The sequence below is a fragment of the Kryptolebias marmoratus genome, linkage group LG14, assembly GCF_001649575.2.
Source record: "Kryptolebias marmoratus isolate JLee-2015 linkage group LG14, ASM164957v2, whole genome shotgun sequence".
NCBI lineage: Eukaryota > Metazoa > Chordata > Actinopteri > Cyprinodontiformes > Rivulidae > Kryptolebias > Kryptolebias marmoratus.
Genome location: NC_051443.1, coordinates 20,181,184 through 20,250,674, shown reverse-complemented (window position 1 = coordinate 20,250,674; position 69,491 = coordinate 20,181,184). Strand labels below are relative to the sequence as shown.

The window sequence follows — 69,491 nt, the reverse complement described above, 5'->3', positions numbered from 1 at the left end:
CTCCAAAGCTATTACCAGTGAGAGGACATCCTTCATTTGGCTCTATCTCTTGTTTATCTCGTGCCTGGTATTAATGAGCGACAATATTATCTCATGTTTATGTCTTTCTCCCTCACTCTCTTTCTGCTTGTTTGTCTCCATCGCTGGCTAATGAAGAAAATGAAAAGGATAGCCTTGGACAGTTAACAAATTCTGTGTTTGGAGCTTCGGGGAAACGGATGAGGTTATGAGCCGTCAAATTTCTGCAGAAGAAACTCCAACTTAAGTGGCTTGGAGTAGAAGAACAGGCTTGGCAGCGGTTCTATCAGTAACAGTGCAATGAAATATTGCAGCTATGAAGGCAAAAATCCCCCATAAACCCTTGCTTTCTTTTGTTTTGTTTCCTATTCTTTTCTTTTCTTTTGCTGGCAAATGCATTTTCTACATTCAGTGATTCAGTGATGTACATACCATAAAATAGAAACTTTATATAACAAAAGAAACACGACATAAGCAAAGTACCATGTGTGCGTGTTTTGCTGTATTTATGAGGACCTACATTTTCCTAATAAGGACTGTTTCAACACTTCCCTTTTGGAGTTCAGTTTTTGGCTACAGCTCAGATGTTTTGTACTGAATCCAATTATTACAAAGGGAATAACATCTGAGACTTGGTTGGAGTGTTTGTCTATGACTGAATCATGATCAAACCAAAGCACCCCCTCAAAACAACGACAATAAAGCTCACATTTCTTGAACTAACGCCAACTGTTGGCTGCCTTGATCGCCAAAGTTTTAAACAAAGCTCTTGTGTGGCCTGTTGGTGCTTGGAGTATGTGTTGGGGAAGACCCTCAGCTACTACCACACCGACCCTCAGCTCAGTATCCGACAGGGCTGATTAGCTGTGGTAGCCATCTTGAATAGGGCTGACACCAAATGTTAAGCAGTTGTAGATGTACGTCCAGTGGTTACATTCTGTGAGTTTTATTTAAATCTCATTGAATATTTTGCTAACAGACAGACAAACAAACACGAGCAGCTACATCATCATCCACCTTTCTTAGTGCCAAGGAATAAAACCAAACACATTATGTAGAACACTTACAAAGCTATTAATAAAAGTGTATCCGCAGAGTAAAGGTTGTGCTTTAATTTACATCGTGCTCGACTCTTTGTCAGCAAATTACTTTCATATGTTGCTAGAGTGTTTGCCCCATTTTATTGCTGTCAAACATAATTGCTGTCTGAATTATGTTAACGTAATTCTGCAGGATGTGGCAGGAGTGAATAATTACAACGTGGAGCTTTCTCTATATTAAGGCAGACCAAGATTTTTTTTTCCTTTTTTTTTTTTTTAATACTGAACTTGTTCTCGACTCATTCCGTATCAAATTTATCACCTGCCGCCAACGGGCGAAGGCAGACGATAATGTTTTTGCCCTTGTGCGTGTCTTTGTGTGTCCGTCTGTTACCATGATAGGAATCAGTGGTTGAATTTTAATAAAACCTGCAGAAAGTAATCATTGGATGTGCATCTACAACGAATTACCTTCTGGATTCAACCTGATTCAAGATAGCTACCAGAGCCAACTTACATTAAAAACCACAAGAACGGCTACAACTCAATCAGTTTTACAAACATTGGCCTAAGATATGGTGTGGCAGTTTCTAGGACTGAACATAAATTATGACCATAACCAGCATCACACTTTGTTGAAAATTTTGTCATGAATTATTTGTCAACTTTGCCTGCCTTTTAGCAAAATATCTCATGAACCACTGGATCAAAATTAATTAATCTTTCAGGAAAGAATGACTGGATGATTAACATTTAGGGCCAATACAGGACAAGATGGCTGCCACAGCTAACTGATCTTAGAAAATATAATAAATACTATAATTCAGTCAATTTTACAGATATTGTGATAAGACTTGTTGTAGTTGTTCAAGATCAATGCTTAAAACTTTAGCATTAAGTGTTGGAGTTAACCCCATTCGTCTGTCAGCAAAATATGTCATGAATCACTAAAGAGATTTTTAATGAAACCTTTAGAGAGTAATAATTGGATGTACTTTTACAGCTAATTAACCTTTGGAGTTAACCCAGCTCAAGATGGCTGCCACAGGTGATCAGCATTAACTAACACAAAAATGGCTCTAACTCAGTCAACTTACAGATTCTGAGTTAAACATTAACATGGTAGTAGCTGAGAGTCATCACAACATATAGTTGTGAATGAACACATAATGTTATTTTTAAGGTTTGACCAAAACAGCATGAAAGGGCGATATGCATACCTTCAAAGAATGCTCGGCCTTTAATTGCAGATGTTTTTTGGTTAAAATGTTTGAATTGTGTTTATAGGAAATCATCATGCTCACTTTTCATTGCTGCTGCAATTTAGTTGGAATTAAATGTGCTTTTAAACCAGCATGATTTTAGCCAGGCTGCATATTAGTTTGTGAGTGACTGTGAAGAGTTCTTTTCTGATGATGTTAACAGAAAATGCAGAAGTTTAATTTGAACAAATGATTTTTATGACAGATAAACTCCTGTATAAATCAACGTAAATTTCTGCGCAGCAATCCCACTCATTTCCAGAAAAATGTCCTGTAAAGTAGCAGCAAGGCAACACTCTTGACTGCAATGATTCCAACTTTTTACCTTCTGTCTCCGAAGGCTCGTCCTACTTCTTCAAGGGGAAGGAGTACTGGCGAGTGCCGGGAAGTGACATGGAGGTGGAGGCGGGATACCCCCGCCTCATTGCCAAGGACTGGCTGCTCTGCACCGAGATGCAGTCGGACGCTCCGGACACGGAAGCTAAAAGCACGGAGACGAGAGTCAACGTGCACCGCCACCCGGACCACGCCGAGAACGGATACGAGGTGTGCTCCTGCACCTCCGACACCGCCTCGCCTTTGGCCTCCCGCCTCCCCCCGTCTCCTGTCTGGCTGCTGCCCCCCCTCTGGACGCTGCTACTGACCCTCTGCTCTGAACCGCTATGATGCTGAAGCGTGGGGACAGTTCTAATAAAACGGACAATCCAACAACTGGAAACTGTTATTATACCATTTTGTATCCTTTTTGCTCTGAATCAACAATTTTTTATTTACAATTCCATTTTTTGGTGAGGGGTGGGTCCTAACAAAGGTACAGGCATCCCAAATTTTAATGCTTTGCCTTTTTTTAATTGAATGATCAAACTGCTGCATCTCTGCAAAATGAAAAAAAAATATTGAATAAGAAATGTGTTCCAAATGCAAGAAATTGATTTTTTGTTGTTGTTTTGTTTTGATGTGCAGCAGGTCCGCAGCAGCAATGACCCACAAAACACACCTGTTAACTTGTCTGCAGTTTTAAAAGTGATTCCTGATCTAATTATCTCTCTCTCCCACACATTCACAGTAGAGACAATGCTTTGTTCCAGGTCCCAGACATTGGCTTAGAATTTGTTCAAAATAATCAAAACATCTAAAATTTACGCTTTGAGTGTCGTGTGGATGGATAGATTTTTTTTTGTTTTTTTCTATCTGAACACGGGAAATAAATCTAATTTCACTTTCCCTAACTTTTTGGTAAAAAAACAAATTGAGCAAAACTGTATGAAGTGTTTCTTTTTGCAAATAATGAGGAAAAAACAAAATTAATTCTATAAATCCAGACTGGACACACAAGTTGAAACAATATTTCGTCATAAATTAAAGACCTTGTTTTCCTTAAAGTAACATTTATTGCCCACAAAATGTCTGTCAGCAGCAATTTTCAGCTCTGCAAAAATGAGCTAGAGACATTTTTGTGTTGGCTAAGGTCGATTAGCTGCGGCGGCCATCTTTAATCAGGTTGACTCCAAAAACGAATCAGTTGGAGAGGGACATCCAGTGATTACTTTCTGAGAGTTTTATTAGTGAGATATTTTGCTAACAGCGCAGACAGATGAACACACGCAGCATGGGCCGGATGACCGTCCCCCTTCGCCCTTCAGCAGCAGGCGATAAAGATCCAAACAAGTTAAGCCAAGCCAACACAAGAAGCAGTAAAAGTGACGACGCCTTATCCACATCTTTACTTGGAGCAGCCAGTAAAGTGAATTAGGTTGTGAATTAGGACAATAAGGCTCGTGAACCACAGATAAAAAAATAAATAAATAAAAACAACTCTGGCACTGCCACAACAAGGCCAGAGTGTGCAGGCGGAGTGTTACAAACAAGGTCTGGAAATCATCCAGGGTAGCAGGAGCGCTGCTGTGAATCAGAACTCATATCCTTCCAGCTGAGTGCCCCAACCACCGCTTTCCATTCACCTCCAAGTGACTCGCAAACTTAGAAAAGTCGAAACCAAAACCATCTGCACAATCAGACATCAGCAGACCGAATTTCAGGAACAGACGTCGTAATGAATCCCGCAATCCACTCAAACATATGTCCATAAAATACGAGCTCTTAACGGCTTACGGCGATGTCAGAAAACTTCTGCTCGTGTGTCGAGGTGGAAGCTCCAGTTTTCTTACCTGAAATCTGTTGACTCGGCTCCAAAACAAGAACCTGCTGTTCTTGTTCATCTCCGGGCTGGAAGCATTTTTCCTAACAAGTTCCCTGCTGTCAAACCAAGGTTCATATTCCTGTTTACTTTAATGCCTCCAGCGACATCATTATGGGATTTATTATGGCTGTAAAGATATATTTACCTACAAACTTATATATTTGACTTGAGAGGTTTTTGCAGTTATTGCAACACCAAGTGGACTGTGTATATTTTAAGCCGTGTTTTTATTGTATAATATTTTTGTAGAAAATTAAAATATATATATATATATATATATATATATATATATATATATATATTTCATGCCTTTTTATTAGCCAAATTCTTTCGGACCTTCCTGTGGTTTTTCTGGGCAGAGGGCGTTGTTATGCAGTGAAAAGGAGTCGAAGCTTTAACGCAGATAAAGATAACATCCCAGTTTTGCAGACACCGACTGTCGCTGCTCTCCACCTCTCTGCTCCTCCCAGGCCATGTTTTTTGTCTTGTAATGGTCACTGCTGCTGTTTATCAGGGATGCAAATCGCACCAAATCAATCAACCCACTCTCTCTCTGAGAGGCTGTAAAAAGAGATCTGCTGACGGAGGATCTACACGGCATGTTGGGCTTTCTTAAAGGGATGCTTCATTCACATTCTAATATGCCATCAGGCGACAGTGTGAACAGTATCCAGCCCTGAAGTAATCCAAATTTCGCAGAAGAGGACGCAATGTCACTGGAGTCGCATGTTTATGAAAGTAAATATGGACGCTACACATGCCAGCGTGTGCACATCAACACCGCAGCCGTCGTCCAATCGGAGCTGACAAAAATGTGCGCCCTGCTTGTTTTATCCAATGTTTTCATTTGATCTTGCTGTGAATGCTGGCGAACGCCATTCACCAGCTAATCCCCAGCATTCGCAGGCCAATGAGATGCTGGCTGGTCTGACGGGGCCCAGAAGAAAACGGATTGCTGCTGTCTTTAAAACAACTCCAGTCTGAAAAGTTTCATGTCAGTTCATGTAAACGCTATTTTAGAAATTTGTCAATTTGTCATTATACAGTTACTCTGGCAATATATCTCAAAATTTCCCTCGGCTGCTGCCACTATTTTTTAAATAAACCCTATGTAAATTATTGTGTCGTGCTAAACTGACCTGAATGTAATGGTTTATAAAATAGCTTTCGCACAAAACTTAAAAAAAAAAGTGTTTCAGTTGTTGCAGTTGTTTTAAGATGGCAGCAATCCAACTTGGTCGTGGCCCCCTCGGACTAGCCATTAGCTCGTCAATCCAGTCAGAATCGACCTCTGTCTCCAAACTGAGGTGAGTCAAAAAGCAACCTGCAGCAGGTAAGATAGTTACATCTGAACTGTTGTGTTAACAAAGAACTTGTCACTCAATCCAAACGATATTCTTTCACTTGCACACTCCTCAGAGATCAAAGTCAGCAGGATCTCAGATTTGTTTAAAACGTTGTACATACACATATACAGACATGCAAAAAAATATTTAAAAATCACAATACGAGCACCTTTCACCATGGTCCTGATTGTCACAAATACAAATACAGAAACACATGACAGTATTTGTGTAGATATTTGTTGGTGTTTTCTACCCCGAGGCCAGAAATTCAACCACAGACTGCAGGCCCGTAACTTTACTCCATTTTGAGGTAAAATTAAGTTTAAAAGTTTAAGGAGTCACTCATTCGGCACTTCTGCCGACGGCAGCATGTTTCCTTCCCTTCTCCTGACACACTCCGCTGGTATTAATTAACTGGAGTGGCTCAGCAGCCAACAGGAGAGCACCTGCACCCACAGGCAAACACAGCACCGATGGGTCAAGTTCTCCGGGCGTGCTTTAACAAGGTAATAATTAACAAACTCGTGTATTTCATTTAGCAATTCCAAAAGAAATGACTGAAAACATGTTTCAAGGCAAAAAATGATGATATACAGCCACAGAGAGCGGATGTGTGGCACTGTCACTTCCCGAGTCGTCACATGGCCCAGACTGAACCGATCGATTACTCTGTAACTAAAATATTCAAGACTAGGTGGAAGTGCGTGCAACGCTGAGAGCTTGCAGTGGAATGGCCGATGGGAAGGCGGCATGTGGCAAACGGAGAAACAACTGGGCAGGAAGTGAAAGTCTCTGCAACAGACTGATGTGGAGGTTCGACACAGACGCACAGGCAAGAAATGAGAACTGGAAGCCAGAGAAGAAAAATCAGTATTGCACAGAAATAGAAGTGGAGACAAAGAAGAAATGAAATGTGATCTCTGGAGAGACGGTGGCAAAGACAAGGAAGCAATTTAGCTGCACAAACCCATAATCCAGGTGGGATTTACAGAGCTGTTTCCACAACAGCTTATTGTTCAATTTGTTTAAAAAACTATTGTAATAAGGACTTGGACAGCATTTTAATAGTCTGAGAAAAAAAACAGGCTTTAAATGAGGTGTTTAACCAGATTATTTCATTTATTTGGAGGTAAAACCTGAGAAGTGGGCTTTAACAACGTTAGTAATAATCCCTCGTTCAACAAACTCTGAACAGGCACTTAAATCATTTCCATCTGGTCCTCGATGCCCCAAAATAAAAATAAAACTTAAAAGAAATTATTAGAAAAATGCTTTCTATTCATACATTTTGATATAAATTAAAACAAAGTCTCAGTTTCAGTCCAGAGTGCAGCCCTGGGGTCTTTCATGTTTAGCCAAACCTCTTTCCGTAGTGTTACCCATTAACCCCTTGACTACTGACACCGTTTCTGAAAAGCTTTGTATGTACATCTGTATTTTTTTTTTCTTTTTCTTTTCCTAGTGCATCTCAGTTTGAAGGCTAAGGCCCTAACCCTCAATCCCTCCCCACCCATCACAAAAGTAATGAGGACATCCTTAAAATTTGACAGTAATGCCCATAAAGTAGGGGTAATGGGAAATAAAAGAAATCTTGCCCATCCATGCAGCAGAAGCTAAAGAATGCCTGACTTTAGACATACAGGAAAGCAGAGAACGGTGTGGATTTCATTGTTTCTCAAAATGTATTCAAAACAGCCTTTAAAAGAAGAAAGAAAAATAGACTAACCCCCTTTTTTTTTTTCGATTTAACTAGCAGCATGCAGAACCAATTGGTTGCCATTATTTAACCACCGTGAGCTCAGTGGTCAGACAGCACCAAGCCTCTGAGACACCAGGCACCTACTCTCAGCGGGACCAAAAACTGGAACAATACTCCTGATTTCACACTCGCTTCTCACCAGTGCTGATAAGCATGTGCATATGGGTTTGTGTCCAAATTCAGGGGGGGGTAGGGGGGGTTGGGGTCTTGGGATTGCACCCCCGTACACAAACTAAGAGTTGGTGTTCATGGGCAGAGAGGAGCAGCTGCTGTTGCGGCTGTCCGTTGAGCTCCATGCCTGTCCTCACACACATCAAAGCTGGCGCAGGTGCAGAATACACAACACGCTCCTCCCAGCTCCTGACAAAGAACAACTTCCAAGTCATGCGAGATTGTTGGAGGTAACTGGGTTCTAAGGTACTTGTTTCTGGACAACAATGGGAATTATAACAAATAAAAATAATAATAAAAAAGAAAATCTTTAGAGGAAGAAGAATGAAAAGTCGTAGCGTTTGGATTTCGGCACTCACAGGCCAGGTAGTGTATAAATCCTACAGCCTCCGAAGCATTCCCACAAGTGATGAGCATTACAAGTATGCAAATTTATTTAAATACATGAAGCACTCCTGGCGGGCCGTGGAGCCCTTTCTTTAATCGGAAATGACACCTGAAGGTGTTTGCTCCTATTATCGCTGGCAGAGCTCTTGCAGGCCGGGAAGAGCCAATCGATCAGTCTGAATTGAACCAAGCAGGGGCTGAAATATTTGCTGCTGGAGCAATTTCCTCCAAAACCTGGAAAGTGTTGTGAGGTGGGCTGAGAGGATGTTGTGCTCGGTTACTTGTGAGATGTAGCACCTATACAGCAAAGGTCTTCCACTATATATATATATATATATATATATATATATATATATACGTGTGTGTGTGTGTGTGTGTGTGTGTTTCAATTACAACCTTTTTACCATTGACAAGGAGCAACAATCATCAAAGCGGGATGGGTTTGTTTTTCACCATCTTTACTCCTCCTGGATGATGCACATATCTATAGGTTGTGACGTTTTTATGAAAACTGACTTTCTGGATGCTTTAAAACGAAACACGAATGGAAATATTTAGTAGAATTGTGGTTTTTGTTTAACTGACAACATGCAGACGTCTACCTGAAACATATTTCTCCACCTTTTGTTTGTATTGTGCTGCCCCCTGCTGGTGATAAAATGTACATTTGGTCTCAAGTGAAGAGCCTTTTAATTTTTGAAGCCTTTATCCTCCAGACTGCATTGAGCTGCTTTCCTGGTGACTGCAATCAAAAAGGTGCATCTTTAATAAATAAGTCCAAATGACGACAGCACATTTAGAGTCACATTTCACACCACAGTGCTGCATCCTTCTGTCGGACTCAAAGCTTTGTGTGCTTCTCTGGACTCAGGGTTCTTCCTGAGGCGGATGGAGCACCATGGAGACCTGCAGGCATCTCAGGGCTGAGCTCGTTCAGGTTCCTGCCTAAAATATTTCTGCGTGGCTCTGTTCAAAGTCACAGGGGATCAAGGGAGTTTGGGACTTGTCAAAAAGAAAAAAAAAAAGTTGCATTATTTATACACAAATCTTTTTGTGGAACTTTTGGGAACCTAATTACAGTTCTGGGGTGTTTTTTCTTTGTTGTTGTTGTTGTTGTTCCAGGAGCTGTCTCTATGAATTATTGTCTTTTAGGAAATTCCTTTTCAGTGTTTTTAAATTTTTATCCACGACTGTCTCCTCCGGTCTCAGCACTCACTGCCTTCCCTTCGCCCCTTCATTTGCTCCTGCACTGGTCTGTTTGTCACAGTTTCTTATGAACTCTGTCCATTTCTGCCTTTAATCATTTTCCATCGATTTTCAGATAATTACTAACACTTTTTACGATTACAAATTGGTTACCTTACTCATTAGAACATATCATTAAAAATCCTTTAAATGCAATATCAGAACAGAAAAAAAAAAACATTTTAGAAAATTAAATTACAGATATAGTAAATGTTCATTTAGTTGAGCATTTATGGGCCTAATGCTCAGGTGTAGTGTCTTAATTTTTAATATTCTAGTGCTTCAAAAATTGCATTAGTCCTCCTAAAAATTAATTTTAAAAAGCATGTTACAAACAGTTTAAACTCTTTAAAATAAAGGTTTGTTTTTTTACTACATTAGGTGCAGAAAAGTTCATTTTACTCACTCTGTGAGTAACTCACTCTGTTCTGTGGCAACTATTTTACAAAGTTCTCCAGTAGGTGGCGGTACTGTGCTTTGACATTATTGGGGTTTCTAAACTTTTTTTTCTTTTCATTGAATTTGATGGCTAACTTTAAAAACTACCACATTATAAATGTCGTTTATTATAGTAAAGACTAAAATTAGGGATAAAAAATGTATTGTAAAAATCACAACAGGTATTTATATACATATTAAGTGTGTTTGTGTGTCTGTCTGTTAGCAAAATATCTCATGAACCAGTGGACAGGTTTTATTAGAACTCTCAGGAAATAATTATTGGATGTGCATCTAAAACTGATTAACCTTTGGGGTCAGTCTGATTAAGAATGGCTGTCGCAGCAAAGTATCCTTAGCAAACAGAAAAATTGTTATAACTCTGTGAGTTTTACAGATAATGAACTAAAATGTGGTGTGGTAGTAGCTGAGAGTGATTCTCAGCACATAGTCTAACAGATTGCACGAGATCCTTACTTAAAACTCCGGAATGAACTCTGGAGTCAATTCTGTCTGTTAGCAAAATATCTCATGAACCAATGGACAGCTTTTAATGAAACTTTCAGAACGTAACCACTGGGTGGATTTTCACAACTGATTAAGTTTTGCAGTCAACCAGATTCAAGATGGCCACGACAGCTAATCAACCTTAGGAAATTAAAGAATGGCTCCAACGTGGTGAGTTTTACAGATACGGAGCTAAAAAATTGGTGTAGTAGTAGTGCATCTACAAATATCACATGAGGTTGTGAATAATGTTATTTTCTAGATTTTACCAAAAATGATGAACTCCATCATTTCTCAGCATTTGATGATCTTAGTCTAAAACTATATGCAATCCTTCAAGGGATGCTAGTTGCTAGTCTCTCAATCTTTATTGACAACTAACTTTTTTTTTTTTGCAGCTTTGTGGGTCACCAAGCCTAACGTCCCTCCTGTTCGGATCAGTTATCACCACGTCTATCGATTATCAGCACTAGTATCTGTTTTCTGTGGCTCAGAGTTAAGGGCGGTTTAGAAATTCACTTTTCCTGCTGACACACACACACACACAAAAAGAAAAAAAAAAAAAAACTACAAACAAAAACAAAACATCCTTCTTTTCTGGAAATGGAATTCCTTTCTCGGGAACACCTTCGCAATTCCGGAGCTTTCCCGCCCAGTTTTGTTTTAAACTGCGTCCGAGCGGTGAACCAATCCCGCCGCCACATCTGAGCCTCCGGAGCGCGGGCCGTGCTCTGCAGCCTCTGCAAACACGCTGAAACCACAGCGCTTCCTGTCGTCAGATCCTGTCGCTGCAGCGGGACTGATGGTGCAGGTCAACAAGCACAGCAGATGTTGCAAACAAACATTTGCACTTTAACGTCTGCGTTTGCAGTTTTAAAGTTCATTTGTGCTCCTTTTGCACAACATTGCATCAAACTCCGATGCGCTGCTTTGCACTCTAACGCACAACCAACAGCAGTGGCTCGCTGACGTTAGTGCTGCTCAGCCTGGTTATTAGCAGAGGCAGATGTGGTTGCATAGTTTCAGAGGTGACACATGCCACAGGCAAAAAAAAAAAAAACAGAACAAATTCCATCCTCACGCCTCAGTTTGATTTAAGCAGAGAAGTGTTTCAACTTGTCTTTTGATGGAGCAGAAAACTCCCGCTGAGGCACCAAGTCAGGCTCTTTCCAAAAGCTTTAAAATCCCAGGAATGTTGTTCCTCGCGGAGTTAACGTAATATCACTGCCCTGAGTACATCACAGCGTCTCCATATTCATCACTCATTATTCTACCAAAACGTAAGAACACATCATATCACACTGAAGCAGAAATAACTGGAAGCAACACTTAAAACACACTGTGTGTACCTGGTACTTACAGGGTACTTACAAGGCAGCTACTAGATACTAGGGTGCATGGTACTACTAAACTGGTATGTACTGGGTTGAATTATGTATTTATACTGGAGATTTCTGCTTAAATGTGATTTGACCAACTTCTGAGTCCAACTTTATATATGTATTTTTTTATAATTTAACTTTTTTTTGCCAGGTTGGTCGATTGAGAACTTCTGAATCAGGCACCTACTTGGTAAGTACCAAGTGTATACTCTGTAAGTACCTGGTACTTGCTGGGTACTTACATAGTATCATGTATGTACAGGATACCAGTTACATACCCAGTAAGTTCCATGTAAGTAGCTGGAACACAGGATACATCCCAAGTACTTATTGGTCATGTACCAGGAAGCCGTCTGGAACATACAGTACCAGGTACATACCCAGTGTACTTTGTGCGTACCCTGTAAGTACCAGGTATGCGCCTGTTGCGTACCAAATACATACTCTGTACCAAAAAAGAAGCTTGTGACAGGTATGTACCAGCTATAACCCTACTAAGTAGTAAGTACATACTCAGTAAATACCTAGTATGTACTGTGCACATAGCAGATATGTACACAATATCTACCAGGTGAGTCCCTGGTACTTTACCTGATACAGACCATGTAAGTACCCAGTATCTACAGAGTGATTACAGAGTATATGCCAGGTAAGTACCAGGTATGGGTCTTGAATTTAGCAACTATGTACCCAGAAAAATACAAATTTTCACTCTGAATTATTTAAAATGTTGATGCTTTCCCCTAATTTAAACATATTTCAGCTCTAGTGTGTGTGTGTGTGTGTGTGTGTGTGTGTGTGTTGAGGCTTCACTTGGCCTTTTCCTTACCTTTCATATTATTTTCATTTGCACCTTTTGAGTCAGACCATGGTGGATTTAAAGTTGTGGTCCGGCTCACCGTCCAGCTGAAAGTCCACTCGTCTTTCGGATGGATGACCTCACGCTGCCAGCAGGCACTCTGATATCAAGATCTAAACCCCTGCAGGAAAAGATCCCACTGAATTAATCAAAGTCCGTTTTAGTAGGTAGCCCAGGTTTTATCAAGTGGGGTTTTGTGGAAAGGGTCTGAACACTAGTTTTCCATGATACTTTCATGTAAACGGGCCATCGGAGAGGTCCATATTCCCCACCCGGTGCTTGAAAGACATCATGACACACAGGGGATGGAGGAAGAAGGGGCTGGGACCATTTGGCCAGATCAGGAGAGCTGGCCATTGTCAACGCCAGCCCCTCTGAAATCTCACATTTTACAAGCAATACACATTCAGAGCTGCAGGGCAGAGGCTCGTTTGTTCCCTCAGACTAGTTTAAATGCGGATCACTTTGCTGCTACTTGAACTGCAGGGTCAAAAAGGAGGGACAGATTATTCGTCAGCACATCTCTACACGCTTCATGTGTGGCATATAAACGTTGGTAACTGTTACAGTCAAACAGCAAAAGGCATAAAATTTGCAAATTCTTTGTCTTGAGGTGCAGGATACTAGATCACACGATAGTTCTGAGTACCTAAAGTATAAAAACTTTTTTTTTCTTCCATTAAAGCAAACGAAACAACAACAGCAAACCTGCATTTAACATCTTGTAATATCGTGACAGATTTAGCAGACTTTCAAGAAAAACACTGAACAGGTAACATTCTCACCTGCATCCTGGCTGACTGCACCCCATTGGGTGGTTTAGACCACACCCTTCTCTGCGGTGACCAATGGACTTCAGGCCTCAGACCACTGGACAGGGACTCCTGAAGGATCCCATTCATGTCCCAGCCTTTAAAAGCAGCAGCTTCTTTCCATGTGTGGTTGGTGGAGTCAACATGCCCAACATCTCTGGTAAGATGAATGTTATTTATGTAATAAAAAGCATGTGCTCTGACTTTGGACCTACTTAAAAAAAAAAAAAAAAAAAGTGATATGTTTTAGAAAACTTAGTATGACTTATATTTAAATCATTTTAAACTTTGCTAGTTTTGGTTACTTTTTCATGTGAAAAAAACTGTTTCTGGGTGCACAAAAACATGCAACAGATGTTTTACTGACTAAAGAGGACCACTAAGATAAAGATAAGAATTTATGTCTTGGTAAAAACATTTTAAACTTGCAGTTTCATTTACAAGAGCACATGTTTTGTTTCTCATTCTTTTACTGTAGTAAGCAGACCATTTGGGCTTCAATCTGAACTAAAAAAAAAAGAGCTAGCTGTTTTGCTTCTTTTTTTATTAAGGTTTGTTTGGTAAATTTCTCCCCAGACAGCAGACTGAATCAAAGCATGCCCCGGTCCCCGTCAGCCTCTCACTCCTACCAGCAGGGCCCCATCAGGATGACTCTAGAAAACTCTGAACTCTGGAAGTCTTTTCACAGGACTGGGACGGAGATGATTATAACAAAGCATGGAAGGTAATGATGCTTCCAAATGTCATTAGACTTAAGTTATTCCAGCGATTCTTTGATTCTGAACATATCTCGCCATGTGTGATGTATGTTATCCAAGCGTATGCTTCTGTTCTGGAGATAACATGATTCCAATGGAGATATTTACTCATTATATGACTCCTGACTTTGTGCGTTTGTCTTAGGAGAATGTTTCCACACTGCAGTATAAGTCTATGTGGGCTCCAACCCTCTGCAAACTATGTGATCATGGCGGACATTGTTCCTGTCGATACCTTCAAATATAAGGTATGATGAAATACGGTCAAATCGTTTCCTCGAGGATTAAAGCAGCCCTCTGCAGTGTGTTACAAGCAGCGGTCTGCAGTCAGACACCGTTCCATTCTGCCTAGTCTGGCTGAAACCATTCGCTGCTGCATATCAAAGCCTTTCATTGCTTCCTGTTTGTGCACTCCTGGCTGGAAGCCCAATCAATTAGCATCCCTCCTCATTCACAGTCAACGGACGAGGAGCAGCCTGCCTTCCATTCATTCAGCAGCTCTAATCGTTTTCTGTGGCCCATTTGGTCGCAATTATTGCTCTCAGCACACCAAGGCGATGAGTCACAAATCAAAGCATGTGAGGACGAGTTAAAAGGATGTTTGTGAGACTGTCATTTATTTCTGGTCTTTTTCTTGAACTTAAATGACCTAAAACTTACACATTGTTTTGTAGAGCAGCTATCAGGAGGAGAATTTCATGCTTCTTGGTGGATTCTGATTAATCACACATATCCTGAAGTCTCACACATGTTAATGCAGCATTCACCCCCCTGTTACTCCTCTGTAGTGGAAGAAGAAGCAGTGGGAGGTGGCAGGAAAGGCCGAGCCCCAGCCCCCGTGTCGGACATACATACACCCCGACTCCCCCGCTGTTGGAGGTCACTGGATGAAGCAGTCGTTGACTTTCCTGAAGTTGAAGCTCACCAACAACACGCTGGACCAGCACGGCCACGTAAAGCCCCGCTTCACCTCGAAACAAACCGGGTCACGTTGTGTTATGCTCTGCTAATGTTTGCTCTCCTTTCTTATCAGATCATCCTTCACTCCATGCACCGCTACTACCCACGGTTTCACGTGATCCAGGCAGACAGTCCCTACACCCTCTGCTGGGGCTCTTTTCAGACCTTCTCATTCCCAGAAACAGTGTTCACAGCTGTGACTGCCTACCAAAATCCAAAGGTCCCAATCTAGAAAAAAAAAAATCACTTTTTTTTTTTTAAACCAGCACAAGTTTCTGTTCTCTTCAAATGACACCTTTCCTCCCATTCTTTAGATCACCAAACTGAAGATTGACCACAACCCGTTTGCCAAGGGGTTCAGAAAAGGAGGCACCGATTCCCACAGAAAAAGGTACGTTTTGGCTCCACTTCACAATAAGGGTGCACTTATGAATGACTGAAAAGAAGTCATTCATTAGGTTGTAAATACTTAAAGACTTACAGTGCATTAAACTAAAAGGACAATAAACCAAATGTCTCGATCTTCTCTGACTGCTGAGAGTTGTAGCCATAAGATCCTGGTTTACTGAAGCTGCCATGTTGTATTTTTGGAATCAACCAACAGATTAGAATATATATTTGAGCGTACAACAACAGAACTACATGAAAAGACAAAAGTGAACTAAACACCTAGGAAAAAAAATCTATATAGTTTTCAAATTTTAGCTTAAAGTTCGTAGAGGGAAGGTTGCTTCTGTTCTGAGTTCAACTTCCTGGTTCATGTCAGAGATCTATCATTAAATACAGTCTTTGCTCTCAGCATTTATCTCTATTCTTCATCATTTAGATTTTAAATATCAAATTGTCAGTAAGTTGCCTACCTGTAAGCACTCTGAGGATTGTAGATACATTTGTTTTGGCATTTAACGTCATTTAGTTAAAAAAGTAAGCTGGGCAACTCGTAAAAAATTACATTTACCTGAATGAATAAAAACACAGTAATGGATCTTGCAGCCTTATTAAAGTGATATCTTCTTTAGTCATTCTTTTTTGAAGCACGTTTGAAAGTGGATGTGCAATGACTGTTTTGGTTTCTTTGTTGTTTTTGGTTCTTTTGACATTTAAAAAAATATGTAAATGTCATGTTTATTCAGGTGTCAAACAAAGAAAAGCTCTCCTGAAAAAAGACCCTCTAAGGAAAGCAAAGACCTTCGCAGCAGTTCTCCAGGTATTATTCATAAATATAATATTTTACACACAGATGTAATAATTGTACTGCACATGGAACAGAAAGGTATTTATCTGAGCTGGATGTTGTATTTCCCTGTCAGGCCTGCAGAGGATGCCCTCCGCCTCTCAGCCAGCCTCCGCACCGCCATCTCTGAAGGGAGGTGACCTCTCAGCCTGGGGCCCAGAGCAGGACTCCTCTGAGACGTTACACCCAGAGCCCTTGGAGCTACACGACTACGACTACAGCTGCGAGGAGCAGATGGTGCCTGCAGCCGCGGCATACCAGCCTTACAGGTCCGACTCTCAAACAGGACGCTGAGAAACGATGAGATCTTTGTAAATGCACTTCAACGCTTGAGGACGTGTTCGACTTGTTACATGAACTGCGTGATCTTTAGAGTCTGTCTCTTTCTTTCTTTCTTCCAGGTGTGTGGAGTACACTAGACTCTCCTTACCGTCCGGAGACAGAGACCCAGCAGAGACCTTTCTTCAGCCTCCACCTCCCCCACTTTCCACAACTCACCAGAGCACCCAGCAGTCGGCCTGCCACTACAGTCACCAGGGTTACCACAGCAGCTCGGCAGACTGGAGCCAGTACCCGCTTTTCTCCTACTCCTGCTGGTGAACAAGGACAACAGCTTTGTCCTCGATGGAAAATTCAATCAACAAAAGGCATAAAGGAACAAAAAACGTGCTTAAACACATTTAGACAAACACGTGACACCTGTTAGGTTTTAATAAAACTCCATAACGTTTAAAATATTTCCAAGATCCTTCATTATAGTTAATAGTAGTTTAAGTTTGGTCAGTTTCATCAGTCAGACATCCTGTTCACTTAAAGATCCTGATGGTTTCCTTGAAGTTTTGCACACGTACTACAATAAAATGCCAAAGCAGATCTGATTCGACATCTTTATACAGCATATCGAACAGGACAAATTTAATGTGTGCTCACATCTTGCTTTTTTGTTTGTGTGTTCTGGATATAATGCTGTGGAAATAAATATCAGGCATGTTTTAGTATTTTAATAAAATCTAGGTATTTCCAACTAAGCAAGGATTGCATCCCAGTGCAAAAGATGGCAACAAATTTATTCGAATTGTGTGTTTTCACTTCAATTTAGTCATTCATGCAGCTTCAGTCCGCTGAGACACCGAGGAATGTGAGATCAAGACAAGAAAACTACAATCAGATCAGCAATTTATAAGTTTCTGGTCGTTTCCTTCAAAAGAAGGAAGCAAAGCATGCATGTTTGATTAACTGGCAACCTTACGTCGCCCTGAGGGATAAGTGTGCCTCAGCATGTGGTCCTGTGATGGACTGGAAACCTGTTCTCAGGTCTACCTCTGACTGATGGAGATAATCACCAGCTCCCCACAAATCAAGGGGAAAAAATGTTTGAATGAGAGTTTAGAAACTGGATAAACACCTCAGATTCTTTATGTTCATGGAGCTCCTTATGTAGTTTTTGGGTCCCACTGCAGCTCTGCAGAGACAGCCGGGGTCGTGAGTTGTTCTCGTCGCCACATGAACATATAAAAATAAATACAAATAAGAACAAATCTTGACTGTTTATGATCTGTTGGTGCTAAGAGTTTGTGTTCGGGGAGGACTCTCAGCTCCTACGTCAGATTTTAGCTCAGGATCTGTAAATCTTACTGAGTTGCAGCCATTTTTGGGTTTGCTAAGATCGATTAGCTGTGGAGGCCATCTTAAATCTCGCAGACTCCAAAAATTAATCGGCTGGAGGTGTGCTTCTGATGATTACTTTCTGAGCTTCATAAACGGGATGTTTGGACGTAGAACACACACACAGGCAGTTACCTGTGGCCTGTTGGTTTATGGCAGCAGGTGGCAATGATCCCAAATGTGTGACTAATAGTCAAAAATCCAAGAATCAACATTAAAAACACGTGCAGGTCCACCTGCACGACAAGCAGCTTCTACATGAGAGCATCAAAGGCCTGCTGAGGACACCAATGATGAGAAAAGAGATGAGAGATTAACCAAAAGAAGCGTGTCTGACCTAAAAAAGAGCCAACAGAGCGAGCGAGCGAGCATTATTATCACAGTCTGGCATGTTTCCCCAGCAGAAGGCAGGAACGTCTGCACTCTAAATGTTTCACGAGAGCCACAAATGGAACACTCTCAGCGCTTCAGGGGGGCAGAGCTGCAAAGGCAGTTTCTAGAGCGAACACAATCTACATCACCGGGCAAAATGCTGGTAGAGCAGCATCGGTGGCAACCCCTGTCAACAAAAAATAAAATAGCTTCTCATCACAACACCTAATTGGTGTTAGACTGCATGTAGACTGCAGTGGATCGAGTGCATCATATGGGTTTGCAGTGAACTGTTGTAATATTTTTACGTGGGTTTTCTCCGCCTGAAGTGGTATTTCGCTTTTTATCTAAATAACATTCAGATCGAATGCTATTTAGATCATTAATTTTCCAACAACAACCTCTTATCATGCAAAACAAGTCCTGTGAATTTGGAGACATTTGTTCTTTTTTTGCAAAAGTTACCAGGGGGGAAACAAATATTTCAGTCGTCTGAAATAATCGGTTCCCCCTCTAAAACATGGGACAAAGATAATTTACCAACAAGTCCTTACCTGTGTTTATTCCTCTTATGATAGTACTAATAATATTATATTATTAGCACATTTTATTCCTAAAATTTTTTTTTTTTTGTTGTTTTTTTAATGAGAAACATTTGCCCCTCTAAACAATTCTGTTAATAGATAAGTCATTATTTATTTTAATTATTATTTTTTCCACATTATTGTCTATATTGTCCATAACAGAGTCTGTCTGTCTATCTATCATGCCCAGCAGAACAGTGGGTTAACTTCGCCAAAACAAGTTGTTTGACCTTTCACGGCCTCCGTGTAGGTGAAAGGAAAAAGTGACTGCAGCCTCTAAACTTCAACGGCCTGTTTTTAAAATCATGATAAGTTGATGATTTACCTTGTCTGGTCATCCAATTTGAACTTCCTCTTTTTTTGTGTATACCTACGCTGTAGAGGTCTTAAAAACAAAGAAGAGGCTTCCTCTACGTGGTTAATTTTTTACACATCAACCGCATCAAGTTTTTTAAAAAATGCTCGTAAAACCATTACATTTAAATGAGTCTGGTAACTTCCGCTTCCTGATCTTTAAAAAAATAAAATAATAATAATTAAAAAAAACAAAAACTTCTCAGGGTCTAAAATGCAACTTAAATGAAAAATCTTATTTCTTTTTGAGTCAGGACTCTCAAGAATGACAAGATAACAATTCTTCTTTCTTACCGGTCCTCTCTTCCTTTAGTACTAGAGTTTGTGTAAAACAAATTAGCAGCTGATTGGAACAAACAATGTTAAAATCTGTTGTTTTACAATCTATGGGCATACTGGCATGAATATGTTGGGATGTGCTTACTGGCTGGGTTTTCTACGCTTACAGGTAATGGTTGTGGAAGCAGAAACACAAATCTCTTCCTGACATCTAAACCACATGAAAAAGGAATCTGAATAAACAAATTATTTGTTCCACAACACTAATATGCATGCAAACACTGGACTTATAGGAAAATAAGGCAGGGCCTCTTGTTTTCTCACCCTAAAAATAGCAATGCTAATCACTTTAAACACACTCTGTCCTCATTCCAATTCTGAAATAAGCTTCTAAAGGTGTGTGTATATATACATACATAGTGTATATATTTTAAGACTGAAAGCAGAGGCACAGCTACTGCCCGGTGTGCTGCATGTATATTATACGCTGGACTAATCTGTCATTAAAGATGATCAATAGTTTCCTGTGGATTGGTCATGGCTCCCATATAACAGACTAATGAATCAAACGTGGCTGAGTCTGACCTTTCCTGAGGGCACAGGCTGTGTGTGTGTGTGTGTGTGTGTGTGTTGTGGTCGATAAAGTCCATTACCAGCGCTGCCTGTCAGCCAGCTTGGATGGTAGATAAACAAGCTGTTTGGGCCAGTTTTAAAAAAAACATTAACTGGAAGAACTGCACGTAAAAAAATCCCTGAACTTTAAGCACTTCGGTGAGCTACTAACAGCAAACGGATGTATTAAAGAATAGTTTATTCCTTATGGAGTGGAAAAGTTATGAAAAATTAATCTTAGCTGTTTGAATGGCCTCAATCTGGGGAAATAGTTCCCCCAAATTAAGAACTGCTCATCCTTTCGGTGAAAATTAAACCGTTTCCCCCAAACAGGAGGTCATTCTAACAGATCTTAGTTCAAACCATTTTTACAGAACCTCACGTCAAAGATCCAAAGCACCCCTTTAAATGTTTTGCACCTCTGCTCTAACAAACACAGAACATCAGCGACACTGCCCTTGAAAAGTCCCCCCCGTTCCACATCTCTGGGTCAGTTGACGGTTCTTTTCTTAGCACTTCATTAAAACTCATTAATTGGTTCCTTCCTCCTGGGCGCAGGCAGAATCAAAAGTGGAAGTGTGGAAAAAAAAATGAGAGCAGGAGCGGCCGTCCCGTGCTCCAGAAAGCTTAACGAACGCGTCCACACCCCACACCATCTGTGCGGCGCAGCAGGCAAGTAGGGCGCCCCAAAGACAGCAGAAGAAACGGCTTAAAGAAGTAGACATTTGTTTATTTTACTTGTTCTGTACATAAAAGGGGTCAATACCAGCACAGGTGTTAACCATGGGAAATATTAACACATGTATATGGCATAAGAAAATAAAAAAGGCACAATTTTCAGTTTTTAAGTAAAGGTCAGGCTTTCCTAGAAATATGAGAGGAGAACACAGTAATACTGTTAATGCGATAACAAAAATCAAAACAACTCGGAAGCAAGAGAAATGTGAGTTGACCTGGAGTAAGGAAATATTCACGGCGTATTGCTTGATTAGATTTTAATCACTTTAACGAGTTAAACCTATTCTGAGCCGTTTGCACAATCCAGCGAGGATTAAAATCTGAAAACCTTTTATTGAACGAGATTAATGACAATAAGCAGCATTTGACCAGGAAGACCATCTCCCCCGGCCAAGAGGTCATGCACACGGGCAACCAGCAGGCATTTCTTTTTCCCTTTTACAAAATAAAAACACTTCACTCGTTTTCAAAATGCTTGATTTAAAAACCGAAACTGACTAAAAACGAACGAAGAGGATGCAGGGTGGAAGGAACGACGGGAACAGTGAGCACCAAGACGACACGAGGAGAGTTCTGATCAGTCTGACAGCAGAGATCGGCACCGTTTGCACAACTGTTCGACATTAAGAGGTCCTACACGTCCGCAGAACCCGTTTGAGCACAGATACACGGACAAAAACATCCTCCCTTCTGCTCTGCTAGATTCTGTTTCCACTCCCAAATAATAAAAACGTTTTAAACTCATTTAAAAACCAGAGTCAGGCGGGACCTCGTGCACTCAAAGAAGAAATTTATTCTACATTATTCTGAAGGCATTTATGGGATTTCATTGGCTTGCTGAAGTATTTCTCCTGTCCTGACCTTTTCCTGAAAAGCAAAGTCTTTTATTTCGGTCCAAACACCTAAAAATGTCATTTTTTAGTTTGGGAAGTACGGCCCATGGTACTTGCTGACATTTGCAAACCAGATAAAAGCGTGGCACTCCTATGAGAAATGTTGAGAGATTTCTTTTAGGGCTCTGTTCTGGCAGCACTAAAAGTCTGCTAGACTGTCTTCTTAGATTTAAAAAATAAAATAAAATAAAAGTTACCCTTCAGAGCAGAAATGTCTCAGAATGAAGGAAAAAATGCTTTACATCAGCTGGCACAAACAGGGAATAAACAATAAATCAACAAATGGTCCTGTCATGTATTATTGAACAAAAGATAAATAGAGGTGGAGAACAAGTGACATGACTCAGCTTAGATGCCCCACATACCCAATAATCCTTCTGCTTCTACAGACAGCCTTAAAACAAGAAAAACAGAGAAGTCAATCTCAACTTATGGCCAGAAGTTGGATGTGTGTGCGTGCTGATGGTAAAAGGTAAAACAGTGATTTGATCGATCAAAACAAAGAAAAGAAGAAGTCATTTTACTGGCTGGTCAGCTCCTTGTTGCCTCAGTGCTCTTTAAAGTCCACGGAGATGTCGCTCCCCCCTGTGTTTACTGCACGTACAAACATCCTCACGTCAACAAAACACATACACTTTCCAAAAATTTAAAAAACAAAAAACGTCCGACACGACGAACATCCAGGAAGAAAACAGACGGGATGAAATGTGGTAGATAGCAGTTGTGAACACGCATGACATGCACTTTGACATAAAAACACACTCACACTGACGCCCAGTGATGATCTGGATTTCAAAATAAAATATTCAGTCTACAACTAAATGAGAAAAAACTAAACAAAAAACAAACCAGGGAGCTATGGGAAACTGGGTCATGTTTTAGTTTAGACTCGATGTCCAACAGCTGTAAACAGTCAGAAAGCCTTGCAACGGCTGGCAACAACAACAGAGGAGGGTGGGGGTCGCTCTCGTGGTTAGAACCCCCGCCTCCAAGCAGGCAAGCGCATAACTGCGACACTGGCGGGGAGAGGTGGACACAGCCAGCAGACTCAGGTATACATCAATACCGGTGAGAGGGTCCAGCTGGGTTTCTGGGTCAGTCACTCTCGTCGGGATTCTGGGGGTCTATGATTTTGACGTGGGTGAAAGGGAAGAGCCCCCTTCGTCCGTTCACCTCCCCCTCCCACTGACCGCTGATGTTCATCCGCGTCACTTTAACAATGTCGCCGACCTGAGGGACGCAGACATGCACACATTTAGTTTATGTCACAAAAACTGAAAATTAATTATTTCAAAGAAAACCTGAGTTTTAAAAACTCTGATCGGTCTCTAGTTACAATTATGCAACATAACACTTGTTAGGTCACACATTAGGCTGTGGTTTAAACAGATGAAGGACAGAAGTGTCTCTCAGAGACCCCAGAGTCTTCAAAGCTTGTGTTCTTTAGGAAGATGAGAAACAAAGGCTCGACCGCCGTGTTCATGATTAAAAAAGAAATAAGGAAACCTATGTGCAGCATTAAAACTCCAAAAACATCCCAATTTAGACATTCTGTGTGATGACTGGAAAGTAGATCACTTACACGCTTATCGACAAATGATTAAAGTAAAACATTAGAAACTAGCATTCTTCATAGATCGATTAATCAGCTGAGATTTACAAAAAAAACAAACAAAAAAAAGGTTTAGATGATGCAGCAGCAAATAACCAGCTCACTGTAGCACACAGTTTAGGTGTTTATTACAAGGATGCTCTTTAATATACTGTATACATTTTAAGTGGCTGGTAAAAGCTTTAAGTGTTCTTGAATCCATATTTATTCAAGTTATATTTTTGTTACATTTCAATATAACACAGAATGTTGGGAAAGGAAAATCTGTGCTGAGTATCTGCTGTCATGATATCTAATGATCATCATCGGCCAATCGAAGAACTTAAAAACATCAGCTGACCTCTAGAATGCATATCGCCCACTGCCTTGCAGGCCAGAATTTCACATAAAGATCTCGGAAATTTCAGCTCAGTGAATCACACTAACTCCAGAAGTTAATAAATTCACATTTAATAATTACTTCCTGAGAATTTCATTAAAATCCATTCTGTGGTTCATAAGATTTTTTTTGCTAATAGACAAACACGCACAGACGCACATTAAAACCCACTTTTAATGGCGGCGAGCAAAAACATTAACATTCAGAGCACAGAATATGGAGGCAGTAACTCAAATGTACTTGTCGGGTGCCATCTGGGACTGAGATGAATAAATTATGACTCAGTTTCTGCTTCTTAAACTCCAGAGACCCCAAAATAATCCTGACAGAAACCCAAAAGGGTTCGTGCTTGAAGCATTGACACATTCTGAGCCAAAGGAGAGACGTGATGGGACGGAAGGAGGTACGCGCTTTCAGAATAAAGTCAGTTTCAGACAAACATTAAAAACACAGCAGGTTTATGGTGTTTCCTGCAGGTTCATTTTCTCCAAACAAACCAACTACAGAACGCAGGAAAGGTGTCCTTCATTTGCATTTTACAGGTTAATTTAGACACCATTTAGATCCATCTTCCTGTAACTTGCAGCGTAGCACATTTAAGGTACTTCCGGGAAAAAGGTTTAGTGAAATTAGACGGGTCAAAATCCTGAACGTAATAAAGACACGAGTAGTGGCTGCACAATCAATCAGCAGAGGGATGTTACCTAAATATAAGAGCAGAGACTGAGTTTAGTAAAAAACAAAAAGGTAAATCATCAAACAGTCAAACTTATAGTATTGAAAGCTGATTACTGTTCCAACTTCCTGCAGATACTACAGGAAATAACTGCAGATACTTCTCTCAGGAACATCTAAGTGGTCCTTCTACTGACTACCATTTCTACCACAGGAACCAGAAACCTAAGAAAGCGCATCATTTCTCAAGCTCGTGGAGCTAGCTTGAGAAATAAGCTCAGAAAGCCAAGTTCATATGAAGACAACAGTAAAGATGAGAAATGCAAGATTAGATTTAAACCTACGAGAATACAAGAGTTTGAGTAATTTGCTGATTGTTTGTAAAAACGGGGAGCAATGCACTTCAGAACTTGAAGGATTCCTGCATCGTCTGTCTTTAAATAATCTGTACAGAACAAACATTCAGACAAACAATGTTATTTTTTAAATTGTGGCATACTTTGAAACAAGCTTTCTCACTTCCCCTTTCCACTGCCTTGTCTGTGTACTTTAGTTACAGACATTAATCCACAATCTACCTTAGACCTCATAGGAGACATAAAATTAAAGGTCTGATGTTTACGTTCCTTGACCAAAATCTCAAGGGGAAAAACACCCGGTGCTTTTTGGGGAAATGTGGCTACTAAAAAAATAAATTAAAAAGTACAGTTTGGTAAAGCCACAGTAACCTGTGTACATTGTCACCTACTTTCAAATACTTGTCAAATGCAGCCATTATAGATGTGTAAACTACTAGCTAGGACACTTTGTTTCCCCACACAAATGTGGAAACAGAAAGCTAAAGAAAGAAGAACATGGTGGCAGAAAATGGCACAGTTACGCCAGCTTTGACATGACTGTGTCTGACTATGATGCCAACAAATGCAAAACTCCTATGACATTATTATCTTATCTTTTTAAATAAATGTAAAGAGGAAAAAAATGCTTCTCAATGACTCATCTTTTAGCAGCTGTGCAGATCAGAAGCAGGACTCCTGAAGATGTTACCAAAAATATCCCAACACACGCAATTGAACGCACGGTTACTTATTTGTGTCCACTGAACACGACTGAGGGCAAAACAGCATAAACCCTAAGAACCTAATCTAAACCATACGCCCAGTTTGATGCAGGACTAAACCAGAAGACACACCCTGGTAAATACAAGTTGCATTTATAGAGAACATAAATCGTAATAAGCTCATGGCAGAATGCAGCAAATCAAAATATTATCAAAAATGGGCAAACAAAGGCCACGTGTTAGCCATTTTGTTTAAAAAAAAATGTGAAAAATGTCGCTGAAAATGACGCATTGTGCTCCCAAGTTAACAAGTAGTTCTCGTCTCTTCAGGAACAACAAGAGGGATATTTGCTCGGTTTTGTTTAAAAGGTTCGAACTGTCTGATACTGTTAATGCTCACCCAGCAAAGAGCTACTTTCACTTCTCGGCAGTCCGGTTTGCTCCTGGAACTCTGTGTCCTTTACTATATAATATTTACACAAAGTAGCAAATGGGAGACAAACTAACACCTCGGTTTTACTTCTCATTCACACAATGATCATTTGCATGTTTTCTGAATAGACCGTTTTCTGTCCTTCCTCTCTAGTTTCTCAATCGTTATGAACAATTAAAACATTTCTTAAAAGGAAGCTGCTGTATTTAAATCTGTAACCAGCTAATGTTTCTTGTTTGCTTATCTGATTTGCATCACAACACCTGTGCAAGTACAACATGGGACATTTCTCTGATAAGAGTCATACTTAAAATGTGAACAAAAAGACGTAAAACAGAAGGACAGCATTCTTCTTTTTAAGGAGAGCCAACCTTTAGCTCAAAGCTCACTGACCTGGTTTTATTCAGCGTGGTCACAACATCCTCATTTCTATTCAGGACTGCTGAGATCAAGTGCCTCTCCGTGTCCATTCCAACAATCCCCCTGCAAACCCTGATATCACTAAACGGCAACAAAGCCAGCTTTAAAATAACTTCCATTTTTCTCTCTCCCCTGGGGGAAAAAAACCACCACAGCTCTGCCTGCTCAGTGAGCCAAAGCCTCGTCGTGTCCGTCGAGTACATTCTGAGTAAAACGTAAAACGTGGCGCGTTTCAACACGCCATTTGAGCAGAGAGAACGTCTGTAATAACGTGAAAGTCGAAAAAGGGCTGTGCGAGCTGTGGTCAGTTTAGCGTCAGCGGCAGCAAGCACATGTGAGAGGAAAACAAGCAGAGGTACTCAATCAAATCACTCAGTGGAGCTACAGTCAGGATGCTGTGGTCAGTCTCACCACAGAGTGCCTGCCATCACCTTTTTGTTAGTCATCTTGCAAAAAGAAACTGAACACGCTACAAACATGACCCCTGCTGCAGTATGCTGTCCCTGGTTTAATGAGAAGCAAAATAAAAATAAACAGAACAAATGTGCAACCACTAATCTGACATCACCTGGCTAAATATAACAAACGTTTGGAAACAGTCTGATTTGTCCTTATTTTAAAATATATTATTCACACTTTTAGCCACCGCTGCTGTTATAGCTCTCTCGATGTGACGTCAAGGCGAGTGTAAAAATAGCACTGAAAAGGTGTTGCAGAGTCAACAAGAGAAACTTCACACATTGAGCATGCAAAAGTGGACTGTTTTGCATGTTCAAGTCGTTTTAACTCTGTTCCCTTACAGAGCTCCGCTTTTCTCTCTTCCAGCTAACTTCCACGCACATTACAAAGAGACAGGATTGGGTTTGCATTTCCAAACTGTAAAACAATATCTCTGTCGCATGTTCTTTAGGAGGCTGAAGAAAGTCAGGATGTACAAATACAAGAAATTTGCTCCTATTTAAATTTAAAATGAATATTATTTTCCTGTGTTGTGATTTGAAAATCCCAAATATAATTATGCAAGCAATCAGCGAATGGTTCTTAGGCATTAAAATTTTTTTTTTGGACCAATCAAACTGGTATTATTAGATGTGTGTGAGATATATATATTAGCACAAATTATATTTTGCAACAGGTTGCTGTAATAAAGTAACTAAAAATCTGATTTTTAATTGGTTTTGGACAAAGTAGTAATGTGCAGATACAGGTTTGTCTTTTTAAGTTATGTGGCTTTTTAAAATGCTGGAGTACACGTTATTCTAAAGTAATATCAGCTATAAAGACTGAACTGAGAATAAGAAACGAGAAACTCCTTAGAATACACATTATATTAGATGAAAATGTGGTTTCTTGGAAGCAAGACATTTCGAAGGAACTCAAAACATTTTGCATTACTGTAATCCAAAAACTATAAGTTACCTCTAGAGCGAGAGCTGTTTTGTCATAGGCACAAGGCACTCGTTTCTGGATGGCCTTTGCCATGACGGGGCCATTCTGCGTCGAGGGGAGAGGGTTGATAACTGCTCCAGGTGTGCCAGGGGGCAGCGGAGGAGACGTCTGGGGCTGGGCGTAGGCGTTACTGAGGGTGTGGGAGGGCTCGGGTATCCCGTAGCTGTTGGAGTTGCGAGATCCATGCGTGGGCTGGCCGGGATGGGGCGGAGGTCGTACCAATTTCTCCACGTAGGGGACGGGGATCATCCCAACACGTCCGTCTCTATTTTTGGCACTCCACCACTGTTCCTCAGGCTTCTCCAGGATGATTAGGACCTCGCCCTTTCTGAACGGGAGGTCCTCTGCGTCGCTGCCAGTGAAGTCGTATAGTGTCCGCACGTACTCCTGGTTCTCCTCTTGGCCAATCAGGGGCTGGATGGGACTGTTGATGGTGCTCGGGTACCTTTGAACGATCACAACAATAACACAAAGGGCACAATCTGGTTACAATGAAAGTAGACAATGACTCTAAACAAAATGCATTCTTCAGTCAAGCATTACAGATATAATCTGCTAATGGCGTTCAGTAAAAGTTAATGTCAGACTAGGGGTAGCACGAGATACTGCCAGACTAAAACATCGAGATTTCTTGCTTAAGTGAAAATTGTCTTGTGAACAAAAACAAAGACAAAAGGCTCACGACTTTAAGTTATTACTGCAGCTACGTGCTGAGAAGAAAAGCCTCTGTCGCGCTTTTATTGAAAAACAGACTTAATGCCAAGTTCACATGGTCACTTGTCGACTTTGAAGCTGAGAAAAAGTTTTAAACCTCTTGTTAATTTGAGCTGAGAGGCAGAGAGTTGAAGTTTGAGGTAAATAAATAAATTGTAAGCCGTTTAATCATCTGTGTTAGCAGCTGTTTCAATTTTCATTGAGGGTTCTATAGCTGCTTTTATAGCTTTTGGAAACCAGTTAAAAAAATGTGAATAGAAAGGGAGACCTAAGAAATGAATAAAGGTCTTAATTTAAAAACAAATCAGAATATATTGTTAAAAGTTATATTTTCTTGAACATGGTATATTTGCTTATTTCTTCAAGAAAAGAAATAAATTGTGTTGCCATCCTGTGTGAAGGAGTTTAACATCCTTCTAAAAGGTCTAAAAAAGCCCTCATTAGAAATCAGGAAGGAAAGATGCCACTCAGTTGTGTCTGTGGCAAGTTTCTCCCCCTTTAAAAATATTGTTAAAATCTCGTCTTGTGAGCATTGCATCTCGTCTCGCGAGAAGTCACACCCCTATCGTTGACACACACATAAAAGTCAAAAATGAGACAAACAAGAGACAGGAAGGTGCATTTGGGGCGCTGATCTCAAATCAGCACCTTGCCATGTGTTTATGGTGCTGCAGTCCACCTCCCTGCCTTAAAATAGCAAACTGGGTGTTGCCAAATGCAAATTGGGCAAACAGGGTGCTTTATGACCCAACTCCTAAAGCAGAACAGCGGCGTGGTTCATAGCTGACTCACCTGGGAGCTGGCTCTATTAGCGTGGTCGTGTCCAGGTAGTGGATTTTGTAGAACTCCAGGAGAGCCGGGAGGTGCTCGAACTCCTGGTCGCCGATCTTGAACCTCTTGCTGGGCAGCGAGTTGATGATATAGTGAGACACCTTGGAGTTCTCGGACACCGACAGCACGTAGTCGCCGGGGCAGGTGGACGAGTCCCGGACGAGGAACATGCCGTGCCTCTGTCCCTGCAGCCGGTTCTGCGCCTCGTGCCGGGACACGGGTCCGAAATACCAGGCGGACCGATCCGAGGAGTCGAAGCGAGCGGTTGACATCTCTGTCCGGAAACAATAAGTTAACAAGTTCAAAAAAAAAAAAAGAGTCAAGTCGTGGTTCCAGTCGGCTTGTGTCTAGAAGATGCAGGGTAGGGCATGCAGTCGCCCTGTCACTGCTTTTTTTCCTACCCCCCTTCGAGTAATTTCTACACAAACTCGATTCAAATAATAACAAACAACTCCTTTCAGGCGGAGGCTGCGACTGACTTGATCCAACTTTGGAGCATTTCTGTAGCTTCAGCAGGTCTGAGGGAAAAGTAAAACAAAAAAAAAAGAAAAGAAAATTGTTGCGGGGGGCCAAAATGGAGAGAACTTACAAAACACAAACCAAAAACGGAGGCCAAAAGCAGCAAATGATCAATGAAGCTTCCTCCTTTTCGTTCCGCCTTCCGAGAAAACGCCGATCTTTTCTTCAGATAATTTATCCCCTTCAGTCAGTGTCAGTTGTGAGAACGGAACAAAAAAAACCGGTGGCCTCAGCTCAGTTTTTCATCCGATAAATCCCCATGTTGTCAGCGAACGGTCGGCAGCAGCCGCACGCAGTTAGCCAAATAAATACTTTAAAATCCGCTTTTTATTCGTCTCCTTGCGGCGTGACGCACGTCACAGAAAAGGGTTTTCGGTGCCTTCCCTCGACTCGCAGCAGACTTTAGAGGCAACACAGCAAGAAAAAATGGCGGCCCCGCAACACGTCTTCACACAAGAAACTGTTTCGAGGCAGCGGTTAGCCTGCTGCGCGTGCATCTCAGGAGGAGGTGCGGGTGGGTAGGAGGAAGGGAGGTCTGGACTCACGGCTGTGGAGCTCCCGCGTGCATTTCCAACCGGCTCGCGAGGCCTCCCGGGTCGGCGCGCACTTTTTTTTTTCCCAACCTCCCCGAATTTTTGAACGAGTCCTCTTCTCTCTCACTCGGAGCCACCAGAAGCGCGAGCGTTCGGAGCAGAATAAAAAAAATGGCGACGGGAGGGCAGGTCCCGCTTTCTACCCGTACGTCACCGACGTCAGGCGGGGAGGGGAGGGGAGGGGGGAAAAAAGGGGCCCGGTGACGTAGACACGGAATGGTCCCCACCCCCACGTCAAGAGCTGGGTGTCACTCAGTGTGTTTCCATTAAACGGGCAGAAAACACCGAAAAGTGACGATGCGTTGAGTGATGTGTGAATCCGCGAGAAGGCACTGTTTTATTTATTTATTTTTTTACGGCTGTTTTAGTTCCGAAAAACATTGTTTATTAGGTGCAAAAACAAGTCAAATAAGCCTAAAATGAGCCAAAAACGTGGTAAGAATCCGGCAGTTTTGCAAAACGTTAGATATTCATCGCAAACTAAGATATTAAACATAAAACAGGTTATCCTAAACGATATGGTGCAGGTTGAATGACAGCGGTTTTCCGGATAGATCGAAATGCAGGTATGCACTCAGTGTAAACAAAGCTTTCATTTGCATATTTCACTCAACAATTTGATGCAGAAATGCATCAGAGCTGTCAGACTTTGTGATCGCCAGTGGCTCTTCTGTGGATGGTACAATGGTTGACCTAGTTTTGATCACTTCAGCTGTTTCTGTATGTAAACAAACACACATGGTAGCTGGCCGCCATTCACAAATTTTACTCAAACACTTTTAGGACATTTTACCAGAGATATGAGAGGGAAAAAAGTACAGATTTTTATTTTATTTTTTGCATGTCTTTGTGACATTGCAATGAATACTACTTCAGATCAGACGCAAACAGAATGCAAATTTACACTTTTTCACTATCGCTACATAGTTTTAGTAATAAATTTATACATATGACTGCAAATATAGTAATTTAAATATTAGCTTATATAATTTTAACCAATAAGTCATATGTGAAAAGGTCTCTGGTGTGTCCAAGAAGAATAAAGGTTGTCTCGTTTCACAAAAACATGTTCTAATCTCCTGAAATTAAGACAGAACTAGCAGCTTCATGCTTCGCTGCGTGTCTAAAGCAGCTTTTGTAAAGAGCCGAGTCACCGACTGGCTTCGGTTCAGTAGTACAGTATATTTTCTCTGTGAACTACAGTACTTCATGCCGCCAGCAAAGCGTTTTACACAATTCCCTATTTTCATTTCCTGCTGTTCTTCAACTTCCCTTTCCATTTAATCTCGTTATGTGAATTTTCTGGCACAGAAGTGTGCGACACAAGCGATTCAGAGTTCCATCTTAATTACAATAAGCTGAAAGGAGCGACAGAAGGGGGGGGGGGACGTGGACTCAAACGCAGGGGGCAGCGCCTCCATGAAGCACAGCATTAGAGGAAAAATATCGGCCCAAAACGAGTTATTCAACGCAGCAGAGCTACTTCTGCTCAGTTATGAAAACTGAGGGGGTATTTCTGTGCTTGTGGTCGCAGCGGCCGTGCCTCACGAGGCCACAGCTGGCACAGAGCGGCTCCCGTCACAGCAACGCCGTCTGAATGTTAATGGCTCTGCAGCCGCTCCGGAGTGCTCGAGTCTGCCAGTTCCCACATTTCAACAAAGACGCGGCGATGCATCAAACTGTGAAGAAGAAAAACAACACGATTCTTTTGCTGTGTTTTAGTAAAACCACCTGCCTGTATCGTGTATTTTAACCACGGGAGATAAAAAAAAAAGTATTTTCTTGAAGAGTTTCTAATTATTTTTAACCCCATCACCACAAGTCAAGAAGTCCCATCCTAAACAAACAATAAAACAAATGTTTTTGGAATTTTAGGAAAAAGTGACACCAAGGTGAATTTTGACTAACCTGAATGTGACACTGTGTCGAACTATTTGACTAAAGGGTTTCTTCAGAAACATCACCATCTAGTGGAAGAATAAAAAGACATTTGGCTTTGACAGAAACACTAGCTTCAGTGTTTATAGACACAAACATTTTGGAGGGGAAAGTTATTTTATTAGACGTGATCTGGTTAGAGTGCCATGTGGTTTTGCTATACTTTTTTTTTCCTATTCAGCTAAATGAAAATAAAACACAAAGATAAAACTATGACCTAAAGACCACATTAATAATCTTTTTAATCATTTCAAAATGGAAAAAAAGGTAGCTTCTTTTTTATTAGAGGCAAATTCCCTGCTGTCTTGTGCCAAGGTGTTAAACAACGATGTAATCTGTCAGTGCACTGTGTGTTGGGGATGACTCTCAGCTACTACCACGCCAACCTTCAGCTCAACATCTGCACAACACACAGAGTTACACTGAGTTTTTTCTGATGAGGTGCTCAGCTTAAACAGTCCCTGACCCGGTGACATTTTAAGCAAATGAAGAAGATCCCACTGGATCTCACTTTAGCTTGTTTGATTACGAACAGATGGCTCTAAAGCTCTAAAGGAGACATAAGCCAGGTCTCATCTGGGAATGGTTTGTCTTGCCAGGCTGTGTGTGTCGCTCTTAACCTGCTTTGTCTTGTAATTATAGATAAAGTATTTATGTTAGGAAACTAGGCCTCGTTTGTGTTTGTCGACTTTCACACATTACTCTGCCAACGATAAAGGTTTACACGGCTGCCTTTGAGCTCCCAAAGGCAGATCATTAGCCAAACTTTATTTAAAATTGCCGATCTTGTTGGCTGCAACCATTTTATTCTTCCTATTTCAGCTAGCTGTGCTTGTAAACACTTCCACATAGGTCTAGATAAAAAAAATAAACCCTATAGATGTACCTTTTGTAGTATATGCAGAAAATGTCCATAGGTGTGGAACAAGATGAAGTTATTTACGCTATCCATGTAACTCATCAGATTTAATCTGTCCATAAAAATGTTCATCCCTGGGATTAATGGAGATTTAACACAGGGCTGTTTTGGGTTTTTCATGGTCTTGCAAGTGGGTACAAGATGAACAGAAGTAAACAGGATATACTGATGCTCAGCAGCTCGTGGATCTGAGAGATGGCTGCAGATATTTACCGGAATAAGAACTGGTGACCATTCAAATGGCATCCAAGGCAAAGTCTTTACCGGGCCCTGCAAATGATTCTCACCTTAGAAACAAACTCTTTTCTTTGAACATCTAGCAGAACAAACAGAGGAGCTGCTATTGGACCATTTGAAAATAGGAAGGATCCCCTGATCAGAGCAGCCAACGTGAGCTGGCTCGAAGCTCAAACACAGGAGCAGGGCTCAGAAGGGAAGTGGAAGTGACGCCAGTGACGCCAAGCAGCAGCCACCGATCGACAGAACATTCGAGATAAAAAGAAAGAAATAATCAGTCCACAGTCTAGATTTACCACACACACAAAAAAAGCCTAAATAACTCGAAGCTACAAAGGGTTCCAGGAGCTTCAGAAGTGTTCGGCACAGTTCCCTCAGCCAGATGAGTACCATGAGACTCATAGCAGATGTCCAGGACAGCTACAGATACATCGGGCTTTCACAGACAAATGACAACCGAGTCCACCACCCTCAGCCTGTATACTCATGTAACTAGTGAGGATAAAACAGCTAACATCCAGGAAGAAAATGGCCAAGAGTGGTGAAGAGCCGAGTGAAAGTCTAAGACGTCGGAGACCCCGTGAGTAAGGGAGGGCTGAGGAGGAACCATAATAAGCCCATGCATGGCATGTGTCACAGGCAGATTGAAGAAGTGGCTGATGCTGGGAAGTCCGGTGGCTAAAAACGGCTGGGACTTAAAGACAGCAAGAAGGAACTAATCAAACCAGCACTTCAGAGGCAGCAGTCCAACCCACCGATCAGGATCCTGGATGATATCGTGGTGGTCAAGAAACAAAGAAGAGGGCTTCATAAAGAAAACAGATAAACGGAGAACCATGAAGACAACAGCGATGGCAGTGGTAGCTGGAATGTTGAGCCAAAGATGGGAAAAGAAACAACAAATTGTTTTGTTGAAATGTATTATATTTGTTTAAATCTTATAATGAAATTACACACACCTTCAGTCGAAGCATGGCCCTGCCTGACATGAAAAGTGCTGCATCATCATTTACATTCCCCTTTAAGATTCTTTCCCTCCTCTCCAACAAACACTTTAGATCAGGGGTGGGCAATCCTGGTCCTCGAGGGCCACTGTCCTGCATGTTTTACATCTTTCCTCGCTCCAGCACACCTGATTCAATGGTTAAATCACCTCTTCATGCTCCGAGAAGCCTGTTAATCACCCATTGATTCAAATCAGGTATGTCGGAGCAGCGAAACAAGTAAAGCATGCAGGATAATGGCCCTCGAGGACCAGGACTGCCCACTCCTGCTTTAGATGCTGCCCTGTTCTAAAAGAGACAACAGTGAACTGGTCTGATTTCATGAAGAATACAATCATTCGCAGAAAGTGAAGTGAAAATAGGAAACTTCCGTTTTAATGCGCAGCGGATTTATTGACATTCATCAGAAAAGTTGAATACTGCGGCGTTCATTTCTTCTCCATGCAGCTGAGAAACAGAGGCGGCTAAATGTGAGCGTGTTCCTTCTGGGTGACTGAAAACGCGTTTCTGTGCGACATGGCGGACTCGTGCAGTTTGATCCAAAGAATTAAAAGTGCATATTCTCATATATTTGCAACTAAATACAGCAAGTCATATTTTCACATCAAAATAGTTTTTTTTATCATAGTCAGTTTCACCTTTTCATGGATTTTTTTAAAATGCATTGTTTGATAACAAATAAAATTGCCTCTTTCTTTTACAGACAGCTTCTCGAGGGGCAACACATCTTCACTTCCTGTATCTTTAATTATTATACCTGTCCTTCATGAGTAAACTGCCTACAGGCCCGATTCCAATCCTCCCACTCACTGTCTAAGTATTTTGAAATACTGTAGATTTTCTCAGTGCTGTCCCCCTCCTAAATCTTTAAATCTATAAAGGCTTTGATACAGAAGACTGGCTGGGCTGTTGGTGTCACAGCGGTTCGTATTTTTAGTCAAATGTCAAAATAATTCAGTTACAATTAGGTGTTTAGTTTCTGACTTTCTTTTACTTTTAGGTTGCTAAAAGGTATACATTTGTTTTTATTTTTTTAATTTACCCCAGAGAGTGATTGATGCAAAATAAAAGTCTACACCTCAGCCAGTCATTCTGGAGTTTACCTTATTATAAATGCTGATGCATTGTTTCAAAGAGTTGTGTTTTGTCACAACAATCGGCCCTGCTTAGCCTTAATAATTCCATTTGAAGCCCTCCTGAACTCAATGCTCAAACACTACAGCTGTGACGTGAATAACGTGTGTGACGGTACAGGGATTAGGGCTCAGGGTGGAGAACAGGATTGGGCCACAGACTTATTTAACAGCTTACATGTTGACATGTCATAGCTGGGAAAAAAATATGTATTACTGGTGACTGGGCACCATTTAGAGCAGGTCCTAAACCTGCTGATTTATGGTCAGAACTGGGTCATCTTGAACTTTTCTTACTATGACAGGCCATAAACAGCTGCTTCAAAGATTTATTCATCTTGGAAACATTACAAAGCAATTGTTAAAGACCATACATACTGAGGATTTTCAGGTGACTAAGCCTGACGGCGTGTTGGTTTCAATCAGTCACCACAAAGTCCTTTTTAATCGATCTTTCTGCATCACACGGGTCCTCCTCTGTCTGTCCACGACATTAGAGCTGAGACTCTGCTTGAGGGCTGGGAGGACAACCCCCGACTGGGCGGTTCCTGACCTACGAGACAACATGGTGAGGTTCACTTAAAGGGGAAAAAAATGTCATTTTTTTCAAAAACGTATTTGATGTCGCTAACATTTCACAGTGCAGCACAGTACTCCAATGCATTCCTATGGCAGGCAGCTACTGGTATCCACCTCCAAAAGTGTCTCTAGATTGATTTGTGTTCTTCCATCAACTTTAATGCAGCTCAATATATAGCTAAATATCTTTTTTGTTTGAGTAAGAGTCTATGTGTGTGTGTGTTTGTCTGTTAGCAAAATATCCCATATGTCACTGAACCCTCAAAAAGATCTTTGGATGTGTGTCTACAGGAGTCATCTTGACTCAAAATAAGTGGCAGGCCCCTTCGAAGTTATATTTTATTATAGCTCATTTTGTTCCTGTCATGATAATATAACTTCTATTTATGTCATTTAATGCAAAAATAATAGAATCAACATTAATAAATTAAATTAGCCCTTTTAAGCAAAAAGTAGTAGCTTCTAAAAAGTTTCTTACTCCCCTTAAAATCAGCTGCAAAGAAAAGACCGGCTGTATTAGCAGGCTGCTGCACTGTAATCCTGTACTTTAACCATAAACATTTCATTAATACAGTAAGATGGTTGTTTAATTCTTAAGTGGGAGTCAGTTGAACAGCTACACAAAACAGGGACAAAGAGCTAAACCTTCTCTGAACTACAATCAGACAAAGTTTTAGTGCTGCAAACACATTTATTCTAAATGCACATAAAGATGTGCACAAAGGAGGTAAGACCAGCAGCAAATAAGCAGAAGCACATTTTACGTACGTGTTCTCTGGAAAAGACTGCAGGCTCAGTTTGGGAAACTTCTTCTCTTCTATTGATTTGCTGAAATGCACAAAAAGGGTGAAACTGACACAACTTCTGCGGGTCGTTGTGTGTTATTTGATGAACAGCATCGTTGTGTCGCTTTACCAAGCTCCGTCAGTGAGGTATGATTTGGTCAGAATGTAGTTTTCTGGGGTGATTTTCTTGCTCAAAACTATTTCTCTCAGCAGTGCCTTCACTCGAACAATCTGCACGACAGACGGTCAAACTTCATCGGTGCACGCAGGAAACGGATACAGTAAAAAAAAAAATCCTGTTCTTCATTTTACGGGACATGGAGTCTGATGAGCGCTGACCTCTTGAGACTGCAAACTGTTTGCGTTGTAAAGCTGCCGGATGATGACCTCGCACTCCTGCAGGGTGGGCGCCCGTGGGGGACGGGACGGGTTGCCGTGGATACGCAGAGGATTTAGGGAAGTGATGAGGTGCCCCGTCATGTTGGTGCCATGCTCCCGCCGAGCTGATCCCAGAGCTGTACTGCCTTCTCCTGAACTAGTCCCCATTAGTTAATGAGTTAAAAAATAAATAAAGATAACATGCAGTTTAAATATCTTTAATTTAACAAACAGATACACAGACTGATAAATTATTTGAATTGAGGGTAAAAAATAGTATTTTCCTCTAAACCAGTAATAAAATGGAGCAGGTAAAGACGTGACAGAGACAGGAAATAGCTGAAGGATGAATCTATTGGACGGAAAACTTACCTAAAAACCTGGTCCTTTAAGGGTCGTGTGTCCTGCAGGGGCTCCTCCAGGTAGAGAGCTGAGTGGGCTTCCCCGGCCTGAGTGGGGGGTCTTACGTCTCGTAGGCTGTGTGTCCCTCCTACAAGGAAGGTCAACTGTAAACCTCATCGGTGTTGACGGGAACAGCAAAAACTCAGGATTCCATCTTACCTCTTTTGCCCGGAGACTCCATGATCATTTTATACTGCAGTTCTGCAACAGCCGGAACAGGAGAACATCAGTGTCATTACAGGGAGCCACAGCCCGAACAGCGATGACTGGGAACTCGGTGAGACGCCCCGGCCTGCTCTGACACCCGATCTTTGTCCCGTCTCCTGCAGAGGAACTGTCAGAACCCTGTGGGTTGCCACAGCACCACTACACCTAGATTAAATATCCCCCTTTTTTTGTCAGCACCTCATCAGCCACCGGGCAGGTCTCTGGCTCCGACTCGTTCCAGCTGGGAGTCACAAAGTCCAGCCTTTGCAAATGGAAACTAACGATGTGCAGTTTTTAGATGAGTTGTTTGACATCAGGTCGATGGAGCTGCCTCATATCCTAATGAATGCTATTACCCTGCAAATGTCCACTAAGAATAATAGCTTTTTTCTGTTTCTGTTTATTGATTAAAACAAGTAGCCTGTGCACCAAAAATTTGGATCATTACTTTGAAGCAAACCTAAATTAAGTTATCACCTGCTGCCGAAGGCCAAGTTGAGGCAATACTTTTATTTTTTTTGCTTATATTCAGCACTAATTAGCTCCCAGCTCGCCGTTTTTCTCTCTGCATTATATTTCGGCGTGGACAAGCTAACCCACATCGTTGTCCAAAAACAACTTTCTGAAAGAATTCATTAGGTTGACTTCACTTTCGAAGCTAATCCGTCATCCTTAACGTACACTTTGAGCAGCAAACTGCGTGACGACTTTGTTTAAAACCCACGTGTCACCTGTGGACGTCATCCCTGTTTGAATGTTAGCAAAATATCTCATGAACAAAAATGCATCCCCTTCTAACTTGGAGAAATAAAGAGTTAAGAATGATTCCAGCTTTTTTCTACACAACCCTCACTTGTCCTCTGAGCTAATGGTATGAGTTTCACATCATTAAGAAAATATTTTATTTATTTATTTATTTTGGGGGGTGGGGGACGACGACAAGGGGTGCAGATATTGGCAGGCTCAGTGTTTGCTTTGTTAAAAAAAATGCATACCTTTCTATGTCATAGGATTAGACGAGTATGAGTGATAGGATGCTGCTGAAACTATTATGTTGATAGAAAAAGTGAGGAATTGCAACACAGAGCAGAGAGCATATTCATCAGATTGACTGTAAAACATTGGACTCAAATGGGTCTTGATAAAGGTGTCAAAACCACATTTATTTCAATTAATCTGCCAAAACAACCCACCTTTTTAGGGCTTTCATGGATGATAAACATGATAGCCTCGTTGGTCATATTTCAATCCGCTTCCTCACAGCCTACACCAAAATGGCTATGCCTCAGTGAATTTTACAGATATTGAGCTAAATTTGGGTGTGGTAGTAGCTGACAGTCATTCACATCGCGTGCTCCAGCTGCTAACAGATCAAGCCAGATGTTGCAACATTGCGCGCCATGGTGGATGATGTTGCTTTCAGAGTTGACCAGAATGGTTACTAACTTTTTTTGTATTCATGAAGACTGAGCTAACTCATTCGGTGACAATGACTCTTGGACACCCCACCTTTATTCTCCCTCCTGAGATAGTCGATCTCTGCGTGCAGCTTCTCCAGGGTGCCCTCGTGCTGCTGCTGCAGAAACTGGATATTCCTCTGCAGCGACGCGACGCGGGGGTCCTCGCCGCCCAGACAGGGCCTCTCTGCAGCCGCCGCGGGGCCCACGCCTCCCCCGGCCGTCAGCGGGACGGCAGGCAGACGCTGTCGCGGTTGGCTCGCCGGCAAACGTCGCGGAAGCCACGGTTTCCCGAGACACCCGACTCTGGTCCAGTGGGGTAAATGCTGCACCGGCGGGAGACTGTTGTCTGACATCGCCTGGCTTTAACGACGACCCGTTTATGTTCCGCACGAATTAGCTCGCAGCTAGTTTATTTAGCTCGCTGTTTTTCACCCACATTGGTGTCCTAAAACAACTAATGGCTAGCTGAAACAGAATTTTCTTTAGTAAACGGATGGCAACAGGCCTGTCCTGGATAACTTTTAGCACCTCGTTTGACCTGCGCTCTGCTCATACAGAACGTTACCGTGACAACTACATCGTTGCCATGCCAACGCAACCTTAACGCCCTGTTATGCAACTTCATGGTAGTTTTTATATTGCTAAAACTAAAACTAAACATATTAAAAGTTGTAAAGTTTTTAACTTACTCCTTGTCAGTTAGGACCACTATGTGTTGCAATTACAATTCAAGTTGCACAAAATAAATAAATAAAAACAAAACATCGGCTTTATGGAATAAATTATTTTTTAAAAAGTATTGTCAAGCTAGCACTAAAGCAGAAAATTGTCTAAGGTAATGGTTTCCCAAATTAGGCTCGAGACCCCAATATGGGTCACTTAAAACTAATTAAAGCCCCCAAGATAATCTCCAGGTGTCAACATACAATACAGAAATGCTTGTTTATGGTAGATTTTCACCATCATTGTTACATAAAATAAAAACAGCTTTGTGGATATTAAGACTGTTTGTGTTGACATTATGGTCCTGTTAAATAGAGTTATCAGCATTCTTATACAATTGAATCAGTAATAGATGGTCACAGGTCTTTGTCAGTAACCCTTGCCAAAACATCCAGGTTTACAATCTATAATTTTACATATCATTTTGTATTAGATCCTAACTTTAATCTATAAAGTGGCAACATTTTTATTTAAATGTAAAATGCTGAATTTATTGCTTAAGCACATTCGATTGTGTCTATTATGGTTCATTTCCTTGGATAATGTAGTTAAAACTATGAATGGATAACATTGATTTTAGAGTACACTATTAAGATATTGTTTATTAATTACTTAGTTGTCCTAAATAAGTCCTCTCATTGGCAAATACTGAATTATTTGACCCCTTATTCCACATTGCTGCAGTTCAACATTTCATCAGATTACAAGGTTTAAATTAATTGTATAAAATCACATTTTTTCTTTAAACTTTCCAGCTTTTTAGAAACAGTAAAAACTCTGCTAACCGGGACAGCTAGGTGCAATCTTCTTCAACAAGTGTGTGAAATAGAGAAGTGGAGAATAGTGTGAGAAAATGAATGCATTCTAAAGAAGCATGCAGGACAACATTTCTGCATAAAAGAGGTGACAACATGTAAGAAAACACAGAACTTCTGCAGCCAAGTGACCTTTCCTTCCACTTTATTCATGACGCAGCTCCCGAAGAGTAAAGGTTACATCACACGCAGGAATATTGAGAGAGTGCGTCTGTTAGAGATAAGAAAAAAAAAAATGTGGGAAACGGAGCGGAAAGCCAAGTCTTTGGAAAGTACAGGTGGCATCTCTCCGGAGGCCTGCGGTGCAGAACACACAATAACTTAAACTTACAACCAAACAACACAGAAAGGAGGCAAATGAAAAACATTTGAGTATGCTGTAAAATCTACAAAAAGAGCAATTCAGACCAGAAAGGAAACAGCTTTGATCAAATCAACATGAGTGTCAAACACATTTGGTTTACGTAATGGTTCTTCTGACTCCTTCCAATGATAAGATAAGTCTGACAGCAATGATTGTGTGGTACGTTTAAAAAAAAAAGTGACACATGCGTTGGTTTTCCTGCCACCTGCTTCTTTGGAGACAGTCTCACTGAACAAAGCAGCAAATGTGACGACAGAGGGCCTGTGGATGAACTAAAAGTAGGAATGTTCACTTAAACACACACACACACACAGAGCAAATTTTCAGACAAAATGTAAAAAAAGCAACAAAGCAAATGGATGACTTCTCTCTGCAGCCTGTCCTGCTGATGTTGCTACTGTAAGGGCTTCATTTCCCCCCTCCCCCCCCCTTCAGCCAGAAATCACACCTCCATATTTTATCTTCAAATATTCCCCTATTTTACAGCTTCAAAAACTCAAAAAAATAAAAAAAGCTGAGGGAATGACTTTTTGGGGGGGGCGAAACGACGTTAGACGGCAAGAGGACGCTTCGGTTTCTCACTCCGGTTCGAAGAATTCACATCTTCTTACAGATATACGTGACAAAATATGCGCTTAACACATCCCACCACCCACCAGCACGCGAAACACCACCACACTTCACGCACGCAGCTCCTCAAAAACAACTATCGCAGAGGATTAAAACGTCCAGTTCACACAAAAACTTAGCCAAGGAATTTTTCGAGGATGGTAAACATCGATAAAAACATTTTTTTCTTTTAGGTCGAATAATCATTTTAAAACTCTCAAAATCCAAAACAGGCAGGAAGCGTTTCGAGGCCCCACCCAACATCAAATCTGAAATGAAGCACAAAACAAAACACTGCAAATATATTCAGATTCTTCAGTGTAAATACATTTTCTTTTCAAAGAACTCTTGAAGGTGTTTTAGCTTATACCCACTCCTTCGACACTCTCACGTCAAGCATCTTCTACTTGGAGACGGCAACTGCAACAACTAGAAATGGTGCTAAAAATGAGTAAGCAGAAGTTTCTAAATGAGCCGCGGCTACAAAAACTGGATGACTCTATCGTGTTCCTCTTTCTTTACAGTACTTGAAGAGTGCAAAAAACATTCAGCCCTAAGGTCGGCCTCAACGTTGGTCTCGTAACATTCAGCCCAGCGCCAGCGCCAACGCCAACGCTGCTCCTCTCCCGGCAGCTTTACATTCACGATTTGATTAGGCCTGCTGAGCGCGGACGCCATTCGGCAGATAAAATACAAAATATGGAATCATTTGTAGAAATCACCAGCGGTCTGGAAGCTTGTGTGCCAGATGAACACATCCCAGGGGTTTTTAAACGTGAAAGATGCAGGCGGATGATTTTCAGTCTTTTTTTGTTTTGACATAAAAGCTACAGAACGAGTTTTAAATTGCATTGTGTGTTTAAAGAGTTTGATGGACCCCTTTTCTCTTTGCTCAAGACCATTTTAAAAAAGAAGCAAACAAACAAAAAAAAAATCAAATTAACTTCTTATTAACTTCCTTCCTAACCATAGTGTCAGAAACAGGTCAAGGCATTTGATAAATATAGCGTCGGTGAAATGTCACCTTTTTTTTTTTTTGTCAAAACCAGCATGGTTACATATAAGGACATTTTATTAAAACACGAAACAGAAGACATTTTGGGGGCGGGGTGGGGTTGGCAACAGTTTTGTAACGGTGCTTGTACGCACTTCTGCTGCCAGAAACGATTAGATAAAACCCAGAAAACTATCGAAAAACATACAAAACAAACAAACGTGAGAATATCTGGACATAGGGTCAGTCCTCGACAGCTAAAATCACAACACGTGCAGCAAAGTGCTGCACTTCTCTTCCAGCGCACGTTTCTGTAAAAGGTGAAATTTGCGTGTAGCGGCACGCAGCATGAACGCTAGTCGCTCTGGGTCTACGTTAGGTGAGTAGCGCGTGGAGGAATGTGACTGCTCCCGTTTGTCTCACGCCTGTGGCGGCGGGAATGGTCTTCTCGCCACTTTGGGAGCCGCCCGCGAAGATGTGTTTGCGTCCAGCTCTGGTTCGACTTTAGTAATCAGGAAGTTCATTATCAGCGAACTGCTAATCAACTTCAGAAATATTCACAACACAAACCCTCAGGTTTCTGTGTAAACTCGAGCCTTGTGGTTTTCTTGCGAAAACGGAAGCCTTTCTTTGTGAAACCATGACATGTGGGAGGAGTTGTGTTTAGTTAGTAACGTGCTGGGTGTAAGTGGATGACATCATCAGGTGTTGGGGCTCTCAAACGCAGACGCCTGACTGCAGAGCTGTGAGACGGCGTTCGATCCACTCCTTACCTGCACAGAGAAAGCAAAAGAGAAACAAAAACAACATTGGACATTTTTTTACTTCGGAAAAAAAAAAAAAATGCAAATTCTGTTTTGAAGCGCAGCAACAGGAGAATTTCAGCTCTCAGAGCCATACGACGGTGGGGCTGCCGTGCTGGAGGTACGAACATTTGCCAACGCTGAGGATGTCGTCGTGCTCGGTGAGCAGCAGTGACAGGCCCTCCATCAGCAGCAGAGCTTTGTGGTAGCGCAGGACCGATGCTTCCCCCTGGTGGAACATCTCGTCCAGCGCAGCAGCCTGAACCTGAGATCAACAACAGGGAAGATCCAACTTCTTTCACATTTAAGTGTCACATTTATCGCCAGCTGCCAAAGGCAAAAGGGCAATAATGTCTTCGCCTGCGTCTGTGTGTGTTTGTTTGTATTATCAAACTTTCAGAAAGAATAAAAATGTTTAACATTTGGAGTTACCAACTGATCACAGGAGCTCAGCTGGTACTGACTCTGTTAGTCAAATATCTGATGAACTACTAGATGGATTTTACAGAAACTTTCACAAAGTAATCTTATGATTGACCTCTACAACTGATTAGGTTTTGGACTCAACTCAAATCAAGATGGCCGCCACAGACAACTGACCCTAGAAATCACAAAAATAGCTTCAACCCGACCAAATTTAAAGATACTGAGCTAAAATTTGGTGAGTTTGTAGCTGTCTATCGTCCCCAACACATACTTTAAATGCCACACAGAGACTATACATCGTTCCCGTGACGCATCAAATGCCCATTTATTATTTACAGTACCCATATAATTACACAGCCTGTGTGTCATTTATTTCGCTCACCATTTGCACAGTGTGGCTGAAGAGCAGCCGCTCAGCTGTGATGGAGGTGATTTGGTCCATTAGCCGTTGCTTTCTGCTGAAGAAACGCTCCAGACGGGTGCTGAGCGAGCGGCAGGACGCCACACAGGACTTGTACAGCTCATTCAGCCGTCTCACAACTGGGACATGAAAGAAATAACAGATGTTTCTGCTTAGGAATAACATCCCAATTAAAAGACACTGAAAAGACGCTCCTGCTCGGCGCTCCTACTTTGTTTGACAGTAGCAGAGGGGTAGAGTTTGCCCTGTTTAACCCGCTCCATGGCTGTGTGTAAGGCTGTAGACAAGAGTTCTGCAGTTTTAAGGTACAGCACCAGCTGCTCTGCGTGACTGAGGAGACAATTACACACACACAGGGAACACAACTCAAATTTAAACCAGCCAGTAATAAGCCAAAAACAAACAAACTGCGTATGATTTTCTTTCATAACTTTCTGATTTATACTATGATCAGTATAATTGTCTCTTAAAAGCAGCAGCAGAACAAACCTAAAACTAGAATATTTTTAAATATTATTTAAAATCATGAATGTACAGCATGGGCAGGGATTTCATTTAAACATCTACTACAACAAACTACAGCTACCACACTAAAATTAATAAATTAATTGTAGCCAAATGTATGTGGACAGGCAGGGTACTTGATTTTACCTCCACTCCCGGCTCAGAGAGCTTATCTGATCTGCTACCAGGCTCTGCTGCTGAAGGATGGAGAGCTGAGAGACGTCCCCCTGTCCTCCTGCCACCACAGCGCCACGGGCCCCCGCCACCTCCATCAGGCAGAAGGTGAAGTCCAAGGTGAACCGCAGGCTCTGCACGGTCTCCGTGTGTTCCTGCTGCACTCCGCCAGAAGCAGACAAAGACGAAGAAGAACGTAACTTTATGAACTGATGAGAAGAACGCAGGCATTAAACAGAGAGAGAGAGAGAGGAGAGATTGGCTGTGTGGGAAACCTTCTCCTCACCTCCATCAGCGTCTCCTCGGGCAGCTCAGGAGCCTCGAAGGTCACCGGACCCCCCAAGTTGGCTGTGATGGGATCGGTGAAACTGTACCGAGGACTGGGTGGGGCCTCGAAGCCCTCCAGGTAGGTGCCGGTCTGAGGGTAGCGGCTGGTTAAGGAGCCTGCAGGACTGCTTGAATTAAAGGAGCCTGTATGAGTCAGGAAAAGAACAGAAATATGACAAAGAAGTCCTCTTTTCTACTGCAGAACAAACAAGTAAATCATCAATATTCTAAATACACACTAAATAAAACAGCAACTATGTCATTTGTCATGTCTGTATAATCTGATCTTTATCTGCTGCAGGAAGGATGTGGAGACTTCTTCATTTGTATAGTTACACTGAGACATTTCTTAAAGTGAGACCTGAGTATTTCCTCTGTCTGGAGCAGTGGGGTGGGGTGCTGCCACTTGGCGGGGAGCCAACAGTGAAAACCACCTGAGCTGGGCTGCAGGAACCAAGCGTGAAGCCTCCACAGTCACCAGGGGCACCTGGGAAACAGAAAAAACAAAGTCATGCTTGTATCTTTATTTAGTTCTTGTTCTTTTTAGCCACATGCATTACATATTTGCATGATTATTTTTAAGCCGTGGATAAAAATGACATAAGTGTAGTGCAGTGCGTCCACAAAATGGATGAAGCTGTGCATTTCTGGGTTTAAAAATAAGTATCCTTGTCCTTTAAAAGGTTCAGACCTTTATAAAGTTAATGCTCTCATGGAATCAGGTACTTAAGACTTATCTGCATCATTTAAATTAAAAAAAATACAACATTCAGCCTTTACTCTTGAGCTAGAGTCTGTGAAAAGCAGGCAACAATTATTTTCAAATCCATGCTATTAAAAAGTCATCACTCACAAAAGCTAAAGCTACTTCCTTTCAAGCCATCTGCTGAGTATTTCACTGTCAGTGCAGCAGTGCAAACTTGTACAAAATATAAAATGAAACTCTACATGGTAAACATGTTTTTTCGCTGACGGACAAACAAACCTGTTATGTCTATGGCTTTTTCAGAGGTCAGGTTCTCCGTGCTTCCTCGCTCCCCTGCGTGTCCACCTGCTCCAAATGCCGCCATCAGCAGCACGTCAGACAGACGACCGGCGCTCTGCGACCTGAGTCAAAAGGTGGGAGAACACATTTTAAAACCCATAGCTTTAGGGGCAGCTGATATAGTTTTTAGTTTTACTTTATAACAACCTTTACTCTCATATCTCGAAATGAATGAGGACTTTTTTTTTTTTTTGCACTTAATAATGCAAATTAATTTACTGTAAAAGCTTTTTCTAGAAATGATAAAATATCTGCTTAAGCCTTTAACCCTCCTGTGGTTTTGGGTTAAATTAATTTTCTCTTCCTGTCTTCAGTTACGAGGGCTTCAGGGGGGTTAAGAACAATAATGCATGGCCCATGATGCACTTCCTGGTAAAACAGGAAGGATTAAAGTAGTTGCAGGCTTAAAGAAATCCTTGTCTGTCCTGTATCTGCAGCCAAACAACCCTCACTTGATATTAAGGTCAGTATAAAAACCATAATAAATACAACAATCTAACCTTCCAAAGCTCCCGTCATCCTCGTTCAGTCTGTGAATGCAGTGAGCTGTGTTCATGGCTTGTTGCCCAAAGTCTCGGAGCTCTCCTGGGGCAGTCCTGCTGCAAGGCGAGCCAATGACCAAACCCTTCTGAGTCAGGTAATTCACAAGGTTCGGAGAACTAGGGGGTTTAGGAAATTCAAATGGGGGTATAGCCTGAGGAGAGAAAAAAAATACACTCAAGGTTTTGTGCATCTTAACCTGACCTGAGTGACAAACCGACTGTGACTCACTCTGGAGGGCGAGCCCAGGATCGTAGGGAGGGGGTTGCGCTGCATCAGCTCGCTAAGCCTGGGGGAAGAGTGTAGGGGACGGACCGTCATCAGCCCCGCTGGGGGGGCGGTCACAGGGTCCGAGTGCTGCTTCTTGATTTTCTGCCTGCCGCCGCCACCCGCGCACTCCAACAGACAGGGGGCGCTGTGGAGCCGTGAGCCGAGGCCTGCCGCCTGTGGGTGCTGCTGGGAAGCCGGCCTCAGTTCGGCATGCTGCGGAGCTGCAAAGTGAAGTGGGACAGAGGTGGGAAGATTTGTTCTCATTTTTGGCAGGAAGTGTGAAACAAAGGTTACCAGAAGGTAGAATATTAACAAGTTCCTCCAACTCATCTTAGAACTGGGTAACAATAATACCTGCAGAACTAATAACTAGAAAATACTAAATACATTAGGGTGCAATAGTCATTTTTTGAGCCATAAAAACAAAACCCTTTACAAAGTATTAAACATTTAAAAAAATACTGAAACTGATGATATGAAATAAACCATTATGTTTATGAACGCTAGCCTTTAATGGTTATAGGTAACAGGTTATAAGAGGCAGGATTTGACAAAGAGAACAAGAAAAGAAATTGACACGATGAAAGTTAATTTCCTGAGTACCTTGAGGAGAGAGCTGGAACGTTCTGGTACCCCCCAGGGAGAGCCTGCGGGAGGCGGGAACTGCTACCTGCCAGGGGGGTGAGGGGCCAGGTCGAAAGCCCGGCAAACTCCCGCTGCTGCAGCGTCGCACCGGCGTCGACAGCCTGCGAAGATCACCAATCAACAAACTCAAACCACTACATCAGTGGTTTGACTAACAAACACGAGGACTTCATGGTTCTTTTCTTTTGTTTTGTTTGTGTGTGTTTGGACACAGACCGTGGTGATCCGTCCTGTTTGGTAGACTGGAGGTTCTGCTCCATGCGTTGGTAGTTCTGGACCTGAGTCGGCACTGGGATAGGCAATGACTGACCATGGTTTCCATAGTTACCGCCATAATTACTTCCCAGGGACTCCATGGGCCTGGAAAGGGCAGGGAGGAGAGGGGAATGCCAAAAACAAGGCAGAAAATACAACGGGAAAGTTACATTTAGTGCGTTTCCACACATGCATTTTTTTTTTGCCATTAAATTGAGCTCAGAAGTTATTCTGAAGATGAGGTTTTCTGTTTCGCACGACATGGCCCACCTTCAACCATTTTAGGGATTATTGATTTAAGCAGAAAAAAAAATCTGACCCTTACTTTCAAAACTACCCAATATAAAATGTCCTCTTACTTCAACACGGAAACTATTTTGCTCTCTATAATAACTGCAGTCAACTAAAATCCTCCATTTCAAGTTAATGTTTTGCTTGGAGCTGCTTTGCATTGGGTTACACTTTAATACAATAAGTCTTCATTTACTTTCTCTGACAATTTGATCAACTTTAGCAGCTCCTTTGGACATGACTTATAACTCTGTTGGTTTTAGTGTCATGTTATCTGATGTAAACAGCCAAACGTCGGCTCTGGACCCGTACCTGACTGAACTTGGAGACCCGCTGCAGGGAGGAGAGTGTGGTGGCGTTTTGGCTTGGTTACCAGAAGAAGCCAGGAGAGAGCTAATGGAAGCCGAGAGAGAGAAATAGAGTCAAAAATCACATCTTAAAGAAGAGAAGAGAGTGTATGTTCATGCTTTAAATGAACAGAAGTGAGAGTATTTAAAAAACAAACAGATTTAGTAAAAAAAAAACAGCATTCCTTGAAGGAATACATATCACTTTCATGCCAGTTTTAAAGTAAGATTATCTAAAGATGAGAAATGAGACAGTTACAGCCATTTTTGTCAAGCCATGAAAATACAGTTAAACCCAATGATTGCAGTGCCTCGCGTGTTCTTTCATGACTGTCAGCTCCCTCCACACTAAAGTTTAGCTCAATGTCTGTAGAATTCACTGAATTCAGCCATGTTTGTGTGGGCTACTGTTGATTGGCTGCGGTGGCCATCTTGAATTGGGTTGACACCAAAAAATTAGGCAGTTGCAGATGTACATCTATGGATTATGTTCAGAAAGTTTTAATAAAATCCATTCTGTGCTTCATGAGATAAAAACAAACAAACAGAGCCGATTCCAGTAGTTAACAATTCTCACATCATTAAATTGGGGATGACTCAGATATTAACACGCCAAATTTTAGTTCAGTGTCTGTAAAACTGACTGACTTATAGTCATATTTGTGTTTGCTAAGATCGCGTAGCTGTGGCGGCCATCTTCAGTCGAGACAACTCCAAAAGGTAATCAGTTGTAAATTTCAACCCAATGATTACTTTGTAGTTAGTCATTCAGGATACAGACAAATGAACACACACACACACAGGCAAAAACATTATTGCTCCTCCTTCAACGGCGGGTAATAATAAGACCGATATCGGTGCTGACAAAGACTGAAAAACAAGTTGGTGGTTCTCACCCGCTGTTCATCAGGCTGTCCTGCAGCACTTTACTCTCACACGTCAGCTCACCTGCTGAAAATTCAGGAATAACAAAAAAAAACAATTACAGAAGAGTGAACAAGACATCCTCCAAACCCTTAGAATCTGGTATTTATTAAAATGCTCACAATAACCAGCATAAACTATATAGATTTAAGATCAATGTACAGCTCAGTCTGATGTTTTGATAGAGTGTTTCCTCACTGGTAAAATGGGCAGGCACCATGACAAAATCATCTGTGTCACAAGAGGAGGAGTTCTTGCTGCTGCCGCCCGCTCCAGATGAGTCCTTGAGGAGAAAACCGGTGGCCTCCTGGGTCGGGGAGGCCGGGACTTTGGCCCTCAGATGCTGAGTCTCAGCAAGAGACTGCTGTCGTGACAGGAAGACAGAAAGTGGTGGGTAAACAACAAAAAAAAGGAGAGTATAAAAGAGCTACCAGAGAGTAAAGGTCAGACAGGTTTCTACTCAATCAGCCTCATGCATGGGGGGGGGGGGGCAAACGGCCTAACGGCAGAAATACTGAAGACAAACCGGCGGTGAAGCGAGGTGAGAGGTCGAGGAGCTGCTACAGGAGCTGGCTGATGCAGAGCTGGGTAAACAGGTCATGGTCACTGTGGGAGTGGCTGTCACAAAATGGAACACGGTTTAAATAACTCGAGGAGAAAAAACACAGTCAGACCAGAAACGGTAAATGTAATCAGAACGTTTTTAACAAACTACACGAGCTTCTAATTGTGTTCAGCATCACTGACATGGTGGTTTTAAAACAAAACATAGTCTCTTTATTGTTGGGACAAAACAAACATGAATCCCCCGGCGTTCTTACAGAAAACGTGTCACATGACTTCTGACTTACTCTTTTTAACGGATGAGCTGGCATCCAGGAATGGATGACAAAAAAACTCATCTAACAAAGTCAGAGAGAGAAACAAGTTGACGATAAAAAGCAGACATTTATAATCGATGCAAGAGTGACAGTGAGTAAAATGATTGTTGTGCATGAAGTGCACTCGTATAATTAATTGTTAAATCGTTAAACCGAGTTTCACTGACCGAACTCCATCCGGTCTTTGGGGCCGCGCAGCAGCAGACCCAGCAGCAGCTGCCTCAGGTGGTGAGACGTTTCTCTGGGGATACTGAAGGCAAACACAACGGACACGGCACTTTCAGCTGCATCTACGGGACTCTTAAAAACTTCTAAGGTTAGCTTTTATGCCACAGCTGAGCAGCGTCTGTTCTGCTGTGCGACAGCAAAAATGTGCTGAGTAATCCTTGTCAGAGCTTCCCTTTCATAAGACGGACAATCTCACGGACAACAATAAATAACAGTGAAACAAAAACAACAAACATCTCAGAGTCGAAGCGCAAATTCCAGGTCCTTACTTGGGGCTGAGGTTCTTGTTTTTCTCATAAAACAGCCGGAGGTCCTGAGGACTGCTGGCCTAAAGAGAAAAGTGGAAAACAGAAGAACGCTGACCTACTGGTGTTTACTTTTTCACTTTTTCTTCATTATCTTGACTTTTTCAGACATAACGACTCTTTTTCAGACGAAGCAGATTTAAAATTTGGAAGCTGCAACATGATTTTAAATAAATTTAGAGGAAACAAAGATAAAAAAAGCTGCTTCTCCTTAACGTATCTGTTCCGTAGGGATTTATTCCTTCTTTTTATTACCTGAATAAATGAATAAAGTACAATAAAACAAAGCCACATGTTCCTGACCATTAACTCTTATTACCCTCAGCTGAACAACCACTTTTCCACTTTAACTAAATGTGAACTTCATGATCTCCATAACGATTAAGAGATGGAAGCACATTAGCCAATGAGCAAAGCTTCTGGAGAAACTGTATTACAGGATTTTCTTTTTTTTCTATTTCCTTGTTTCCTTAATGTGCTCAGTTCTGTCTGTGTTTTCAGACTGCCAGAAACAAATGTCCACTCCGTGTCTGATTTTGACATCCTGTCTGAGGTGACGAGTAACGCAGCGAGGAGGAAGTGGCGCAGCGCTGGAGCTGCCAGAGAAACGATGACATGTATTCGCCGAGCTGCAGATCTTGTTGTTTTGTCCCCGACGGTCTCCGTTCTGCCGCTGCAGGACATTTAAACGCCTCTTGAAAGCTCGCTCACAACTTCTCAAAAAGAAAAATTAGAAGAAAAAAAAAAGCTCTCAACTGAATAATGTTACACTGACATGAGTTTTTACTTCGAATCAGAACTGACTTTCTATGAGTTGTTTGTGTATGTTTATGACATCAGTAACACAAAAAATACATAGAAATTTAACATTTTACCTGTCCAATCTTGGAACATATTCACTGTCAATAAAGACAAGCAAAACAACTTCATTCTCTAGAATCGGCTCTCACGTTTGTTCATTAGTGATAATATAAAGTGTGTGTTTACCTGAAAAGGAGCTTTTCCAGTCAGACACTGAAACACTATAGTTCCTATACTCCACAAGTCAGCCTTGGCATCGTAGTTCTGGGACATGATCACTTCAGGAGCCTGTTCAGGAAAAAAAAAACGAGTCACAGAACAAATATTAATTATGTTCACATTATTCCTGAGTTTTGTCACTTGCTTTTACATGAAACTCATTTTAAAAGGCAACACCAGGGAGGACTGCACAACTTTACCTTCTTGATATGAAACTAAAGCTAAAAGAATCTCGTCAAACATAAAACGCCTACAAAACGTCTTTACCATGTACATGGGGGAGCCGCAGAGTGTCGCCGCCATCATGTTGCTCTGAAGGTACCTGGCGAAGCCAAAGTCCGCTGAGAGAAACACAAGGATGAGAGGAAATGTTTGGGAGAAAAACTGATTAGGATCGCTTCAGCTGGCTCTGAGAAATACATTTTAGTCTGCAGCACACTTCCACCTGAAAAGAAACTATAAATTACAATACTCCAGCATAAAAAGTTAGATATCTTCACTAGGATGGCAGCTTTAGTGAAAATGCAAACTCACACTGGAGTTTTTATGTGCTTGATGTTATAAGACGTATCAGTCAAATTTCTTACTGATTTTTCTTCCTGCAGTCCGTTTAGGAAACCATAAACGAGTCACAGATAGTTTCAGGAAATCCCTGCATCAGTTTAGGTGCAACGTTTAAAGCTGCCTTTGAGTTGGACTGTCCTAAAGTCATGAGGATTATGAGACTGTCTGAGATTAAATTCCTGCCATGAAGTAAATCTTACCAGAGAGGAAAATTAATGGACTTAAGAACCAAGAGTTTCCAAATGTAAAGGAAAAAATAAATAATATAATTATCTATCAGGATCAGCTGCTGCACTGTAATATTTTGCATAACTTATTATCAAACCAAATGAGATGTTTTAATCAACGAGACTGACTTTAATCTGAGAATTGATGTATCTGGAATTCATACAGAAATTTGGAAACAAGCACCACTAATTATAGCTGCGAAAACTGTCATTTGAAAGCAAGTTTATGGGCAGTTTGCTGCTTGCAAATGTATTTTTCTTCTCCAACAGGACAAACGACACCAGCATGAACTCCAAATGAGGCGCTGCATGACTGAAAAAGGTGTTGGAACTAAGAACTGGGACTAAACCAAGTATGGTGTCTGATTTAAATAAGAGAACTTGGTTTTATTATTTTTAAAAAGAAAAATGTCAAGAATCAACCTCTTTAGCAAAGCGTGGACAAAAAATATCTCCGAAAAATGAGAGACCGTTTCGACACAGAGCCTCGCTGCTGAGGCCTGAATCTGCCATCAAAAACATTTCATCTCATTACAACTGATGTCAAAGGTCCCACTGCAAGGCCTGCAGTTCAAACTTAGGAAATCTAAACCATTAGATTTTATTTGTTTTTAGAATGACAACAAATATGGTTCATCTTAAAAGTAAAACGATAACTGGAAGCTGATCCGATTTGGCAACATCTGACACCGAGGAGATATCGAACAGACTGCACTCACTTCTGCTTTATAGAGGATCCTTAAATAGATTTCCTCTCATGTTTAAAACAATCCACACTTAATCTAGATCCACCTCTGAAAACATGTTCCTTCTAACTGAACCTCAGAGTCATCTGTTCCTTTACAGGGAAACCAGAACGTTGAACCAAGACCCAGAATGCTCAGTGCTGTGTATTTTTACAAAAACACCAGCTAAATGAACACCCTGGAAGAGTTGCAGCTCCAGCTGAGCCGGAGGTTGTCGATACTGAGAAGCCGATGATGGAACAGTTCGTTTCTGAATGCGTCCCCCGTTTGCGGACCGCCCTAACATGAAACCTACCGATCTTGATGCAGGTGTTGTTGGAATGAGATTTGCGCCCTGGTGGGTAGGAGAGCAGAATGTTTTGGGGTTTGAGGTCCCGGTGGATTATCCCTTTGGTCTGTAGGACCCTCATGGCTCCCGCAATCTGCTGCAGGAACACCCGGATGGTGTCCTCACTCAGCGTGCCTTTGGCTGGAGAACAAAAAAAAAAAAAAGAGAGAGAAAGAATAGCAAAATAATTAACTAAATGTAAACTTTACTGACTGATTAGCAATAAATGAACTGTTGCACTTACAGTGTAAGTAGTCTGCAAGATCACCTCCGTTGCAGTACTGAGATTTAAAAAAAAAAGAAAAAAGACGGGATGGGAGAGAGATAAAAAGGAATAACATTATGGCACACATGAAACAAGGAGGGCTTCTGTGCAAAGACTCTTAACCCCGCCTCAGAGAAAGCAGAGCAGATCACAGGAGTGATTTGCTTAAAAGTGATGTGCTCCCAGATTTACATCCTCCTTCCTGCTCCAGTTATTAATATGAATGAACTGACGGAAAAAAACAAAACTGAGGTGTGACAAGTAGCTGCCTCTGAAGTCATCTCCTTCTTTAGAACCCAGAGGTAAGCATAGAGATCATGAGATTTGGTTTCAGAATATGCAGAAAATATATATTCTTCTAAACTAAAATGCTTGTTATATCATTTTCAGAGCGTTTAAAACTCCTACAAACTAAAACTCCTACAAACTAAAACTCCTACAAACTAAGGACTCCATGTTATATGGTTTATTACTCATTGGAGCATGAAAACCTTTACGTTTGAGTTGTGTTTGAACAGGTTTTGCTGCACGGATGGCAAATATGTTGCATGTCTTCTCACAACACACATAAACAGATCAACATGATACACGTGTTTAATGATCCAGCAAAAGGAAATAAAAACCAGAGGAGCTGGACTGACTGCTAGCATGTTCAGTACTACTCTACTTTGAACTGTCAGTGATAGAAATAAACTTAAAAAAAAAAAAAAAATGGTGTGCATTACCAATGGACAGGCCAAATAAGTGAACGGGCACACGTGTTATTCCTGACACTCTTCATCAGGTAAATAGCACCCAGCCACGACAAAAAAAAAAGCAGCATATAATTATTTTCTGGCAACCATTTAGTGCTTTGACGCCTGAAGGCTCGGCTAATTACAGTCGAGAATGTGACGGAGTTGAGACAATACATCACTCTGCGAACAAAGCACGGGATCGCAGCAAGCTTACCTCCATCACCAGGTACACGGAGCTGGCGGTTTCCTGACGAACAGAGAAAACAGCTTGTTAGACAACAAAATGAACGTGTAATTCTCATTTCAGAAATATGTAAGACCTTAAAGAGAGCGAACACACACCGACACGTATCAAAGCTCCTGGAAAGAAGGTCTCAATGAAAACACCGCTCTAGTAAGACAGAAACCAATCCACGTGTAATTTCCAAATGAAATAAAACAGTTGTGAAAACTTAAAGAAAAAAAACCCCAAAAAGTAGTTTCCACTGTTAACACAGAAAAGACTGAAATCCATTTATTTACACATTTATTATACATTTGAGAAACTGTTTCAACAATTAATATTCATTGAAGCTACCGTCCTTTAGAAACACTCTCAGAATTTTGGAGGAAAATGTATTTAAAAAAAAAAAAGAAAAAAACATTACTGCAGACCTCAAAAGCCCTCTTATCACATGGCAACAGATGACAGCCATCGCTCAATCTGACCCCATTTCAGTATCTGTGAATGCAGCGGTCAGAGGCCAGCCCGTTTTCTGGAGTTCGGCTGAGTCAGGGCTTCTCACGGTGGCTGCTTTTGGCCTTTAATGAAGACGGACAGCAAACAGGCAGCCCGGCAGGTCCCGGCAGGTCCAGGAGGAGAGCCGACAGCCTGGATTTACGAATTCAGGAAGAATTTCGGCTCTGAACCTTTGTTGTGTAAAAAGCTTGGTGCTGCTAAAGGTTCATCACTTACAGCTCTATTATATTGTTTAGAAAGGGGGGGGAGATTCATCAAAATTTTCCAAAACCTAATCAGGGGGAAGTAATTTGGGAAACTCCAAGCAGAGGGTGATTACAATTATAACTCAAAGTGAATTAAAAACGAAGGTTTATCAGAATATAAGACGATTAGGTTTTCTCAGATGCGTCATCGATCTCATCTGATGAACTCTGTCAATTTATCCGTCCATCTTCTGCCGCTTATCCAAAAGCAGGTTGCTGGGGCAACGGCCTGAGCAGAGATCCCCAGACCTCCCTTTACATCACTCAGTGTGACTCTGAGGTGTTCCCAAGTCAGGCAAAAAACAAAAACAAAACAAAAAAAACAGCCTCTCCAGTGAGATCTGGGTCTGCCCTGAGGTCTCCTACCAATGGGACCAGAATAAAACCCCTCTCTCTCTCTCTCCCTTGGAGGGCGTTCATGAGATCTTGTCATTAAACCAGATCAACTGGCTCAGAGACTCTAATGTGAGCTAATCCCAAAGAGCTGAGCCCACCCACTCTTCAGAAGAAGCTTACTTGAACAGTCCGGTTGGTCACTACCCACAGGTCGTAGCTTTACGTAAGGACTGGAATGTAGATCTGCTGCTTACATCACGATTTCTGACCTTCGCGAGCTGCTGATAACGCCCGAACACAGCACCGCAGCTTCAGAGATGCTAGCCACGAATTCATGCAACAGCTCAGGGCTTTCGCCTTTTATCGAAGGAGAGAAGGCTAGAAAATGAAAGGTCAAATCGAAGCTGTAAAACAAAAATGTCAATTTTGGCAATAAAAACCCACTAGTTTGCATTCACTACAGAGTTAGACTTTTTTTGCAGTTAAAAAAAACTCAACACTCAAACGTGACATTTCATATAAGATAAACATTAGAAAAGCCAGCAAGGCATCATTTACACACCTCTGAACTATTTTATTAGTGGAATAATGCAATAAAATGTAAATTAGCGTTCTGTTTTTTTTGTTTTTTTTTTAAAACCAGATGGCAGTGAGTTAATTATGGATGAAAAAACAAAACAAAGAGACACCTGCTGGGTTCAGATAAGACAGAGTGTGAGGACGTGAGAGACGTGATGTCTCAGCGACCCGGGAGGGGTGTGTGTGTGTGTGTGTGCTGTGATAGCGAGCTTCAGATCAGTAACTAGGCTACAGGCAACAGCATCGCCGCGACCGACGATTCACATTTGTCACTGAACAATGCGCCAGCGAGTGTGACAGGGAGTAAACAGAGTCATACAGATGTCTGCATCTGCTGTGGGGAAAAAAACAACAACTTTCATCTGCGCACTAAGCCCATGATTTAAAAATAAACACAAGTACGTGAGGCATAAAGGGACTTGCACTACACTTCCCAGAAAGCCTTGCTGACAAAGGCCATTGCGAGTGGGTGGTGTGACTGCACACAGAATGTAAACACAGGAAATGATGACTCTGCTCAAAGGGGACACGGAGTGGAAACTGAAGCTTTACGGAAAAAAACAAAACAAAAAATCTTTGAGCAGAACGTAACAAAACTGTTTACTGAGGAGGAAAAATGTGACTCTTCAAACTGCACTGATATTTACCTCACCTTACGTTCACAAAACTCCACATTTTTATCTACAATATTCAACATGAGTATGAACTACTAAGACTAAATTTAACACTTTAATTCATTTTAGATGTAGTGTAAATCGTTGTGTCAATAGGCTGTTTCATTTAAGCAATATTTAGGCCTGTTTATGGTAGTTTATATAGTTCTGAAGTAATTGTGCACAACATTATTTCTTCTCCGCAGCTCTGAGCCTGACGTTAGCTGGGTTGTTAGCCTCCACAGTGGGTCTGTATATACACCACCCGCTGACTCCTGCAGCTTGTTGCAAACATTTGTTTCAAAACAGCGTCAGTCTAAAAATCTGTCACACTGAGACAATAACATGCACGCTTTAAATGCCATTTAAATACTGCATACCTGAAAGTCCAGTAAAGCAACAATGTTCTCATGTTTCAGTTCCTGTGGAAATAATGAAAACAATAATAGTTATTTGGAGGATGAATCATTTTTTTAATATATATATATCCCCTTATATCTGTACATTTGGGACTTTTATTTATCTGTAGGAGATGTGACAGTCTTCCACTTTGACTTGTTCTGACACTAAAAGCTTTACATAATGAAAAGTTCCCACGCCTCAGTCCCCGAAACATAAGATTTGAGATTTCCAGAACTTAATGGTAAGCAGTTTGACAGAAAGAAACTGCAGTAAGTCCGTCTTACCTTCAGTATTTTGATCTCTTTACCCAAAAGCGTCTGAGATTTGGCCAAGTTCTTCTTGTTGATGCATTTCACTGCCACCTCCCAGTCGTGTTTCTAAAAGGGACACATTGCACGGCAAAAATCAGCTTCCAGAGGAAGGAGCAGGTTGTTTTCCATGGCTTTCCCTGACACATTACACTGATTATTGCTGCACAGATGAGAAATTTAGTGCAAATGTTTGGCAATAAAGCCCCAAAGCTGAGTAAGCTGTGCCTTCCAAGAGATGTCACTGATTCTTATTATGCAGAATTGATGCATTTGGACACATTTATCACAGCAGGGGGGGAAACAGAGGATCACAGTGAGTTTACAAGCAAAGCTCGCATCATTCTTATGCTTTAAATCCGAGCATACATGTTCCGACATGTCTGTTTTAATGGCGCTTAGAGGGGAAACAAAACCAGTCCGATGGGCTTTATTTCCACTTGTAACCAAAGTGAGGCTCGACACTTCTGAATACAGATGAAGACAGTTGCAAGTTTAGCATCCATGCAATAAAATAAAAATGTTTTGCAACTGCGTGATGTTTTGTGTTTTTTTTTTTTGTTGTTTTTTTTTAAGGAACGTCCTGTTTGCGCTTCAGGGCCTCTTAAGGTCGTACAATGACAACAAACGTCAAATGGACAATAAAATGCTAAACGATGCCTAATGGTTTATTAAAAGTGACTCATCATCTCTCTGTGGAATTGTGCATGTGTAAAAAAAAAATAATAATAAAAAAGGAGATGTAAACAGTGTGCAGTCACCTCTCGGTGCCTTCCTTTAAACACGACAGCGAATGCGCCATGTCCTATCAGGTCCTTCCGACTAAACTCGAATTTCCCCACCGTCTCCATGATCAAATCAAGTCCGCTCGTCTCCTATGAAGACCTGGACAGATGACGAGGAGGCCTCAGGTCGCCCTTCTTGTCAGCAAGTCCTTCCTCCTCCGTCAAGTGGGGGCAGCTGCAGGGACGTTCACCCCCTCTTCCAGTGGCCATGGACCGGCTTCCCGCAAACCGGCTGTCCTCTCCTCTCATGTTCGCGCGGATGCGTCGCGGAGCGGTTCGGCTCCTAGCACCGCCGCACGGACGTCTCCATCGCCGACAAAAAGCGCGACCGACAACCAAGTTGGCCAACTCGACGCACGGGAATCGGACGAGTCTCGCAGCTGTCTCTGACGCGCCACCTTAAAAACAGCAGCTCGCAGCGTTTTGTTTATAAACGAGAGAGGTCAACTTCTGTCGTCTGGAGCGTCCTCCCGGCGGAAACAGCGTCGGTTTTCGACTTAAAACAAGTTAACAGCGCTTAATGTGCGCGCAGCATTGCGAATAGTCCCCGTAAGATCTTGCAAACAGCAGCTAACACGCAGAAAGTCGCAGCGTTGCGACGCTCACAACAAAGCAGCTTCTGGGCTCCCGCTCCAGTCACGAACGGCGCATGCGCCAGAGCAGCTACAGCTGTGGGTTTGACGTCACTCGTCAGCCAAAATACTGACAGGGTCAGATAAAATGAAATAAACTTAACCCAAATTGAAAACATACAGAAAAATAAATAAACAACACATAAATAGATAAACAAACAACACGACAACTCGTCAGAAACTCGAGAAATGGCGTTTTCTGCCAAAACGCAGAGTGACTTTGCTGAAAGTTGGAGTTGAAACTGCTAAAAGTTAGAACAAGCAGAGCAGCAGAGGCTAAAAGCAGCAGCTAAAAGCAGCAAAATAGTAGCTAAAAGGAGCAGAAAACAGATGCTGAAACTGGCTCATTGGAATGTAAAATTAGCTAAACAGGTGCTAAAACATAAATGACCAAAACAGCAGCTAAAATGAGCAAAACAGATGTTGAAATTAGAAAAGCAGTGGCTTAAATTAGCAAAGCAGTAGCTAAGTAGTTAGCTCTCCAGAATTTGAAGTAATCTGTATGCATTTCATTCAGAATTGTAAAAGAAAAAAAGTTAAATATTTTAAAATGATAATATTTAGGGATATCAGAAATCATAGCATCTGAATGAGCTGAACTCTTTCACGCCTGAATGGTTATTAAAGTGGGGAGTATGCTGAAGTAGTTAGATGCCAAACAACATAAAGGAGAAACAGTAAACAGGAAAACAACAGAGTGAAAACTGACTCAGCAGTCACAAATTTAGGAAAAAGCCTATTGATGACATCTTAAATCAACGATAATCGGCATTGTTCATATGTAAGCTGGGAAATGTGCTCCTGTTTAAAAAGAAAAACCTAGAAAATATAAAAATATCTGTTTTTGTTTATTAAAATAGAAATAAATTTCTATTTGTTTTTACAGTGTTGCCTTTCGGGAGTCCTACTGGAATCATTCAATGCAACATAGACGTTTTGAGGAAATAATTTTCACTAGTACTGTGTAATCCCCCCCCCTCATATCCACCCCCCAAGCCTTGATAATGCTGCTTTTCTTTAACTCGAACAGCGGGTGGCTTTAGTTTCTTTCCTAATTAAACTAGGCGGACAGACAAAAAAAAAAAAAATCATCTAATCATCATAATTATGTTCATTATAATTTTCCACCACCATGAGGTGGTGAAAAAAAAATGCTCAACAGAAAAAGAAAAGTTGGGAAAGTGGCACAAATAGAAAGTCTGTAGACGAATGGCAAATTAAAATATAAATGAAGGAGACAAACGAGACAAAGCAGACAGATTATCACTGATGAATGCTGTATGCCTATAGATCATATTTACTGTTTTAAAAGACTAAATCTTTGCAGTCAGTATCTGGATTACCAATGACTGTTTGGATCAGAACAGCTTCAACTTTCAGATTCTGTTGGATTTCCATACATCCCATCCTGTCAGTAAAACATCAGAACCATGGACCGGTCTTTTCTCTGGTCTGCTACATGACCCACTTTTTGTTCCATTTATTCATCAACTTCATGCAGAGAATTCACTTTTTATTAAAGGGTTCTGCAAGTGCTTTGGTAGCCAATGGAGCAACAATTCTGTTAGAAGGGCTTCAAAAATGTATTCAGTCAGAAACACAAAACTTCCCCAATGAGGCTTTGATAAATTCTTATTTTATTAACGCCACAGGGCGTCCACTCTCATTAATATGCTGTTGACTGAAAACATCAATTTCCACACAAAAGATATGCTTTACCAGATTATATTCTGAAATGAGTGACCCGTTGGGTATTTATGTAGCATTTATTCAACTGATTTTTATCCTATTTGCACAAAAAACAGCTGAAATATTGAAGTACAAAAGAAGTTATTAAACAAAAAACATTTTTCAGGAGGTGTTAAAAGCTGGATGAGGCTCATGAGCATGCTTACTTCACTCATTAACACACTGCATGTTTCTAATCATTACAATCATGTGGAAGGATAATGATTTTAGCACACAAAGCTGTCTGCTTCTCGGTGCACTTTTAGCAGGAAACCTAAAAATATCCGGTGTAATAACCTTTCTGCACAGAAGCTATAATTACAGATAGAAATTTTGACAGTAAGAGTGACAGGTCAGTCTAAACACAGTAAAACCTCGCTGCTTGAGACGATTTAACATATTCTGCGAAGATACCACAAGGGGGCAGTAGAGGAATGTGAAACAGACCAGGTGAACTTTTCCAGCGCTGGTATGAAAACATGCAAAAGAAGCTCCTGTGACTATTCATGCTACTATCTTTATATTGGTTTTCCATAAATGTTAAACAGTGACAGACAACATTCAGTCTGGGACTTTATAATAAAATAAAGTTTTGGAAACAGGTTGATATTTTGTTGTTTTTCCACTCACAGTCAGTAGAAATGTCTCGAGTAACCCTAAATTCTACTCTCTCTGTAAATCTATAATCAAAGTAATTACACTTTGGAAAACAGGAAGTAGAATATGAGCCGCAACTGCAGTTCTATCGATTCATCTTAATCATAAACAGCAAACATTTCCAAATCTCTGCAGCCAGGTTCATTTGGTGCACTACAAATAACATGCTGCTGTTAATGTAGTATAAAAATATATATATAAAAAAAAAGCATTAATCCCACTTGTATTCTGCTGCCTTTTGGGCTGTTTCACTGTGTCAGTTTTCCTGTGCAGGACAGTTGGAGTTTTTCCTGAAGGATACACACCAGACACCCTTGCAGGTGTTTACTCTGCAGGAGTTCTCTCTGGTTTTAACAGTTTCTTTTTTTTTTCTCCCTCTTTTTTTTATGGTTTCAACAGAATGATTGATTGGTTCTTTCTGGCCCACTTCGAGCTTCTGTTTTCCGTCAGTCTGTGTAAAGGCTTTCGGGCGTTCACTCTGGATAAAGATGGGAATTCTTAGCAGATTGGGTCCCAAAATGTACAGAAGCTGCATACAAATTCGGAAAGTTGCCTGTTTATCCTCAGTGCGAAAGGTTTTATTTGCATTTTTTAAACCAGGCTTATGGCTCAGTCTTTGGAAAGTTGTATTTGAACAAACTACAAGATGTCTGGGAAAAAACGGTGGTCTCAAATTAAAATTCAACAAGGCCCGCCTAAATAAATCTTTCTCTACCAAAGGTCTAGAATACTGTAAATATATATTTAAAATGTATTTTTTGGTGACAGCCATGCTAGTTTTCTTCTCTGACTATATTGTTTTTTTCAGGCCTGTACCGCTCCGTGGGCTGGCAGCTTCTCCCTACAGAAAAAAAAGGAGAGGGGAATCTCGAGCCAGGCATGGGATTTACCATAAATGCTAGAAAATCTTCACCATCTACAATGAATTTCTGCATACACTAGACAAGCTGCACCTTCGGAACCTGATCTGGACCAAAGTCCACCATGTTAGGAATCATTCGAACATTGACCAGTGAGGGCAAAGTGATCTAAATTGATTGACAAATGTGAATCTAGTGAATGTGTGATTCATTTCATGTCATATAATTGTTTTGCATTCGAAGCTGCTGATCGTACTTCATACAGACTGATCCTATAAGATGAAGCACCTTTAATCTGCCATATTACAGAGGAACTCCTGCTAACTTTAATCCATTAAATCATTTTCTTTCTAGCTGTGAAAATACCTCAATGCTGTTCTGAATGTGCATTCAAATTCTCCTTTGTGACAAGCTTTGCTTTCCAGGAGGCGGCCACCTTCTCCAAGGCCTCTCCTCGTATAGCTTCATGTTGTTTGTGCCATGCCTTGCTCATCTCTTCAGACTTTTTCCCCCACAGACAGATGGCTAGTAGTCTTGCCATGAAGGTCGCAGCTTTTTTTCAAATCCACCTCTGTCTTGTGACTCACATACGACTTTATTGGTGCACCACTTTTGTCTGCACGCTGCACTGCAATGCCCAAGCTTGTAATTCCTGCCAATAGGTCATGCCAGATAATTAAACCAAGAATCTCAAAGAAATTCAATACTCTCTACTACAACTAGGGGAGTCAAATACTTGAGGGAGGACTTCTGTATCCATAGACTGAATATGAAGCTCTTCTGAAGCAATGAGTAGCTTCAGGTCCAGGCGAAAATACAGGCTGTCATTAGGACACAATTTTTAATGTCAGGGCAGGAAATGCCCAGGTGTCACGGACAACACTAAAAGCAGCATTTTATTTAGCCGGACTAATTTCAGGATGCGAGTGCCGTGCATGGTCGCTGGCTGAAATTAGTCCCCTTTGACACTCCTCCTGTTTTTATCTCAGTTCAATTTGAAATGGTCAGGGGCATCTCACGGTCATTACCTGATTAATTGTATCAGTTGGTCCACCAGAAAAAGCCTGTCTGGGTCCATTTTTTTATTTTTTTTATTTTTGCAGCGCTACTGCACATATGTTCAATTAAAAGGACAGTTTGGTCTTTTGTTATATATTTGAGTCAGAGTCGTGTGGAATAGCAGAAAGTAGACAGATAGTGCTCTGAGCAATCTCAGGTTAGAGCACACATGGGCAAAATACAGCCCGAGGGCCAAAAGCAGCCTTTTGAACGAGTCTGTCTGATAAGATAATATTTGATTGACAAGAATTGTTATAGTATATGAGTATAAATATCCATCCATCCATCCATCCATCCATCCATCCATCCATCCATCCATCCATCCATCCATTCATCCATTCATCCATCCATCCATTTGCGGGGGCAGCAGCCTAAGCAGAGAGGCCCGGATTTGGAAAAGCAGCGGATCCACTCAGAGCCCAAGTCTAAATATGTACAACAAATGTTTGTTGCATGTGAAACGGAGCAAGCTTTCACTCTGAGCGTGTCATTTTGGAGATGATGTGATGTTGTGTATAATAGATCCAGGTGGGATACAGTGTCCATAGTGTGGCTTCTCAATCTCTTTAACTAAGTCAATATAGCCCTCAGTAATAATAATAAAAAAAAAATCAAACCACCAACAAGAATCCCTTCTTAAGTCTCCAAACTGAAATCTACTCCAAGTACGATACTATTAACTCATAGGTACTCCTCAAAATCCTACTTTAAAAACTCCAATGTAGTCCTTTAAGGTGAAGTCTCCCAAGTTCATCACTTTGTTACTCCACACACCCACAGTGGAGGTGACTCCCCTGCTCAAAGTTTCAACAATGTCCTGGCATTCCCCCTCTGACCTTTAGTGGAATGTGACAGCAGAGAGCTACCAGAGCGCCACCTGACAAGTCTGCCAAATGATTTTCTCCCCATGCATGCTCCTTCCTCAATGACACTCAAACTATGAATCAACTAGGAGCCAGGGGTCCTGACAGCATCACTTCTCCGGAGTGCAGCGGCACACTTAACGTGCTCACACTGTTTAACACAGGCCTCCACAGGTCACTTTCACCACACAGAACTTTTGGAATTGCTTTTCATATTTACCGTTTCGTTCAAAGTTTGTTTGTCAAAGTGGCAGAATACTTACTCCAACTTTTCCTCTGATTCCAGATGTTAGTTTTGCATTTATTCCACCACATTTCCCCCCGAAGTTAGCCACAACAGTTTACATTTGTTTCCATCTGTCTGGGTTTTTTTTCCCATTTCTTTTTAATTCCACCTTTCATGTTTCAACCCTCATCATCTGCATAAGCTGTATTTAACTTTATGTTTGAATTTATCCAGATGTTCGACTCATATTGTGATTAAAATAACATGGTGTTGTAGAGGTTCCTATGAAAAGCACCAGAGGAAAAGTGAACCTAATCCTGCTGCATATACTGCAGTTGTAATGTTGTTTGGACTCTTTCAGATTTATCACAATTTGTCATAAGTGAAATTCCTTCTTTTTTTTTTTTTTTTTTTTTTTTTCCAGTGAGGTGAAAACCAAGTCAAGACATTGAGGGAACTGTGAGCAGACCTGCGAGACTGGTTTGTGTCAAGGCACAGATCTGAACGTTACATGACAGCCTGCTGGGAATTTGTCCAAAGGTTTCTGAATGACTACTGGAGAGACGAGGAGAAAGAGAGGCAGAAAAAAAAATACTTTGACCAGATGAGACAAAGTTTGAAGTTTCAGCTACAACTGCCTACGTTATGAGTGAATAAGAAACAGGAGCTGAGTATTACCTGCCAGCTTGCTGCACATTATTTTCTGAGAAAGTTGTCAGTTTATAAGGAACAGTGGGTGCATAAATTAGTAGAAGAGTCATTGCAGAAAATCATTTCTGGAGGGTTTGGGATTTCTGAAATATTGTTGAAACTTTATCAAGACAACAAGGAAAAGCATCAGAAAGGCCACGCAAAACCAGAACGAAATGTTAGTGGAGCATTTTGGAGACCCTAAAATGGTTCTCCATGTTACCTGCTGAATGGGTATACATCTATAACTGATTAACGTTTGGAGTCTACCCAATTCAAGATGGCCGTCCCAGCCAACTGACCTTAGGAGCAACAAACACGACATCATGATTATAGCGTCGTCCTCAACACCAACTCTGAGCTCTGCACACCGGGTGATATTTTTGCTGAAAACTTTGGCATTAAATGTTGGCATCAACACTGTCTGACTGTCAGTAAAAATCCTCATGAACCACTGGATGGATTCTAATGTAATCACTGGATATACATCTATGACTTATTAACTCTTTAAGTCACTAAAATGGCTAAATCTCTGGCATTAAATGATGTGGGTGATATGCTTTACTTCGAGGCACGATAGGCAGGCCTTTAATGTAAAGATGGAGGTGCTGATAAAAATGAAAATTATATTTTTCCCATTTCGACAGCTTAATCAATGATAATAATAAAAATACTGTTATACTAAATACTAATGTTTAATAAACACACTTGATCTTACCTGCATTTCAGTTCAGTGCGTTACCTTCCAGCTCAAATAGAATCAGCTGGACAAAGTGATGAGGAGTGACCTGCCCTGCTGCTGAATTTGCTCCTGGGGGCAGATGCTCTCCTGGCGGTCAGCGAGCCACACCGGTTAATTAACACCACTCAAGTGTGTCAAGAGAAGGGGGGGGGGACTCTTAGTGGTGTCACTTTCCATCCTATGAGGCTGCAAGGCATGACAAAAAGGGCTATGCAGCGGGAATAACAATGAATTAAAAATTTGATGGAGTTTAAAGATTAGAGGTTAGAGTTTATTAAATTATTCTAGTTTTGAATTGAGGGTAAAGTTAGGTTAATGCTTCCCACCTCTTGAGTTATACCCGTTCAGCTTGAAAAGGATTATTTAAGTTTTTATTTTTAATGTGGGGTGGTGTGACGTTGATATGAGCAGTCAGTATTTTACCTGCTGTAGAAGGAAGTCAGTGTGATCTCTGGTTGGATAAAAAAAACAGGAAGGAAAATCTTGTGAAGTATTTAGATCAGGTCACGCTGAAGCACAAATGTCTGCCATCTGAAATGTTTCATACTCCAACCACTAAAAAACACAATAATTGGTATATTTTTTAATACCTCATCACTTTTGTAGGAAACAATGTTGTCAACTGAAGGACTTCTGTGTTGTTGGTTAAAGATGATAAACTCTGCGTGAATCAACAATAGTGTTGACCCAGTTAGTGGCAATACTTGAAGTCTGGTCAATTTTGAATTGATGTTAAGTCAAACAGTTATCAATAGTTAGTGTATTATCAGCTGTGACATCAGTCATAGAGCACAGAGGCTGAAGAAAAAGGCAGAAGTCTACCTCTAGTCGAATGGCTACTCAAACAAGGGCTCAGTTTATATTGTTTTTTCAGGCTTATAAAACAACTCTTTCTCCAAAATGTCCTGCTGCTGTGAAATAACGCTACGACACGAATGTATGAGTGTTCAGTATAGACCACGGTATATCATGTCATTAGTGCTGAGACTGCTAAATGGATCAGATAACCTCATCAGTACGTCTAGTTAGTCAAAGGTTTACTCAGCTTCCAGAGGACGTATGCGTTAGGCAGCACAAGGACACAGATGCTCGTTTGGAAAAAACAGCAACAAACTGATCAAACAGTGTCATGCAAAAGCAAAGAGGTTTAAGAAGAGCTAATGTAGTGTTCTTTCATATCTGTATGACATTTCTGAGAAAAAAAAATGTTTTACGTACCTGAAAACCAATATAAAACAGGCCCTCGAATGGCAAGACATAAGCCTAGCCTCGAAGAAAACGTCTTGGCTGAAACGGTACTAACCATTGACAACCACTTCAGACTATCCCTTTAATAGAGTGTTCCCTCAAACTGCTCAGAAAGTACAAACTGAGCGGTGAGCTTCACTCCACCATGAGAGTTTCTTAAATCTCCTCACTAAGATTGTTCTGCTCGAGCCATGCGATTGGCTCAGCACTTGGGATACTTTTCTGACATTTAAAGACAAAAGTTGAAAAAAAGGGGGGAAAGAACAAGTTCTTAAAACTGCTAATTGCTTTTTTGATGAGTACAACCCAGCCTGTCTCAGTCAGTCTAATGATGCTTTGTGTAATCTTCACAAACAGAATTATATTTAAAATAAGCATATTTAAAAACACCAATGAGATGGACATCAGCTCCCAGTTGGTGTCCGCAGGCTTTTACATTACCTTCATCCATCTTCAAGCATGAGTTGCTTTTCAGTAGCACTAAAATAATTACACACTCAGCCACAGGACAGAGTACTCAAAGCAGTCTCCCTCAGCACACACTCCTGCGACCAAAATTAGTCAGCAAATCGTTCAGATTCTTCATTTCTTTATTTTTTTCTACAAAAATATTTTACATTAGAAAACACAGCTTGAAATATACACAGTCCACTTGGTTTGCAACAACCATTGAACATTTCGACTCAAATATATCTGTATCTATATTTAAAGTGTAGGTAAATATATCAGCAACAATAATAAATCTGTTGGCTGCCGTGTGAGGTCTGTGATGGATGTCACAACGAGGAGCTGGAACCGATGTGGGCAAATGCTCCACAAGATGTCATCCCATCAAAGCAATACGAACTCACAATATATTCATATTTATTCCAAAAATAAAAAAAATAATAAACTAAAATAAAAAAAAAATAAAACAATGAACCAAAGCGACCTCTGGGATTGGCTGGGAGTGCTTTATGTGACAAATGCAGAACTGGGAGTTCATTTAAAGGACTTAAAGCAACAACAATGGCGCTGAGCAACAGCAGGAGCCTTGGATTTCTTTCTAACATTCATTCGTCGTGTTTTGCGCACCCCCAGAGTAAGGTTTCCGCCGCTCACACTTCACAAGTCTAAATATCATTCATCTACCTGTCGACGTGCCATTCACGCGTCTTTCTGTCGAGATCCCATAAGGCCGTTCACCTGTAAACCTAACCATCCATCTACAATACATCCCAAGGCGCCTTACGCTCGTCTGCAAAGACAGCTGCCGCGGTGTCAGTCAGCTGTCGAACTACGGTAACTCAGGGTGTCACTCTTCACCCTGGATTCACTCTATATTTGGCTCGATACCAATCCTGTTTCTCCCTTTGGGAT

General features: G+C 41.3%; 6 protein-coding genes and 1 long non-coding RNA gene across 10 annotated transcripts in view; 3 read left to right on the top strand and 4 right to left on the bottom strand.

Moving 5' to 3' along the window:
• Window positions 1-3,746, top strand: part of LOC108232529 (matrix metalloproteinase-17-like) — a 68,212-nt gene extending 64,466 nt beyond the window's left edge. The window contains exon 10 of the mRNA XM_017410402.3: window positions 2,661-3,746. Within this exon, the coding sequence (XP_017265891.1) occupies window positions 2,661-2,986 (326 nt within the window). The 3' untranslated portion in view covers window positions 2,987-3,746. The remainder of the gene's footprint in view (window positions 1-2,660) is intronic.
• A 7,084-nt stretch (window positions 3,747-10,830) lies between these two features.
• On the top strand, window positions 10,831-17,916 carry LOC108232628 (T-box-containing protein TBX6L). 2 transcript variants are annotated; one of them, XM_037979299.1, is made up of 10 exons: window positions 10,831-11,787; window positions 11,907-13,586; window positions 14,003-14,150; window positions 14,330-14,432; window positions 14,973-15,137; window positions 15,218-15,364; window positions 15,459-15,535; window positions 16,278-16,351; window positions 16,455-16,647; window positions 16,780-17,916. In XM_037979299.1, the coding sequence occupies exons 2-10, from the start codon at window positions 13,463-13,465 to the stop codon at window positions 16,976-16,978; spliced, it is 1,230 nt and encodes a 409-aa protein (XP_037835227.1). In that variant the 5' UTR covers window positions 10,831-11,787; window positions 11,907-13,462; the 3' UTR covers window positions 16,979-17,916. The 2 variants fall into 2 exon arrangements, with proteins under 2 accessions (XP_037835227.1, XP_017266030.1); XM_017410541.3 differs by having other exon boundaries at window positions 10,831-13,586.
• A 3,037-nt stretch (window positions 17,917-20,953) lies between these two features.
• Window positions 20,954-30,667, bottom strand: crkl (v-crk avian sarcoma virus CT10 oncogene homolog-like). Its single transcript, XM_017410744.3, has 3 exons — window positions 29,410-30,667; window positions 27,874-28,348; window positions 20,954-23,105 (listed from the first exon to the last, which is right to left on the bottom strand). Exons 1-3 carry the CDS (start codon window positions 29,718-29,720, stop codon window positions 22,971-22,973), a joined length of 921 nt encoding a protein of 306 aa, XP_017266233.1. The 5' UTR covers window positions 29,721-30,667; the 3' UTR covers window positions 20,954-22,970.
• Window positions 30,668-32,377: 1,710 nt separating this feature from the next.
• si:ch211-222n4.2 (uncharacterized protein LOC101885505 homolog) lies at window positions 32,378-40,205 on the bottom strand. 2 transcript variants are annotated; one of them, XM_025004755.2, is made up of 8 exons: window positions 39,652-40,205; window positions 38,095-38,136; window positions 37,906-38,023; window positions 37,495-37,690; window positions 37,286-37,386; window positions 37,139-37,198; window positions 36,170-36,344; window positions 32,378-32,527 (listed from the first exon to the last, which is right to left on the bottom strand). In XM_025004755.2, the coding sequence occupies exons 1-7, from the start codon at window positions 39,953-39,955 to the stop codon at window positions 36,218-36,220; spliced, it is 948 nt and encodes a 315-aa protein (XP_024860523.1). In that variant the 5' UTR covers window positions 39,956-40,205; the 3' UTR covers window positions 32,378-32,527; window positions 36,170-36,217. The 2 variants fall into 2 exon arrangements, with proteins under 2 accessions (XP_024860523.1, XP_037835472.1); XM_037979544.1 differs by lacking the exon at window positions 32,378-32,527 and having other exon boundaries at window positions 36,107-36,344.
• A 1,063-nt stretch (window positions 40,206-41,268) lies between these two features.
• On the bottom strand, window positions 41,269-60,069 carry ulk1b (unc-51 like autophagy activating kinase 1). 2 transcript variants are annotated; one of them, XM_017410634.3, is made up of 27 exons: window positions 59,404-60,069; window positions 58,619-58,711; window positions 58,313-58,354; window positions 55,595-55,627; window positions 54,623-54,659; window positions 54,346-54,519; window positions 52,781-52,854; window positions 52,481-52,582; window positions 51,458-51,516; window positions 51,128-51,210; window positions 50,931-50,981; window positions 50,606-50,697; window positions 50,278-50,443; window positions 50,052-50,106; window positions 49,121-49,201; window positions 48,479-48,622; window positions 48,221-48,363; window positions 47,579-47,838; window positions 47,308-47,501; window positions 46,748-46,869; window positions 46,124-46,249; window positions 45,722-45,906; window positions 45,409-45,593; window positions 44,969-45,087; window positions 44,719-44,876; window positions 44,040-44,175; window positions 41,269-43,880 (listed from the first exon to the last, which is right to left on the bottom strand). In XM_017410634.3, the coding sequence occupies exons 1-27, from the start codon at window positions 59,491-59,493 to the stop codon at window positions 43,825-43,827; spliced, it is 3,060 nt and encodes a 1,019-aa protein (XP_017266123.1). In that variant the 5' UTR covers window positions 59,494-60,069; the 3' UTR covers window positions 41,269-43,824. The 2 variants fall into 2 exon arrangements, with proteins under 2 accessions (XP_017266123.1, XP_037835318.1); XM_037979390.1 differs by having other exon boundaries at window positions 50,052-50,103.
• Window positions 43,880-52,240, top strand: LOC119617660. The gene is made up of 3 exons (XR_005234015.1): window positions 43,880-44,071; window positions 45,450-46,881; window positions 51,995-52,240. It is a non-coding gene; the product is annotated as an uncharacterized LOC119617660 (long non-coding RNA).
• An 8,637-nt stretch (window positions 60,070-68,706) lies between the features above and the next one.
• The window catches only part of LOC108232540 (matrix metalloproteinase-17), an 89,444-nt gene continuing 88,659 nt past the window's right edge, over window positions 68,707-69,491 (bottom strand). Inside the window, exon 10 of the mRNA XM_017410418.2 lies at window positions 68,707-69,491. This exon is cut by the window's right edge and continues 2,635 nt beyond it. The gene's annotated coding sequence lies outside the window, so the exon portion shown is untranslated.

What these genes read in the sequence shown, in the direction of transcription:
- LOC108232628 (XM_037979299.1), top strand. Translation starts at nt 13,463, where the DNA reads ATGGACTTCAGGCCTCAGACCACTGGACAGGGACTCCTGAAGGATCCC. An exon ending in TCGATACCTTCAAATATAAG is followed by an intron (nt 14,433 to 14,972) that starts GTATGATGAAAT and finishes ACTCCTCTGTAG; the next exon opens with TGGAAGAAGAAGCAGTGGGA. An exon ending in CTGCCTACCAAAATCCAAAG is followed by an intron (nt 15,365 to 15,458) that starts GTCCCAATCTAG and finishes CCCATTCTTTAG; the next exon opens with ATCACCAAACTGAAGATTGA.
- si:ch211-222n4.2 (XM_025004755.2), bottom strand. Translation starts at nt 39,955, where the DNA reads ATGTCAGACAACAGTCTCCCGCCGGTGCAGCATTTACCCCACTGGACC. An exon ending in TCTCAGGAGGGAGAATAAAG is followed by an intron (nt 38,137 to 39,651) that starts GTGGGGTGTCCA and finishes CGGCTGTTGCAG; the next exon opens with AACTGCAGTATAAAATGATC. An exon ending in TACCTCACTGACGGAGCTTG is followed by an intron (nt 37,199 to 37,285) that starts GTAAAGCGACAC and finishes TGTGCATTTCAG; the next exon opens with CAAATCAATAGAAGAGAAGA.
- crkl (XM_017410744.3), bottom strand. Translation starts at nt 29,720, where the DNA reads ATGTCAACCGCTCGCTTCGACTCCTCGGATCGGTCCGCCTGGTATTTC. An exon ending in CTAATAGAGCCAGCTCCCAG is followed by an intron (nt 28,349 to 29,409) that starts GTGAGTCAGCTA and finishes GATCGTTCAAAG; the next exon opens with GTACCCGAGCACCATCAACA. An exon ending in AAACAGCTCTCGCTCTAGAG is followed by an intron (nt 23,106 to 27,873) that starts GTAACTTATAGT and finishes TGCGTCCCTCAG; the next exon opens with GTCGGCGACATTGTTAAAGT.
- ulk1b (XM_017410634.3), bottom strand. Translation starts at nt 59,493, where the DNA reads ATGGAGACGGTGGGGAAATTCGAGTTTAGTCGGAAGGACCTGATAGGA. An exon ending in CAAAGACCGGATGGAGTTCG is followed by an intron (nt 50,982 to 51,127) that starts GTCAGTGAAACT and finishes TGACTTTGTTAG; the next exon opens with ATGAGTTTTTTTGTCATCCA. An exon ending in CCGAGGAGACGCTGATGGAG is followed by an intron (nt 45,594 to 45,721) that starts GTGAGGAGAAGG and finishes GGCGGAGTGCAG; the next exon opens with CAGGAACACACGGAGACCGT.